The sequence below is a fragment of the Pelodiscus sinensis genome, chromosome 4 (assembly GCF_049634645.1).
Source record: "Pelodiscus sinensis isolate JC-2024 chromosome 4, ASM4963464v1, whole genome shotgun sequence".
Lineage (NCBI taxonomy): Eukaryota > Metazoa > Chordata > Testudines > Trionychidae > Pelodiscus > Pelodiscus sinensis.
In genome coordinates, this window is record NC_134714.1 from 132,658,742 (window position 1) to 132,719,211 (window position 60,470).

At 44.4% G+C, this 60,470-nt stretch overlaps 7 protein-coding genes across 7 annotated transcripts; all 7 read right to left on the minus strand.

Annotated features, from left to right (window-relative positions):
• Positions 1–1,802: 1,802 nt before the first annotated feature.
• On the minus strand, positions 1,803–2,741 carry LOC102444936 (olfactory receptor 5AR1-like). The gene has a single exon (XM_006130334.2). It carries the CDS (start codon positions 2,739–2,741, stop codon positions 1,803–1,805), a length of 939 nt encoding a protein of 312 aa, XP_006130396.2.
• A 5,909-nt stretch (positions 2,742–8,650) lies between these two features.
• Positions 8,651–9,589, minus strand: LOC102461751 (olfactory receptor 5AP2-like). Its single transcript, XM_006133162.2, has one exon. The coding sequence runs from the start codon at positions 9,587–9,589 to the stop codon at positions 8,651–8,653; it is 939 nt and encodes a 312-aa protein (XP_006133224.2).
• A 4,878-nt stretch (positions 9,590–14,467) lies between these two features.
• LOC142829348 (olfactory receptor 5AR1-like) lies at positions 14,468–15,406 on the minus strand. Its single transcript, XM_075928838.1, has one exon. The coding sequence runs from the start codon at positions 15,404–15,406 to the stop codon at positions 14,468–14,470; it is 939 nt and encodes a 312-aa protein (XP_075784953.1).
• A 7,428-nt stretch (positions 15,407–22,834) lies between these two features.
• LOC102461976 (olfactory receptor-like protein COR4) lies at positions 22,835–23,770 on the minus strand. Its single transcript, XM_006133163.4, has one exon. It carries the CDS (start codon positions 23,768–23,770, stop codon positions 22,835–22,837), a length of 936 nt encoding a protein of 311 aa, XP_006133225.4.
• Positions 23,771–38,302: 14,532 nt separating this feature from the next.
• LOC142829349 (olfactory receptor-like protein COR4) lies at positions 38,303–39,238 on the minus strand. The gene has a single exon (XM_075928839.1). It carries the CDS (start codon positions 39,236–39,238, stop codon positions 38,303–38,305), a length of 936 nt encoding a protein of 311 aa, XP_075784954.1.
• A 6,667-nt stretch (positions 39,239–45,905) lies between these two features.
• Positions 45,906–46,844, minus strand: LOC106732904 (olfactory receptor 5AR1-like). The gene has a single exon (XM_014580288.1). It carries the CDS (start codon positions 46,842–46,844, stop codon positions 45,906–45,908), a length of 939 nt encoding a protein of 312 aa, XP_014435774.1.
• An 8,438-nt stretch (positions 46,845–55,282) lies between these two features.
• On the minus strand, positions 55,283–56,221 carry LOC106732905 (olfactory receptor 5AR1-like). Its single transcript, XM_014580289.2, has one exon. It carries the CDS (start codon positions 56,219–56,221, stop codon positions 55,283–55,285), a length of 939 nt encoding a protein of 312 aa, XP_014435775.2.
• Positions 56,222–60,470: the final 4,249 nt, after the last annotated feature.

Sequence of the window (60,470 nt, forward strand, 5' to 3'; positions counted from 1 at the left end):
GTTTCATTGTATTAGGAAGAAAATCAGCTTTAGTGTAATCCACTGGGGAGAGGTTTGTATGTAATGCACACAAAGTCATGCTTCCCTGAGCATGAGTAGAAATAACCATGAGTTTTTGTAGTCACAAACGCACACATCTGTCTCTCCACGTCTGTGCCCAGGAAAAAAAATATGTCCCTGCTTCAATTCAAGGAATAATGTTCATAATGCCCTGACATATGGTAGAGAATGTGAGCAAAGGTCTGTAGGGACAATGGGGGAAAGGAGCCTTCCAAAACAGAAGGGAATAGAGAGAGCACTGGGCAAACTGCGGTGCATAGTGACTAAAAAATTGAGGGTGGAAAAAAATGAAATGTTCATAGAATCATAGAACCATAGGGCTGAAAGAGACCTCAGAAGGTCATCGAGTCCAGCCCCCTACTCTAGGCAGGACCATTCCCAACTAAATCAACCCGGCCAGGGCTTTGTCAAGCCGAGACTTAAAAACCTCTAGGGATGCAGACTCCACTACTTCCCTAGGGATCCCATTCCAGTGCTTCACCGCCCTCCAAGTGAAATAGTTTTTCTTAATAGCCAACCTGGACCTTTCCCACCACAGGTTATTGGAGGACCTGTGTAGCTCAGTTCACTGAGAGAAATAAAAGGATTGTTTCAGCAGCTCCAGAAGTGGGCACAGAGCCCTCATTGGAGGCCGGGCAACAAAGGGAAAAAATGAGGGCTGTCAAGGGGGAGGCTGCCTCACTCCGGCATTGAAAGTGTTCAAAGCAGGGCAAAGGGAGCGTAGACATGCCCTTGATCTAGCTCTCTGTAATTTGGGGCTCAGTTCCTGGCTCAATAGCAGACCTCTTGTGTGACCTTGAAGCAAGACATTTACTTTCTTTGTGCCTCAGCTGCGTATTTGAGAAAGGGAGATACAACAGTGCTACTTAACATGGAAGTGATGTCAATAAACACAATAATCATTTTGAGGTACTTGGAAGCACGTCATTGATGAGGGCCAAGGAAGGTCCTACAAAGAAGTGGAGTTACTCCCACTGAGGGATGGGCAAAGGGAGGCAGAAAGAATATAAGATCCACATTTCCTTACTTCTTCATACGCTCCCTGTAATAATGGATTCTTTTGAAAATGTTTCCTCCTATAGTTGGAAAGAGACGAGGCAACTACATATTGAGCAGACTGGCAGGTATTTTTTTTTAATTCAGTCAATTCCCATATTTTAATTTTCCATCATTCAATATAGATAGTATAAATAAAGTTGCAACCACAAATAGTCAATTAAAAGAATCATTTACAGTGAACAGAATTCAATGGGAGCATGGGAGGAAGAATCTATTTACCGTTACTTTTAGTATCAGCAAATACTGGAACATCTTATCAACTCTTTAGTGTTCACTATAGAAGCTAAAAATCTCAAAGTCTGGGGAGTTGGGAGCATCACATTTCTTAGCGCAGTAACACCAACCTATACAATGGATCTGGGAATTCATTGGCTCCATAATTCAGTTCAATAAGTCTTCTGTCAGCGTAGCATCATGTGGACACTTCTGTAGATCAGATTAAGTTAAGTTGACTTCAAACTAGTGCACCTTAGATTGACTGGCAGCAGCAGCATAGACCAACCCTAGAAAATTTGATCTCTGCTGGGGCATGTAGACCTAATTGAAATACAAATTTATCATAGTAACAACATGTTCATGAACAATGCTATCATGGGACACTGCAAAATGACATTGCAATTGGCTGGGAATGGAATACAACTGTTTTGCTCACCACTGTTGAATCTGTACAGAGTTAAAGAGATTTAAGCATGAGAGAAAGGTTTCTGTATTGCTTTCTGCAGGGCGCCCTTCACCTCCTTGTTCCTCAGGCTGTAGATGATGGGGTTCAACATGGGGATCACCACTGTGTAGAACACTGAGGCTATTTTGTCTGTTTCCATGGAATAGCTGGAGGTAGGACGTAAATACATGAAGAGTTGGCTGCCATGGAACATGGCCACCGCTGTCAAGTGACAAGTGCAGGTGGAGAAGGCTTTGCGCCGGCCCTCGGCGGAGCGGATTTGTAGGATGGTGGAGATGATACAGACATAGGAGAGGAGGATGGTTACAATGCTGAACACTGTAGTGTAGCATACAGAGGCAAACAGTACAATCTCATTGATGTGGGTGTCAGAGCAGGAGAGTGCCAGCAGTGGGGGTGTGTCACAGAAGAAATTTTTCATAACGTTGGAGCTGCAGAATGACAGCCGGAGTGAAAAACAGATGATTATCGTTGCATCAGCCAATGCCACCCCATAGACTCCAGCCATCAGCAGGTTACAACACTTCCTGGACATGGTGAGCGTATAGTGCAGTGGGTTAGAAATGGCCACATAACGGTCATACGCCATCACAGCCAGCAAGAGACACTCAACATCTTGAAAAATGATACCAAAGTACATTTGTAAATAGCAACCAGCGTACGAAATGCTTTTCTTCTCAGATAAGAAATTTTGCAGCATCTTAGGGGCACTTACTGAGGAACAACAGATATCACAAAAAGACAAATTCTGGAGGAAAAAGTACATGGGCGTGTGGAGTCGGGGGTCAATTGTGATTAACAAGATCATCCCCCCATTTCCCATCAGGGTGATAATATAAATCAGTAGGAACAAAATAAAGAGAGGGACCTGCAATTCCAGACGATCCGTCAATCCAGAGAGAATGAATTCAGATACCCATGAGCGATTTCCTTCTTCCATCTCCTCTGAGCAGAGATCAGGCAGCTACAGAAATGTTGCCACTGCGGTACAGGGTGACTCACGAAATCTTACCCTTTGCTGTAATGAAGAAAGCGAAGAAAAATGAAGATTGGTTTCTTATTGGACGCAAGTACAATCTCAGGGAAGGACTTTGTTCACGGAGCCATAGCTTGACAACTGGTGATTCCATTTCTTTGATCAATTTCACTGTACGCATACAAGGACATGCAGGTTAATCATCCCCCTGGTCATTAATTTAAGCAGCAAAGACTGTCTTGTGAGTCTAGCGTCAACTACCATCCCAAGTGTGACAAGATTATTGCTTAGCTCAAGATTGGGTGAGAGCAAATGATTATAAATCTTTCTATTTCTCTTTCGCAAGAGCAGCCCTGTGGCTCAAAATATCGCTTTGAGGAAAAGCTTGTGTGCTGTAATAATTAAGTGTCCAGGCATCTGACTCTCTAATGTACTTTGGTCTGAATGAAAACCCAGACACTTTATGAAAGACACTAAATTCAGTGATTGTGCAGTAACCTTGTTCTGTTCCCTCCTGGGAAAGCAGCTGAGATGAATTATTTTTAAGTTCTGGAGATTTTGAAACCTGTACCTGCCAAACACCATCAAGTTCATCTGTGTGTGACTATGATGCAGGAGAATAGCCTGTACCGGCTGACAGCAGAGAGAGACGTGGGGGTGTTTCCCCATTGACAGAAACTGCCTGTTTAGAGCTTTTCGAAACTTTTATACCCAGATCTGTGATATATGGGACATGCTCCCTGAAACAACAGGGAATAGCTGAGCTCAGAGTGGAATAACACCTAATTAATCCATTCAGTGAACCAAAGCCCTCCCCAGGGTAATACATGCCCATAGGACTAATTGTCTCACTCTTTCCTCCTGTGTTTCTAAATGATGCAATTTCTACCAGAGTTACAGTGTATGAAGTTCAGGTTATACTTCATCCTGAAGTTTTTAGTTTGACCGGGTACTAAGCAGACCTCATCAACAAAGGGCATGAATGCAGGAATGATAGCATTCAGAAAGTTGTTAGCACCTTCAGTGATAAAAGGTCCACCACACCATATCTTGATTAAGTCCATGAGTAATTGAATTGAATTTGCATATATATTGTAATTCCAAGCTTTCCCTTTGTATTTGGTTTGAGGAGATGGCCTGTGACAAGACTGCCACCTTCAGATCTGTGAGATTATGGATAGGTAAACAAAAACGTTCTGCCACTGGCTTCTGAGTATTTTCTTTACGTATATCCAATTTGTGTCCATTGATTCTTTCCCATAGAGAACGTTCAGTTTGACCAATATATATAGTAGAGGGGCACTATTGGCATTTGATGGCGTAGATCAAATTACTAGATGAGCAGTCAAATGACCCTTTGATTTTGTGGCTTGTGTTGTTTGCTCCAGTAATGAATTCCTCAGTGTAGCTATGTGGGCAGACTTGGCATCTTTTCTGGTTGCAGGGCCGGGTTCCTGGAGGTTTATGATGTGGTTGTGTGGCATGGTTATCTGAAAAAATGTGTTTCAGGTTAGGGGGTTGTCTGTAGGCAAGAATAGGTTTTTCTCCTAACACCTCTGAGAGTGAGGGATCATTTTCTAGGATGGGTTATAGATTGTGTATAATTCGTTGGTGGGGTCTGAGTTGTGGACTGTAGGTAATAACAGGAGGAGTTCTGTTATTTTCTCTTTTGGGTCTGTCTGGAAGTAGTTCATGTCTGGGTACTTTTTTGGCTCTGTCAATTTGTTTTTTCACTTCTCCAGGTGGGTATCTCAGTTTTATGAACACTCTGTAAAGATCCTTTAGGTGATTGTCTCTGTCTGTGGGGATGGAGCAAATCCGGTTGTATCAATGGGCTTGGCTGTATACAATCGACTGAAAAATGTGTCTGGGATGGCAGCTGGATGCATGAAGGCATGCAAATTCAATTCAATTACTAATGGACTTAATCAAGATATGGCATGGTGACAACTTTCTCCCCCTCCCATTTATTTCGAGTTTTCTTATCCCCTAGTCATAACTCCGGTCATCTGAAGAAGAGGGCTGTGCCCACAAAAGCTCATGATACCATCTACATGTTTTCTTAGTCTATAAAGTGCTACCAGACCATTTGCTTGCTGGTTTTTTCTGTAACAGACTCTCTCGGCTACCCCCTAAAATTTCTGCCAGAGTTACAGTGTATGAAGTTCAGGGTATATTTCATCCTTAAGTTTTTAGTTGAACCTGGTACTGAGCAGAGCTCATAAACAAAGTGAAGGTGGAAACCAAAGTGTTGCAAATCTCATGGGGTCCAACAGATACCCCACCCCGCCATTCTCTTTCATAGCTCTCAAACTCAATGCCATCCTCCCCCAACACACTGTACAGGATGGACTCTCCTATTGCTGATCTGCCCACAGATATCACTGAGTCCTACAGCCACAGTGTGGGGAGGAGGAAAGTTTGATATTTTCTTGGACATCTGATTATTCCCATGCAAAAGATAATTCCATACCTTGTAATGTGTTATTTGAAAAAATGATAATTTGCTGATCAGCATCATCCTGAGAAACTATATTTTGCAACAATCTATGTGATGCTGTAAAATTCCGCTATGGTATTATTAACACAAGTTCCCAATTGAGGTTGGCGAAGAGATGTGTCTTAAACAAAACAATGTCTGCTATGATAAATTTTGAATGTAAGGAGCAAATAATCATCAAGCGGGAAGAGAAACAACGGAAGGTGAAAAAGGTGAGGAAAACCAGCAGGGAACATCCTTCCACATAGACATTTTGTCTCCTTGTTATGAAGAGGAAATATTTGTTAAAGGGGGTGCGAGAGGACTAAAAAGGAAGGGGCAGACATTCTCACTTTTGGCTCTTCTGCTTGAGTCACTTGGGTGTGTCTAGACTACAGAGTTTTTTGAAAAAAGTGGCCTTTTTTCAAAAAAGCTTCCCCTACATCTAGACTGCTGCCGCTTTCTATTGAAATTAAATAGAAAGAACGCAGCCATTTTTTTGACTGGGTTAAAGCTCACTTTATGAGGAAGAATGTCTTTTTTCGAACATGCTCTTTCAAAAAAAAGTTGTTCTTGAATGCAAATGGGGCTTTTTTGAAAGAAAGCATCCAGATTGCCTGAAATAAGTGATTGTAGTCTAGACGCTCTTTCGAAGAGAGACGTACCCTTTAATAGAAGATATACAGGAATGATCCGTTAGACTGAGGACAAATCCTGACCTAAGAACAGTGTTAAATAAGATGGCTAAAATCATGTGGTGTGAAAAACATTTATTTGAATTTCACATCAGTTGTTAAATTAGGTATATATTGCATTTTAGCTTCATTTTTCATGAAATTTTGCCTGTCTTCCATGCCTCACAATTTGTACTCACTTAAAATCCATTACTTGCTGGTTAATACATTTGTTTGATTGTTTTATCTGATCTCTGTGCGCAAATTGCCTGAGAAATTCAGTTATATGCATATTTTTACTGTTAAGGAAATAATGGACAATCTAATCTGTATTGTCTAGGAGAGGAGTTGGCAGCAGAAGATGTACATGCCAGGAGGGAAATTGAAGACTGTGGAGTGTGTTGGGGTAACCTTGAAGAAAACCAAGGCTTGTGAGAGCCTGGGTGTAACCAGAGTGTGGGTGGCAGTCTGGAAAGAGATGATCAGGCTCTATCTAGCATGCTGGAAGGTGGTTTAAGAGTGGCCCACCTGGAAGCCACTTCAGCAAGGTATTATAAGGCATACAAAGCTGCAGGCCTGTGTGACACAATTGCTGATTAATCTGTGTTGCGCCCTGGGATGTTACTGGCACCGACCTAGAAATTATCCCAGTATCATCAGAGGTGTGGTTCTCACAGTATTAGATTAATCTGAAAGGGCGAGGTTACCACAGGAAAGGGCCTCTGCACTGATCCATGGCTACAAATGCACAAGCACATTGTGGTCAATACCTGCCACCATTGTAGGTCCATTGATGTCTCTCTCCTTCTTCACTCGGGTAGCAGAAAACCGCCCCCATGTATTAGGCTAGTGTTACTCAGTGCTATAGGACACATTGGTGTCTCCATGTCCTATGTGATGCAAATCTCTGAAATCTTGAAGGTTTCATTGTATTAGGAAGAAAATCAGCTTTAGTGTAATCCACTGGGGAGAGGTTTGCATGTAATGCACACAAAGTCATGCTTCCCTGAGCATGAGTAGAAATAACCATGAGTTTCTGTAGTCACAAACGCACACATCTGTCACTCCACGTCTGTGCCCAGGAAAAAAAAAATATGTCCCTGATTCAATTCAAGGAATAATATTCATAATGCCATTACATATGGGAGAGAATGTGAGCAAAGGTCTGTAGGGACAGTGGGGGGAAGGAGCCTTCCAATATAGAAGGGAATAGAGAGAGGACTGGCCAAACTGTGATGCATAGTGACTAAAAAACTGAGGGTGGAAAAAAATGAAACGTTCATAGAATCATAGAACCATAGGGCTGAAAGTGTCCTCAGAAGATCAAGTCCAGCCCCCTTCTATAGGCAGGACCAATTCCAACTAAATCAACCCAGCCAGGGCTTTGTCACGCTGAGACTTAAACACCTGTAGGGATGGAGACTCCACTACTTCCCTAGGGAACCCATTCCAGTGCTTCACTATACTCCTAGTGAAATAGTTTTTCTTAATAGCCAACCTGGACCTTTCCCACCTCAGGTTTTTGGAGGACCTGTGTAGCTCAGCTCCCTGAGAAAAAAAAGGATTGTTTCAGCAGCTGCAGAAGTGGGCACAGAGCCCTCATTGGAGGCTGGGCAACAAAGGGAAAAAATGAGGGCTGTCAAGCGGTAGGCTGCCTCACTCCAGCATTGAAAGTGTTCAAAGCAGGGCAAAGAGAGCGTAGACATGCCCTTGATCTAGCTCTCTGTAATTTGGGGCTCAGTTCCTGGCTCAATAGCAGACCTCTTGTGTGACCTTGAAGCAAGACATTTACTTTCTTTGTGCCTCAGCTGCATATTTGAGAAAGGGAGATACAACAGTGCTACTTAACATGGAAGTGATGTCAATAAATACAATAATCATTTTGAGGTACTTAGAAGCACGTCATTGATGAGGGCAAAGGAAGGTCCTACAAAGTAGTGGAGTTACTCCCACTGAGAGATTGGCAAATGGAGGCAGAAAGAATATAAGAGCCACATTTTCTTACTTCTCCATAGGCTCCCTGTAATAATGGATTCTTTTGAAAATGTTTCCTCCTATAGTTGGAAAGAGACGAGGCAACTACATATTGAGCAGACTGGCAGGTATTTTTTTTTAATTCAGTCAATTCCCATATTTTAATTTTCCATCATTCAATATAGATAGCATAAATAAAGTTGCAACCACAAATAGTCAATTAAAAGAATCATTTACAGTGATCAGAATTCAATGGGAGCATGGGAGGAAGAATCTATTTACCGTTACTTTTAGTATCAGCAAATACTGGAACATCTTATCAACTCTTTAGAGTTCACTATAGAAGCTAAAAATCTCAAAGTCTAAGAGTTGTGAGCATCACATTTCTTAGTGCAGTAACACCAACCTATACAAAGGATCTGGGAATTCATTGGCTCCATAATTCAGTTCCATAACTCTTCTGTCAGCGTAGCATCATGTGGACACTGCTGTAGATCAGATTAAGTTATGTTGACTTCAAACTAGTGCACCTTAGATTGACTGGCAGCAGCAGCATAGACCAACCCTAGAAAATTTTGATCTCTGCTGGGGCCTGTAGACCTAATTGGAATACAAATTTATCATAGTAACAACATGTTCATGAACAATGCTATCATGGGACACTGCAAAATGACATGGCAATTGCCTGGGAATGGAATACAACTGTTTTGCTCACCACTGTTGAATCTGTACAGAGCTAAAGAGATTTAAGCACAAGAGAAAGGTTTATGTATTGCTTTCTGCAGAGCGCCCTTCACCTCCTTGTTCCTCAGGCTGTAGATAATGGGGTTCAACATGGGGATCACCACCGTGTAGAACACTGAGGCTATTTTGTCTGTTTCCATGGAATAGCTGGAGGTAGGACGTAAATACATGAAGAGCTGGCTGCCATGGAACATGGCCACCGCTGTCAAGTGACAAGTGCAGGTGGAGAAGGCTTTGCGCCGTCCTTCGGCATAGCGGATCTGTAGGATGGTGAAGATGACACAGACATAGGAGAGGAGGATGGTCACGATGCTGAACACTGTAGTGTAGCATACAGAGACTAACAGCACAATCTCAATTATGTGGGTGTCAGAGCAGGAGAGCGCCAGCAGTGGGGGTGTGTCACAGAAGAAATTTTTCATAACGTTGGAGCTGCAGAATGACAGCCTGAGTGAAAAGTAGATGAGTATCGCTGAATCAGCCAATGCCACCCCATAGACTCCAGCCATCAGCTGGTTACAACGCTGTCTCGATATAGTGAGCGTATAGTGGAGTGGGTTAGAAATGGCCACATAACGGTCATACGCCATCACAGCCAGCAAGAGACACTCAACATCTTGAAAAATGATACCGAAGTACATTTGTAAATAGCAACCGGTGTACGAAATGCTTTTCTTCTCAGATAAGAAATTTTGCAGCATCTTAGGGACACTTACTGAGGAATAACTGATATCACAAAAAGACAAATTCTGGAGGAAAAAGTACATGGGCGTGTGGAGTCGGGGGTCAATTGTGATTAACAAGATCATCCCCCCATTTCCCATCAGGGTGATAATATAAATCAGTAGGAACAAAATAAAGAGAGGGACCTGCAATTCTAGACGATCCGTCAATCCAGAGAGAATGAACTCAGACACCCATGAGCGATTTCCTTCTTCCATCTCCTCTGAGCAGAGATCAGGCAGGTACAGAAATGTCGCCAGTGCGGTAGGGGGGATGGTGACTCAGGAAAATTTATCCTTTCCTGTAATGAAGAAAGTGAAGAAAAATGAAGATTGGTTTCTTATTGGACGCAAGTACATTCCCAGGGAAGGATTTTGTCCACAGAGCCATAGCTTGACAACTGGTGATTCCATTTCTTTGATCAATTTCACTGTACACATACAAGGACATGCAGGTTAATCATCCCCCCGGTCATTAATTTAAGCAGCAAAGACTGTCTTGTGAGTCTAGTGTCAACTACCATCCCAGTGTGACAAGATTATTGCTTAGCTCAAGATTGGTTGAGAGCAAATGATTATAAATCTTTCTATTTCTCTTTTGCAAGAGCAGCTCTGTGGCTCAAAATATCGCTTTGAGGAAAAGCTTGTGTGCTGTAATAATTAAGTGTCCAGGCATCTGACTCTCTAATGTACTTTGGTCTGAATGAAAACCCAGACACTTTCTGAAAGACACTAAATCCAGTGATTGTGCAGTAACCTATTTTTTCCAAGCAAAGAGCTTGTTCTGTTCCCTCCTGGGAAAGTAGTTTAGATGAGTTATTTTTAAGTTCTGGAGATCTTGAAACCTGTACCTGCCAAACACCATCAAGTTCATCTGTGTGTGACTGTGATGCAGGAGAATAGCCTGTACCGGCTGACAGCAGAGAGAGACGTGGGAGTGTTTCCCCATTGACAGAAACTGCTTGTTTTGAGCTTTTGGAAACTTTTATACCCAGATCTGTGATCTATGAGACATACTCCCTGAAACAACAGGGAATAGTTGAGCTCAGAGTGGAATAACACCTAATTAAATCCATTCAGTGAACCAAAGCCCTCCCCAGGGTAATACGTGCCCATAGGAGTAATTGTCTCACTCTTTCCTCCTGTGTTTCTAAATGATGCAATTTCTACCAGAGTTACAGTGTATGAAGTTCAGGTTATACTTCATCCTGAAGTTTTTAGTTGAACCAGGTACTGAGCAGACCTCATCAACAAAGGGCAGATGTAAACCAAAGTCTTGCAGATCCCATGAGTTCTTACAGATATACCAACTCACCATTCTCTTTCATGGCTCCCAGACTCAATGTGTTCCCCCCAATACACTGTACAGGATGGTCTCTCCTCTTTCTGATCTACTCACAATATCACCGAGTCCCACAGCCACAGTTTGGATTGGAGGAAAGTTTGACATTTTGATGGAAATCTGATTATTCCCATGCAAAAGACAATTCCATAGTAATAGATGAAAAGCCTTGATTTTGAACTAATCGCCTTCAGGTCCAATTAATAAGTGGAGCATCCACCCCACTTGCTTTTTTTGAAATTTGTACTCCAGGTTTTCTCAAAGAAGAATGCCAATTTCAAAATAATTATTCTCAAATATCAGAAGTGTGCATGCTCTGGCATCACTATTGCAAAATAACTACTCCCTGGAATAATTCACATCAATTACTCCACAGTGCTTTCTGTGGCTCTAAGTCAAGGTACAGTGTTCACGGTGATGGAGCTTGTCTCAGACTCATTTGTATTGTGGAGACAGTATTTCTATTTTGTTATTCTGGGAGTTATAAAATCTATTTGAGTTATTTTGAAATAGTTTCCTAGTGTAGACATGCCCTCAGAATAAAATGAAGAGCCCTGTGGCTCTGTAGGGCATGTCTAAACTAAGAAAGAAATTCAAAATTACTAAAATTGACTTATTAGCACCTGATTTAACAAAATCAAAGTGGACTGAGGAGTCCATGTACCACATGGAAGGGCCCATGTACTGATCTATGGCTACACATGCACAAGATGTATGGCTACACATGCCCAGTGGTGGGGGAGGGATAGCTCAGTGCTTTGCGCATTGGCTTGCTAAACCTAGGGTTATGAGTTCAATCCTTGCAGAGACTGATTTGGGGCAAAAATTTGTCAGGGATGGTACTTGGTCCTGCTGTGAAGACAGGGGACTGGACTTGACTTGATAACCTCAAGGTCCCTTCCAATACTAGGAGATAGGCAATCTCCATTCATTTACTTTAAGGACACTGTGATCATATGCTGTCTCTAAGGAGAGCCATTGCAGAACCAGTGATGTCCCCTTCTTTCTCCACAGTGGTAGCAGAAAACCTCCCCCATGTGTGTGCTATTCTTGGCTGGGTATTATTCTGTGCTACAGGGCACATTGGTGTCCTCTTTCCCCATGTGATGCAAATCTCTGAAACCTTCAAGGTTTGATTGTATTAGTGGGAAAATCAGCTTTTGTATAATCCATAGGGGAGGGTGTTGCATATAATGTACACAAAGTCATGCTTCCCTGAGCAGCAATAGAAACAAACAAGGGCAGTCAATCTCTGTATTCAGAAACTCACACATGTCACTCTATGTCTGTGGCCAGGAAAAAAAACTATATCCCTTCTTCAAGTCTAGGATGCCATTGCATATAGTGGAGAATGCGGGCACTTGTGTGTATGATAGCCCCGGGTATGTCTACACTACCCCGCTAGTTCGAACTAGTGGGGTAATGTAGGCATACCGCACTTGCAAATGAAGCCCGGGATTTGAATTTCCTGGGCTTCATTTGCATAAGCCGGCCGGCACCATTTTTAAATGCCGGCTTGTTCGAACCCCGTGCCGCGTGTAGCCGCGTGGCACGGGGTTCGAACAAGCCGGCATTTAAAAATGGCGCCAGCCGGCTTCTGCAAATGAAGCCCGGGAAATTCAAATCCCGGGCTTCATTTGCAAGTGCGGTATGCCTACATTACCACCCTAGTTTGAACTAGGGTGGTAGTGTAGACATACCCCCCCTTCCAATACAGAAGAGAATTGAGATAGGACTAGGAAAACTGGTACAAAGTGAGTGAAAAATGGAGGGTGTAAAAAGTAAGTGGGAATATTATTGGAGGGCCTCTGTAACTCAGTTTACTGAGCAGAAAAGGGGGCTGTTCCACCCACTGCAAGGGTAAGCACAGAGACCTCATTGGAGGCCAGGCAAAAAAGTCGAAGCTAAGTGCTCTCAAGGGGGAGACTGTGTGATGGAAGAGGTTGCCTCACGCCAGCAAGGAAAGGGTTAAAAGCAGAGCAGAGTGAGTGTAGACATGTCTTTGGTCTAGTGCTCTGTAATTTCGGGCTCAGTTCCTGGCTCAATAGCAGACCTCTCATGTGACCTTGAAGCAAGACATTTATTTTCTCTGTGACTTAGCTCTTCATTTGTGAAAGGGAGATACCACAGCGCTACCTAAGACGGAAGTTATATCAATAAAGACAATAATCATTTTGAGGTGCTCGGAAGCGCTTCATTGACGAGGGCCACAGAAGGGCCTACAAACAAGTGGAGTTACTCCAATTGAGAGGTGGAAAGAATATAAGATCCACATTTTCTTACTTCTCCCTAGGTATCCTGGATTAACGGAGTCTCTTGATGACTGGACTTGATGACTTCTAAGGTCTCTTCCAGATGTATAGTGCTATGATTCTATAACTCAGTCTGACATATAGCAGTGTCATAGAATCATAGAATCATAGAACTGGAAGAGTCCTCAGAAGGTCATCAAGTCCAGCCCCCTGCTCTAGGCAGGACCAATCCCATCTAAATCAACCCAGCCAAGGCTTTGTCAAACCGAGACTTAAACACCTCTAGGGATGGAGATTCTACTGCTTCCCTAGGTAACCCATTCCAGTGCTTCACTACCCTCCTAGTGAAATAGTTTTTCCTAATATCCAACCTGGACCTCTCCCACCACAACTTGAGACCATTGCTCCTTGTTCTGTCATCTGTCACTTCTGAGAACAGCCTTTCTCCATCCTCTACGGAACCTCCTTTCAGGAAGTTGAAGGCTGCTATCAAATCCCCCCTCACTCTTTGCTTCTGCAGACTAAACAGACACAACTCCCTCAGCCTCTCCTCCTAGGTCATACGCTCCAGCCCCCTAATCATTTTGGTTGCCCTCCACTAGACCCTCTCCAAAGCGTCCACATCCTTTTTTTAGTGAAGGAATTTCTTTTTCAATTTTTGTAATTTTTGTAACCACCCTGTGAATCCACCATCAATCAATGGCCAGACCCTATCCATTTATCACTCACAATCCCCTCATCCATTCCATTCCTACCACCCTCTTCTTCAGAGACTAAAATACCACACAACAGAACAGAGAGGAAGATCGTATAGAGAATCTGCTGATATTGTATAAATATTTAGGGATTTTTTTCTGTTCATTTTATGTGGTAGAGAAACGTAATCCTTACATATTACTTCTTATTCAATTCAGTGTGGAATAGCACAAATGAGGCACATACTTGGTGTGCTCTCTTGGAAACATTACCCTTGTTAATACTGGTCTTCCTGTTCCTTTAACTTAAAAAATGGGCCACTTTTCTAACCCTCATGCATGAAGAATACCAGGATATCTCTCCAATGACCCGATAAAGCACACAGACTGCAGAGTAACAGGTGGGTGTGCAAAACCCTTTGGTTTAGTCATAAGAAATCACACAATTCAACCTTTCAAGTATACAATGAAACGAGCCTCAATACAAAGAAGAGGGGGAAAGATTTGTTCTTCTTTTCTTTCCCAATACCAAGGACTACATACTTGCAAAGCATGTTGCTTATATATTTTATTCTCATTCCTGTGAAAAAAGTACCTCCTTGAATTTTGCTGGGGTGGTATCCTAAGGAAGTTGTGGTCTCAGTTGGGGCTGGCAGACCTTGTTGGAATACAAATAAATTCATAATAACAACAAAATTATCATGAACAATGCTGCCTGTGGACACTGCAAAGTGACATTGCAAAGAGCTAGGAATGGAATTCAGCTGTTTTTCACTCCGCCACTGAATCTGTACCAAGTTAAAGAGGTTTATGAAAGGGTGAGAGGTTTATGTATTGCTTTTCGCAGGGCGTCCTTCACCTCCCTGTTCCTCAGGCTGTAGACAAGGGGGTTCAACATGGGGATCACCAGTGTGTAGAAGACTGTGGCTATTTTGTCTGTTTCCATGGAATAGCTGGAGGCAGGACGTAAATACATGAAGAGCTGGGTGCCATGGAACATAATAACCACAGTTAAGTGACAAGTGCAGGTGGAGAAGGCTTTGCGCCGGCCCTCGGCAGAGCGGATCTGCAGGATGGTGGAGATGATACAGACATAGGAGAGGAGGATGGTCACAATGCTGATAACTATAGTGTAGCACACAGAGGCAAACAGCACAATCTCAAAGATGTGGGTGTCAGAGCAGGAAAGCGCCAGCAGAGCGGGGGTTTCACATAAAAAATGTTTGATAACATTGGAGCTGCAGAATGACAGCTGGAGTAAAAAGCAGATGTTTATTGTTGAATCAGCCAACGCCACCCCATAGACACCAGCCATCAGCTGGTTACAACGCTGCCTGGACATAGTGAGCGTATAGTGTAGCGGGTTAGAAATGGCCACATAACGGTCATATGCCATCACAGCCAGCAAGAGACACTCAACATCTTGAAAAATGATACCAAAGTACATGTTTAAATAGCAAACAGTGTAGGAAATGCTTTTCTTCTCAGATAAGAAATTTTGTAACATATTAGGGGCAGTTACTGAGGAAAAGCAGAGATCACAGAAAGACAAATTCTGGAGGAAAAAGTACATGGGGGTGTGGAGTCGGGGATCAATTGTGATTAACGCGATCATCCCAGCATTCCCCACCAGGGTGAATACATAAATCAGTAAGAACAACACAAACAGGGGGAGCTGCAGCTCCAGACGGTCTGTCAGTCCTGAGAGAATGAACTCAGTCACCACCGAGTGATTTCCCTCTTCCATCTCCTCTGAGCTGAGATCAGGCAGCTTCAGAGATGTGGGCAGGTGAATGGCTCAGGGAACCTGTCCCTTTTCTGTAAAGAAGTAAGTGATGAAAAATGGAGGTCAGTTTCTTAATAAGTAGTATTGCGATGTCAAGGAAGGACTTAGGACACAAAGCCAAATGCTCACAGCGTACTGTTCCTTTTTTTAAATCAATTTCACCATGCACGTATAAGGACATGCGGGTTAATCTTATGTCCCCTGCCTCCACCATCACTAATTTAAGCAGCAACGACTGACCTGTGAGTCTAGAGTGAACCACCATCCCATTGTGACACGATTATTGCTGAGCTCAAAAAGTGGTGAAAGTAAACGGGTGTCAATCAATCCACCCTCTTTGGACAAGGGGAGCTCTGTGGCTCAGCATGTCGGATGGGCTGTGTCCAGACTCAGGCCTTTTTTCGAAAAAACTTCCCCTGCGTCCAGACTCAAGCCGCGTTCTTTCGAAATTAAATCGAAAGAACGCGGCTTTTCTTTCGATGGCGGTAAACCTCATTTCACGAGGAAGAACGCCTTCTTTCGAAAGTTCCTCTTTCGAAAGAAGGCGTTCTTCAATGTAAATAGGGCTTCTTCGAAAGACAGCATCCAGACTCACTGGATGCTTTCTTTCGAAAAAGCAATCCGCTTTTTCGAAAGTTCAACGTGCAGTCTAGACGCTCTCTTTCGAAAGAGGCTTGCAGTCTAGACATAGCCATGGAGGAAAAGCTTGTGTGCTGTAATAATTACACGTCAAGGCATCTGACTATCTAATTTACATTGGTCTCTATGAACACCCAGGTACATTATAAAAGATACTAAATTCAGTGATTATGCAGTAGCCTCTTGTTTCCAAAGAAAGAGCTTGTTCTTTTACCTTTGGAGGTAGCGGATGTGGTGAATTTTTTTAGTCTTGAAACCTGCCAAACACCATCAAGCCCGTCTGTGTGTGACTGTGATGCAGAAGAATAGCTCGTACCTGCTGACAGCAGAGAGACACATGGCAGTGTTTCTCTATTAAGCACCTGTTCGGAGGTTTTGAGAAGATTTATACTGAGATCAGTGATGTATGGGACGTGCTCCCTGAAACAACAGGGAATAGATGAGCTCAGAGTGGAACAACACCTAATTAATCCATTCAGTGAAGCAAAGCTCTCCCCAGTGTAACTCGTACCCAGAGGAGTAAGTGTCACACTATTTCCTCCTGTGTTACTAAATGATGCAATGTCTAATAGAGTTACAGTGCATGAATTTGGGGTATACTTCAGCCTGAAGTTTTTAGTTGAACCAAGTAGTGAGCAGAGCTCATCAACAAAGGGCAAGTGAAAACCAAAGTTTTGCAAATCTCAATGGGCCCTACAGATACTCAACCCTGCCATTCTCTTTCATGGCTTCCAGGTTCAATGCCATCCCCTCCACACTCTGCAATGGATGGTCTCTCCTCTTGTTGATCTGCCCATAGCTATGGGGACTCTGGTGATAGCTATCACCACAGTCTGGGGAGGAGGGAAGCCTGATATTTTGATGGAAAGCTGATAATTTCCATGCAAAAGATCATTCCCTAAAAATAGATGAAATGGCTTGATTTTGAAATAACTCACGGCACGAGACCTGTGCACCATGCACTAATACCATGCGTGTGCATCCCAGTTATGCACCCGGCACCCTTTTCCCTATGCGCACCGCCCTCTTCTGTTGCACCCCACTCACTAACCCAGTTTCCTGCCTTATTGTCTTTATAAACCTTCCCCTGAGAATGGTTCGGGTTGGTTCTCTTCTGCCCGTCCATTGGTCTTCGTCGATCCGCTTGTAGCTGTGTTGTTGTTCGTCTTTGTCTGTCAACTCTGAGGAGTGCCATCTACACGTGGCCTGGCCAAGGCTGCTCAGGTCCAGCACTAGTTGCGTCCTCCTGAGGGTGAGAGAAGTCTCCTCTCTGCAAGGATTTTGGGGACTGGTGATCTTGGACTCTGGGACTATACCACCATTTTACACCTACGGACTTCACCTAACCTAAGGATTGGTGATCAGGAATCCGGAGGCGTCCACCACGTGGAGAGGTGAGGATCTACTTTGAGGACCTACTCAGGATCCAGAACTGATCGGGACCCCGAGAGATCTTCCTGCAGTCCTCCCTCAAGGCTTCCAATTAGCCACGAGGTAGAAGGCCACAGGCGTCCATCGCCACCTTCTGTGTTTTAAGTATAACTCCTTTTGTATATGGGATCTCTCCTATCTCCTTTTCTTCCAGGCTAGGGTGGGACATTTACTGTTTTCTTGTTGATTGATATGTGTTCACGATCTTTTAAAATATATGGTTTGGCTCTAAATTCTGTCTCAGACCTGATTTGTGACTAGCTGTTCACCAGTGATAGATATGGGTACCAGGTCGAATCTGGTTTCTGTGGGGGAGGTGCATTAGGCTTTAATTAATTGCCCACAGCAATTGTTTACCTGAGCCTTCCGGGTAACGGTTATGTTGATATAACAGTAGTGTGGAGGCTCCAGTATCACTATTTTGAAATAACTGCTCCCCGGAGTAATTCAAATCCATTACTCCCCAGTGATTCCTGGGGCTCTGAGTCAAGGTAGAGTATTCACATTAATGGAGCTTGCTTCAGACTACGGGTACATCTACACTAGCCCCCTAGTTCAAACTAGCGAGGGTAACGAGGGCAACCGAAATTGCAAATGAATCATGGGATTTAAATATTCTGTGCTTCATTAGCATGTTCCTGGGCAGTTGCCATTTTGGAAACTGACTAGACTGGAATAACTGCCTGTGTCTACACGCAGCAGTGAAACAGGAGTTTGAAGTAAACCCCTAACTCGAATTAGTTGTTTCTCCTCATTGAATGAGGTTTAACAGCTAATTTGAGTTAAGGGGTTTACTTTGAACTCCCATTTCATTGTCGCGTGTAGACACAGGCAGTTATTCCGGGCTAGTCAGTTTCCAAAATGGCGACCATCTGGGAACATGCTAATGAAGCATGGGATATTTAAATCCCGTGCTTCATTTGCAATTTCAGTCACCCTCATTCGCCTTCCTAGTTCAAATTAGGGGGCTAGTGTAGACGTATCCTAATTTTATTTTGCTATATAAATGTTGTTATTTCAGGAGTTATTAAATCAATTTGAGTTCTTTTGAAATAGATTCCCAGTGTACACATGCCCTTAGGAAACAATGAGTAGTGCTGTGGCTCTATAGGGCATGTCTATGCTAGGAAACCAGTTCAAAATTACTAAAATGGGCTTCATAGCACCTGATTTACCAAAACCGAAATAGCGTGTCCCAACTCTGGGAAGCCTTGAAATGAGTTCAAGGAAGGCAGGCTCCATTAATATGGATTTGCTACCTCAGATATACAGCCCCAGGGAGCTCTGGGGAGTAGTTATTTTGAAATAGCAATTCTGGAGCACCCACACTATTGTTATTTTTAAATAACTATTTTGAAATTAACACTATTCCTTGAGAAAAGCAAGGGTTTATCTTTCAAAATAAGCAGGCCATTATTTTGAATTAACAGGCTTGATAGTGTGGACACTGTGCTTAATAATTAAACCTATGTTGGGTTATTTCAAATTCAAGCCCTAGTGTGGATTAGGGCTTAGAGACTCACAAAAATATATAGTATTATGAGCTTTTATGGATAAGACCCACCTCATCAGACGAGGTAGGGTAGAACAAGTAGTTCTCTTGTGTTTTATGTTCTATATATTTAAATAGTTGTTGTGGTGTCTGTCCTGAACGTGGTAGTGTGTATCTTGTGGGAGAGGTGGAATTGTTTTTGTGCTTATTTTTTGTTTTCCTGTCTTTAAAAAATGTTGATATATTTTTGTTGTAATGTGTCTTTTGAAAAATGATAATTTGCTGATCAGCATCATCCTGATAAAATATGTTTGGCAACAATCTATGTGATGATGTATAATTCCTCGGCATGGTGTTATTAACATATGTTCCCAGTTGAGGTTGGCAAAGAGATGAGTCTTAAACAAAACAATGTCTGCTGTGATTAATTTTGAATTTAAGGAACAAATAGTCATCGAGCGGGAAGAGAAACAAAGGAAGCTCAAAAAGGCGAGGAAAACCAGCAGGGAACATCCTTCCACATAGACATTTTGTCTCCTTGTTATCAGGAGGAAATGTTTGTCAAAGGGGGTGGGATAGGGCTAAAAAGGAAGGGGCAGACACCACGACGCACTTCTGTTTCTGCTGTTTGAGTCACTTTATCAGAACGTATAAAAGAAACAGCAATTAGACTGAGGAATTGTCTTGACCTAAGAAGTGCAGTCAATAAGATGGCTCAAACTGCGTGGCAAGAAAAACTTTTCTTTTAATTTCATATCAGTTGTTAAATTACACCGAAATTTTAGCTTTATTTTTCATGCAATTTTGCCTGACTTCCATGCCTCACGATTTGTACTCACTTAAAATCCATGACTTTCTGGTCAATCCCTTTGTTTTAATGTTTTATCTGATCTGTGCAAATTGCCTGAGAAATTCAGATGCATGCATACTTTTGCTATTAAGGAAATAATGGTCAATGTATCCTGTACTATCTAGGAGAGGGCTTGGCAGCAGAAGACGTAAATTTCAGGAGGGAAATTGAAGGCTGTGGAGTGTGCTGGGGTGACCTTGAAGTACAACCAAGGCCGGTGAGAGCTGGAGTGTAACCCGAGTGTGGGTGGCAGTCTGGAGAGAGATGATCCAGGTGTATGAAGCATGCTGGAAGGGGTTTTATGAGTGGCCCATCTGGAAGCCACTTCAGCAAGGTCCTGAAAGGCATGCAAAGCTGCAGGCATGTGTGACACAGCTGCTGATTAATCTGAGTTGCACCCTGGCTCCTCACAGGCTCCCATCCAGAATTAATCCCAGTAACAGCAGGGCTGTGTCTAGACTGGCATGATTTTCTGCCAATGCTTTTGACGGAAAAGTTTTTCTGTTAAAAGCATTTGCAGAAAAGAGCATGTATATGGGCACGGAGGCTTTTGCGCAAAAGCATTTTTTGCGGAAAAGCGTCTGTGCCAATCTAGAAGCGGTTTTGCTCAAGAAAGCCCCTAACGCCATTTTCGCCATTGGGGCTTTTTTGCATAAAACAGTCTTTAGCTGTCTACACTGGCCCTCTTGTGCAAATACATTTGCGCAAGAGGGCTTTTTCCCGAACGGGAGCATCATAGTATTTGCGCAAGACCACTGACAATCTTACATTAGATCGTCAGTGTTCTTGCGCAAATTCAAGCGGACAGTGTAGACAGCTGGCAAGTTTTTCCACAAAAGCAGCTGCTTTTGTGGAAAAACTTGCCAGTCTAGAAGCAGCCCAGAGGTGTGGTTCTCACAGGGTTAGATTAATCTGAAAGGGCGAGGTTACCACACGGAAGGGCCCATGTACTGATCCACAGCTATGTATGCACAAGGACACTGTGGTCATACCCTGCCTCTAAGGAGAGCCATTGTAGGGCCAGTGATGTCTCTTTCTTTCTTCATGGTGATAGCAGAAAACCTCCTCCATGTATTAGGCTGGTGTTACTCAGGGCTACCAGGCACATTGGTGTCCCATTGCCCCGTGTGATGCAAATCTCTGAAACCTTGAAGGCTTGATTGTATTAGGAGGAAAATCACCTTTTGAGTAATCCATAGGCGAAGGGGTTGCATATAATGTGCACAAAGTCACATTTCCCAGAGCACCAGCAGAAACAACCAAGAGTTTCTGGAGTCAGAAACTCAAATCATCTGTCACTAAGTGTCTGTGCCCAGGAAAAAGTGATGTCCCTGCTTCAAGTCTAGGAGTTTTGCCCATAATGCCATTACGTATGGTATAGAATGCAGACACATGTGTTGAGGGGTGGGGTGGGGGATTCCAATAAAGAAGAGACTAGAGAGAGGACTGGGCAAACTGTGGTGCACAGTGACTGAAAAACTGAGGGTGGAAAAAAATGAAATTTTATTGGAGGGCCTCTGTAGCAGAAAAATAATAATAGAGATGTAGGCATGTTAGTCTGGTCTTAGTGAAACAAAAGACAGGACTATGCAGTGCTTTAAAGACTAACAAGAAAGCTCATCACCTAATAATCCATCATGTTAGTCTTTAAAGTGCTGCATAGTCCTGTCTTTTGTTTGAGCAGAAAAAGGGACTGTTTTAGCCACTGCAGAGGTGGGCACAGAGACCTCACTGAAGGCCAGACAAGAAAGGCAAAGATGAGGGCAGTCATGGGGGAGGCTGCCTCATTCCAGCATAGAAAGGGTTAAAAGCCGGGCACAGAGGGTATAGACATGCATTTGGTCTAGCACTCTGTAATTTGGAACTCAGTTCCTGGATCAATAACAGCCCTCTCGTGTGACCTTGAAGCAAGAATTTACATTCTCTGTGCTTCAGCTCCTCATTTGTGAAAGGGAGATACGACAGTGCTACCTAACACGGAAGTTGTGTCAATAAATACAATAATGATTTTGAGGTGCTCAGAAACGCATCATTGATGAGAGTCACAAAAGAGCCTCCAAACAAGTAGAGTTACTCCCATTGAGAGATGGCCAAAGGGAGGCAGAAAGAATATAAGATCCACATTTTTTTTTGCTTCTCCATTGGCTCCCTGAAATAATAGATTCTTTTGAAAATGCTTCCTCCTCTATTGGGAAAGAGAAGAGGCAACTAAGTAATGAGCAGACTGGGAGGATTTTTTTTAAATTCAGATCACTCCCATATTTTTAATTTCCCATCATTAAATATAGATAGTATAAATAAAGTTGCTACCACACGTAGTAATTTAAAAGAATTATTTACAGTGAATAGAATTCCATGGGAGCTTGGGAGGGAAGAATCTCTTTGCCGCTACTTTTAGTACCAGCAAATACTGGAGCAACTTATCAGCTCTTTTACTGTTCACTATAGAAGCTAAAAATCTCCATGTCTAGGAGTTGTGAGCATCACGTTTCTTAGTCTCATAACACCAAATTATAGAAAGGGCCTGGGAATTCATAGACTCCATAATTTAGTTTCATAACTCTCCTGTCAACATAGCATCATGTAAATCAGATTAAGTTATCTTGACTTTACACTAGTGTACCTTAGATTGATTGGCAGCATTAGCATAAGGAGAGCAGACTCAGTACAAAGAAGAGGGGGATAGATTTGATGTCCTTCTTTTCTTTCCCAATACCAAGGGCTTCATGATTGCACAACACATTATCTATTTTATGCTCATGCATGTGAAACAGGAGCCTCCTTGAATAGCCTAATAAAGACTTGATATTTGCTGGGGTTTGCAGACCTTGTTGGAATACATATTTATGATAATAACAATTTGATCATGAACAATGCTATCATTGGATGCTGCAAAATGACATTGCAGTAGACTGGGAATGGAATTCAACTATTTTTGCCTACCACCACTGAATCTGTACTGAAAAAAAGAGATTTATCAATGAGTAACAGGTTTATGTATTATTTTATGCAAGGCGCCCTTCACCTCCCTGTTCCTCAGGCTGTAGATGATGGGATTCAACAAGGGGACTACAACCGTGTAGAAAACTGAGGCTATTTTGTCGGTGTCCATGGAATAGCTGGAGGTAGGACGTAAATACATGAAGAGTTGGCTGCCATGGAACATGACCACCGCCATCAAGTGACAAGTGCAGGTGGAGAAGGCTTTATACCGGCCCTCGGCAGAGCGGATCTGCAGGATGCTGGAGATGATAAAGACATAGGAGAGAAGGATGGTCACAACGCTGAACACTGTAGTGTAGCATACGGAGGCAAATAGCACACTCTCATTGATGCGGGTGTCAGAGCAGGAGAGCGCCAGCAGTGGGGGCGTGTCACAGAAGAAATGTTTGATAATGTTGGAGCTGCAGAATGACAGCTGGAGTGAAAAGCAGATAATTATTGTTGAATCAGCCAATGCCACCCCATAGACTCCAGCCATCAGCTGGTTACAACGCTGTCTCGACATAGTGAGCGTATAGCGCAGTGGGTTAGAAATGGCCACATAACGATCATACGCCATCACAGCCAGCAAGAGACACTCAGTATCTTGAAAAATGATACAGAAGTACAATTGTATATGGCAGCCAGTGTAGGAAATGCTTTTCTTCTCAGATAAGAAATTTTGCAGCATCTTAGGGGCAATTACTGATGAACAACAGATATCACAGAAAGACAAATTCTGGAGGAAAAAATACATTGGGGTGTGAAGTCGGGGGTCAATGATGATTAACAAGATCATTCCCCCATTCCCCACCAGGGTGATAATATAAATCAGAAGGAACAAAATAAAGAGAGGGACCTGCAATTCCAGACGATCCGTCAGTCCAGAGAGAATGAACTCAGACACCCATGAGTGATTTCCCCCTTCCATCTCCTCTGAGCTGAGATGAGGCAGCTACAGGGATTTGGCCCAGCCAGTAGTGGGGACAGTGACTCAGGAAAACTAACCCTTTGCTGTAATGAAGGAAGCAAACAAAAATGAGGATCGGTTTCTTATTGGACTCAATTACAATCTCAGGGAAGGACTTTGTCTACGGAGCCAGATGTTCACAACTGATAATGTTCACAACTGTACGCATACGAGGACATTCAGGTTATCCCCTCTGGTTACTAATTTAAGCTGCAAAGACTGTCTTGTGAGTCTAGAGTCAACCACCATCCCATTGTTACAAGATTATAACTTAGCTCAAGATGGGGTGAGAGCAAAAGATTATAAATCTTTCTATTTGTCTTTGGCAAGAGCAGCTCTTTATGTCGCTTTTTAGGAAAAGCTTGTTTGCTGTAAAAATTAAGTTTCCATGCATCTGACTATCTATCTGAGGGTACGTCTAAACTACATGCCTCCGTCGATGGAGGCATGTAGATTAGCCAGATCGGCAGAGGGAAATGAAGCCGCGATTAAAATAATCGCGGCTTCATTTAAATTTAAATGGCTGCCCCGCTCTGCCGATCAGCTGTTTGTCGGCAGATCGGGGCAGTCTGGACGCGACGCGCCGACAAAGAAGCCTTTCTTGATCGGCACAGGTAAACCTGGTTTCACGAGGCTTACCTGTGCCGATCAAGAAAGGCTTCTTTGTCGGCGCGTCGCGTCCAGACTGCCCCGATCTGCCGACAAACAGCTGATCGGCAGAGCGGGGCAGCCATTTAAATTTAAATGAAGCCGCGATTATTTTAATCGCGGCTTCATTTCCCTCTGCTGATCTGGCTAATCTACATGCCTCCGTCGACGGAGTCATGTAGTCTAGACACACCCTGAATGAAAATCCAGACACATTATGAAAGACACTAAATTCAGGGATTATTCAGTAGCCTATCTTTTTCAAGCAAAGAGCTTGTTCTGTTCCTTCATGGGAGAGCAGTTGCAATATTTTTTTTTTTTTAGTGCTGGAGATCTTGAAACCGTACCTGCCAAACTCCAATCAAGTCCGTCTGTGTGTGACTGTGATGCAGGAGAATAGCGCGTATCTTCTGACAGCAGAGAGAGACATGGGGATGTTTCCCCACTGACAGAAACTGCCTGTTTGGAGCTTTTGGAAACTTTTATACCCAGATCTGTGATCCATGGGACATGCTCCTTGAAACAACTGGGAATAGTTGAACTCAGAGTGGAATAACACCTAATTAATCCATTCGGTGACCTAAAGTCCTCCTCAGTGTAACTCGTACCCTGAGGAGTAATTGTCTCACTCTTTCCTCCTGTGTTACTAAATGACGCAATTTCTACCAGCGTTACAGTGTATGAAGTTCGGGGTATATTTCATCCTGAAGTTTTTAGTTGAACCAGGTACTGAGCAGAGCTGATCAACAAATGGAAGATGGAAACCAAAGTCTTCCAAATCTCATGCAGCCCTGCAGATCCTCCACCCCACCATTGTCTTTCATGGCTCCCAGACTCAACCAGAACCCCCACACACACTATAGAGGTTGGTCTGTGCTCTAGCTGATCTGCCCATAGATATCACCAGAGTTTCATAGCCACTGCTCGGGGAGGAGGAGAGTTTGGGTTTGTCTACACTACACCATTATTTCAAAATCTTATTTTGAAATAGTTAATTCAAAAAAAGTTATTTTGAAATAATGCGTCTACACAGAAAATGCATTTCGAAATAGCGTTTTGCTATTTCAAAATAGTGCATCCACACTGAGTGGATGCTGAATCACATTTAAGGCCGGTTGGAACCAGGTCCAGCAGCGCATCAGATGAAGAGTTACTTTGTATGGCTGCTGCCTGAGGCTATTTGAGGCCTATTCTTAAAGGGACCCCCCCCCCCCGGACAGCTGGTTCTTAGGTTTCCCTGCTTGCTTGCCTACCTTGATGAGGGACAGAAAGCATTTTGTCTCTGTGTGCTCTGGTTGCCCTCACTCGGGACACCACAGCACTCTGCAACATGAAGCCAGAGCTGCCCCTGGGCACTCTGGTACTTCTTGTAGATGCGTCGCTGAGAGCCTGGCTGCACTTTCTGCAGGCTGCCATCCGGGAGGTCCATCGGGGGCTGTCAGTATCCAGGAGGCCCTGCGAGAGATCTTCCACCCTGAGGAGCACTAAGAGCCTCCATGGTCTGCCCCACTGGGGGCTTGTGCCTCATTCTTCCCTCATGTCCTTCCACTTACCCCTCCCTAACCCTCCTTCCTGATGTCAAATAAAATAAATATATTTTCATGAACACAAACTCTTTATTTAACAAAACTGGGGGAGAAGAGAGTGGAGAAGAGAGGGAAAGGGGAAACCTGGGAGGAGGGAGCTGGAAGGGGGAAGTAAGGGGAAGTAGGGAGAGGGGAAGCTGAGGGTTGGGGATCTCACTGAACCAACTTGATTTTCACGCCGCATCTGCCACAGTGGCAGCACCTCCCCGAGCCAGGCGATGTTGGCGCGTGTGTAGAAGCTGCGGGGGCTGGCAAGAGGCAGTGACAGAGCTGGCCAGCGAGCCGAGGAGGTGAGGCCAGGGTGGGAGAATCTGTGCTGCAGCTTGAGTAGGGTTACCATACATCCGTTTTTTCTTGGACATGTCCTTGTTTTCACATGTTAAATCGCCATCTTGATGGGTTTTTTAAAAGGCAAAGGGGATGCAGGAGAAGGCGGGGGCACATGCCTTCAATGGAACATTCGGAGCTGCGCACCTGGACCAGTCACAACAGTGATGCGCACGGGCCCCAGCACATGGAGGGAAAAGCATGTGGCTCCTGTGAGACCCAGGGCGTAAACCTCTAGCTTACCAGATATATATCCCAAGCTCTGTGGGAGGGGAGGGGCATTGAGTTAGAGCAGGGAGGTTGGGTGTGCGTGGCTCTGGGGGAATGAGGACATTGGATTTGAGTAGGGGATCTGGGGATACCTGGTGCTAGTGGAGGGCATGGGAATTGGGTTGGAGTGGGAGGACTGGAGGGTGCCTGGCTCTGAAAGAGGGGTGGGTGCATTGGGTTAGAGCAGGAGAATAAGGGGGATACCTGGCAATGGGGATTGGGAAGGGCATTGGATTGGAGCAGGAGGGCTGGAGGGTGTCTGCCTACAAACAACAAGAGTTACTCCCATTGAGAGATGGACAAAGAAAGGCAGGAAGAATATAAGATCCACATTTTCTTACTTCTCCATAGATACCCTGAATTAATAGATTCTTTTGAAAATGCTGCCTCCTGTAATTGGAATGAGAAGAGGCAACACGATATTGAGCAGACTGGCAGGATTTTTATTTCAGACTATTCCCATATGTTTAATTGCCCATCATGAAATGTGGACAGTAAAAATAAAGTTGCCACCACAATCGTCATTTAAAAAAATTATTTACATCAAATAGAATTTCATGGGAGTATGGGAGGGAACAATCTATCTGCAGTTACTGTTAGTATCCACAAATGCTGGAGCATCTTATCAGGTCTTTAAGGTTCACCATAGAGGCTAAAATCACAAAGTCTAAGAGTTGTGAGCATCATGTTTCTAATCCATTAACACCAAGGTATAGAAAGGGCCTAGGAATTGAAAGGCTGCATAATTCAGTGTTGTAACTTTCCCCTCAACATACCATTGTGTGTATACTGCTGTAAGTTATGCTGACTTTAAAATAGTGTACTTTAAATTGACTTCCTGCATTAGCATAGACCAATCCTCAGAAAGATTCAGGAGAGGTCATAGCACACATGCCAAGGCACTACCCAGCAATATTGGAGACCCAATTTTCAAATAACTTCTCCCTATGAGATAAAGTGAGAATTAAGCAAGAATTGACCTGTGTCTGCCACACTCACAGGAGAGCTCTACTCATTGGACAAAAGGATACAAGGGAAGCAGCAACATCACTGCCTCTTCCATTCCCATCCATTTGGTCAGTTTAGGCACTTCATTGTCTTTGCTTCTACATTGAAAATTCCCCAAGAAGGAAAGAAAATGTTCCATTTCCAATTATGTTAAATGTTTCCATCAGCTGAAAAGGTAATTTTGGTCCATGTTTTCCACTTGCCAAATATTTTGGGAATTGTCAGATTGGAATCAGATTGAACTGAATTTCTTTTTCAGATTTGTAACCACCTCTTCACTCCACCATCAATCAATGGCTGGACTCTATCCATTTATCACTCACAGTCCCCTCAGCCATTCCATTCCTACCACCCCTGTTCTTCAAAATCTAAAATACCATTCAACAGAACAGAGAGGAATATCTCATAGAGACACTGCTGATGGTGTATAAATATTTAGTGATTTTTCTTTCTGTTTAATCTATATGGTAGAGAAACCTAAACCTTTCCATATTACTTCTTATTCAATTCAGTGTGGAATAGTACAAATGAGGCACACTCTCGGTGCCCTCTCTTGGAAACATTACCCTTGCTAATACTTATGTTCCTGTCCCTTTAACTTAAAAGAAGGGGCTACTTTTCAAAACCTCGTGGATGAACAGATACCAGGATATCTCTTCAATGACCTGTAAAGAACATAGATTGCAGACTGACAGGAGGCTTTGTGAAACATCCTTTGCTTTTGTTATATCACACACTTCTACTTTACAACTGTACAATGAATCCATCTGTACAATGAATCTTCAATACAAAGAAGAGAGGGATAGGTTTGATGTCCTTCTTTTCTTTCCCAACACCAAGAACTTCATGATTGCAAAGCAAATTTAAAAATTTATTCTCATGCATGTAAAACAGGATCCTCCTTGAATTTAGTTGGGCCAGTATCCTAATGAAGTCTTGATCACTGCTGGCATTTGCAGACCTTGTTGGAATACAAATTTATGATAATTAAAATATGATCATGAACAATACTACCATTGGATGCTGCAAAATGACATTGCAATTGTCTGGGAATGGAATTCAGCTGTTTTTGTTCTTCTCCGCTGAATTTGTACTGAATTAAAGACATTATGAAGAAGTGACAGGTTTATATATTGCTTTCCACAGGGCATCTTTAACCTCCCTGTTCCTCAGGCTATCGATGAGGGGATGCAACAAAGGGATCACCAGCGAGTAGAACACGGAGGCTATTTTGTCGGTGTCCATGGAATAGCTGGAGGCAGGACGTAAATACATGAAGAGTTGGGTGCCATAGAACATGGCCACCGCTGACAAGTGACAAGTGCAGATGGAGAAGGTTTTGTGCCAGCTCTCGGCAGAGTGGATCTGCAGGATGGTCGAGATGATACAGACATAGGAGAGGAGGATGGTCGCAACGCTGATCATAATAATGTAGTACGTGGAGGCAAACAACACAATCAGAGTGTGTCAGAGCAGGAGAGCGCCAGCAGAGTGGGGCTTTCACAGAAGAAATGTTTGATAACATTGGAGCTGCAGAATGATAGCTGGAATAAAAAGCAGATGATTATCATTGAATCAACAAGTGCCACCCCATAAATTCCAGCCATCAGCTCTGCCAGAACAGCTGATCGTCAGCACAGCACAGCGGCCATTTTTATTTTAATGAAGCGGGGATTATTTAAATAAATAAATAAGTAAACTACTTTACATGGCTCCGTCAACTGAGCCATGGAGTCTAGACATACCCTCAGATTTTAGATTCTAAAGGATTGCCCACCATGCTATTCTGGGTACGATCTAAAGCAGAGCTACTCAACACACAACCCGTGGACCAGTGTAAGGTTTTAATTTCTTGGACACACTGGGTGCAGGTGAAAACAAACAGAGGATTTATTGATTCACACAGCTGGTAGAGTACTCATCAGGGGTTAACCTGATGAGCACTAATTTAACCAAAACATACATTAGATTATATAGGTAGCAGATGAATGGAGGAGAAGTGATTTGATAGGTCTAGCAGCGGAAGTGAGATATGCACAGAAGCCAATGGTCTACGACAGTTACACAGTATCTCTGCCCATCGCCGATTAACATGTTATCACTAATACAGGTCGTTGTTCCTAACAAGCTAAATAAGCCAACATAAACAAAGGCATGTTGATGGTCATTTTGCTGGCTGGAAATATAATGCATCTCCTGTGGGGGTGGTATTGCCTTGGCACGATCTTTGGGATTCAAGCTTATTTTCTAGGAACAAAGCAGACAATGAAAAACAATCCCGTGCGGTAGTTTGGTTCTTTGGTACCGGCCTTATCAAAGTGAGGCCCTTTTGGAATGTGGTTGCCAGGGGAACCAGGGTCACAGTAACCATTGTACTGTATCTTTCTCAGGCTTGGTCTGATCCTTTCGGATTTGAGTTTGTCAGTTCTCAGCAAGATACCATGGGCTGCCTCAATTTACCCTACAACCACATTCAGCCAGTGGCTCCTTTGCATGTGTCCCACAGTGCCTTGAGCCACTTCCCAAGCCACCTGCCTGCCTCATTGCTGGGGCTCCAGCTGCAGCGCTGAGCCGAGCACCGAGCCGCGTGGCTTTGACCCAGGCCGCGTGCACAGGAGCTGCCAGCTGGTGGGAGGGGGGAGTTGTCAAAAGGCAGTGGCAAAGCACGCCTGCCGCATCTGCCACAGTGGCAGCGCCTCCCCAAGACAGGCTATGTCGGCACAGGCACACAAGCTGCTGGTGGCTGCAAGAAGCAGTGGGGTAGCCGGGCAACGAGGCACGTGGCAAGGCAGTGGCAGAGCTGGGCAGTGAGACAGCGAGGCAGCGGCCCTGGTGAGAAAGATCTGAGCTGGGGATTGGGTAGGGATACCATATGTCCAGTTGTTACCGGATATGTCCTTGTTTTTACGTGTTAAAAGGCCATCCGGATGGTTTTTTTAAAAGGCAAAAAATATCCGGGATTTTTTGCACTGCAAAAGGGATTGGGGAAGGGATGGTGGCATGAGCCATCAATTGAATGTTCAGAGCCACACACCTGGACCATTCACAACCGCGCTGCGCACGGGCCCCAGTGCCTGGAGGGAAAAGCACATGGCACCAGTGAGACCCTGGGTGTTACCCTCCTCCCTGCTAGATTTATGTCCCTGGCTATGCGGGAGAGGAGAGGCATTGAGTTAGAGCAAGGAGGCTGGGGGTGCCTGGTTCTGGGGGAAGGGAGGGCATTGCATTGGAGCAGTGGGTCTGGGGATACCTGGTGCTGGGGGAGGGGATGGGAATTGGGTTGGAGTGGGAAGGCTGAAGGGTGCCTGGCTCAGGGGGAGGAGTGGGTGCAGATGAGCTCAGAGTGGAACAACACCTAATTAATCCATTCAGTGAAGCAAAGCTCTCCCCAGTATAACTCGTACCCGGAGGAGTAAGTGTCACACTATTTCCTCCTGTGTTACTAAATGATGCAATGTCTAATAGAGTTACAGTGCATGAATTTGGGGTATACTTCAGCCTGAAGTTTTTAGTTGAACCAAGTAGTGAGCAGAGCTCATCAACAAAGGGCAAGTGAAAACCAAAGTTTTGCAAATCTCAATGGGCCCTACAGATACTCAACCCTGCCATTCTCTTTCATGGCTTCCAGGTTCAATGCCATCCCCTCCACACTCTGCAATGGATGGTCTCTCCTCTTGTTGATCTGCCCATAGCTATGGGGACTCTGGTGATAGCGATCACCACAGTCTGGGGAGGAGGTAAGCCTGATATTTTGATGGAAAGCTGATAATTTCCATGCAAAAGATCATTCCCTAAAAATAGATGAAATGGCTTGATTTTGAAATCACTTTAGGTCCAGTGAATAATTGGAGCATCTATCTTCCCTGCTCTTTTTGAAATCTGTACTCCTGCTTTTGTGATGGAGTAATATTAATTTCAAAACAATTATGTTACCCAGGCTGGTGCTTTTAAAATGGAGTTTATGATTTAAAATGGAGTCTGCTGATCCTTTTTCACCTCAGCAGTGTCTTTTCCCAACAAAAAGAAGAAGGTTTTGCACTCCACTCTCTGGCCTCTGCACACGGCACCAGACCTGTGCACCCCGCACTAATACCATGCATGCGCATCCCAGTTATGCACCCGGCACCCTTTTCCCTATGCACACCGCCCTCTTCTGTTGCACCCCACTCACTAACCCAGTTTCCTGCCTTATTGTCTTTATAAACCCTCCCCTGAGAATGGTTCAGGTTGGTTCTCTTCTACCCGTCCATTGGTCTTCGTCGATCCGCTTGTAGCTGTGTTGTTGTTCGTCTTCGTCTGTCAACTCTGAGGAGTGCCATCTACACGTGGCCTGGCCAAGGCTGCTCAGGTCCAGCACTAGTTGCGTCCTCCTGAGGGTGAGAGAAGTCTCCCTCTGCAAGGATTTTGGGGACTGGTGATCTTGGACTCTGGGACTATACCACTATTTTACACCTACGGACTTCACCTAACCTAAGGATTGGTAATCAGGAATCCGGAGGCGACCACCACGTGGAGAGGTGAGGATCTACTTCGAGGACCTACTCAGGATCCAGAACTGATCGGGACCCCGAGAGATCTTCCTGCAGTCCTCCCTCAAGGCTTCCAATTAGCCACGAGGTAGAAGGCCGCAGGCGTCCATCGCCGCCTTCTGTGTTTTAAGTATAACTCCTTTTGTATACAGGATCTTTCCTATCTCCTTTTCTTCCAGGCTAGGGTGGGACATTTACTGTTTTCTTGTTGATTGATACGTGTTCACGATCTTTTAAAATATATGGTTTGGCCCTAAATTCTGTCTCAGACCTGATTTGTGACTAGCTGTTCACCAGTGATAGATACAGGTACCAGGTCGAAACTGGCTTCTGTGGGGGAGGCGCATTAGGCTTTAATTAATTGCCCACAGCAATTGTTTACCTGAGCCTTCCGGGTAACGGTTATGTTGATATAACAGTAGTGTGGAGGCTCCAGTATCACTATTTTGAAATAACTGCTCCCCGGAGTAATTCAAATCCATTACTCCCCAGTGATTCCTGGGGCTCTGAGTCAAGGTAGAGTATTCACATTAATGGAGCTTGCTTCAGACTAGGGGTACATCTACACTAGCCCCCTAGTTCAAACTAGGGAGGGTAACGAGGGCGACCGAAATTGCAAATGAAGCATGGGATTTAAATATCCTGTGCTTCATTAGCATGTTCCTGGGCAGTTGCCATTTTGGAAACTGACTAGACTGGAATAACTGCCTGTGTCTACACGCAGCAGTGAAACAGGAGTTTGAAGTAAACCCCTTAGCTCAAATTAGTTGTTACTCCTCATTGAATGAGGTTTAACAGCTAATTTGAGTTAAGGGGTTTACTTTGAATTCCCATTTCATTGTCGCGTGTAGACACGGGCAGTTATTCCAGGCTAGTTAGTTTCCAAAATGGCGACCGTCTGGGAACATGTTAATGAAGCACGGGATATTTAAATCCCATGCTTCATTTGCAATTTTAGTCACCCTCATTCGCCATCCTAGTTCAAATTAGGGGGCTAGTGTAGACGTATCCTAATTTTATTTTGCTATATAACTGTTGTTATTTAAGGAGTTATTAAATCAATTTGAGTTCTTTTGAAACAGTTTCCCAGTGTACACATGCCCTTAGGAAACAATGAGTAGTGCTGTGGCTCTATAGGGCATGTCTATGCTAGGAAACCAGTTCAAAATTACTAAAATGGGCTTCATAGCACCTGATTTACCAAAACCGAAATAGCGTGTCCCAACTCTGGGAAGCCTTGAAATGAGTTCAAGGAAGGCATGCTCCATTAATATGGATTTGCTACCTCAGATATACAGCCCCAGGGAGCTCTGGGGAGTAGTTATTTCAAAATAGCAATTCTGGAGCACCCACACTATTGTTATTTTTAAATAACTATTTTGAAATTAACACTAGTCCTCGAGAAAAGCAAGGGTTTATCTTTCAAAATAAGCAGGCTGTTATTTTGAAATAACAGGCTTGATAGTGTGGACACTCTGCTTAATAATTAAACCTATATTGGGTTATTTCAAATTCAAGCCCTAGTGTGGATTAGGGCTTAGAGACTCACAAAAATATATAGTATTATGAGCTTTTATGGATAAGACCCACCTCATCAGACGAGGTAGGGTGGAACAAGTAGTTCTCTTGTGTTTTATGTTCTATATATTTAAATAGTTGTTGTGGTGTCTGTCCTGAATGTGGTAGTGTGTATCTTGTGGGAGAGGTGGAATTGTTTTTGTGCTTATTTTTTGTTTTCTTGTCTTTAAAAAATGTTGATATATTTTTGTTGTAATGTGTCTTTTGAAAAATGATAATTTGCTGATCAGCATCATCCTGATAAAATATGTTTGGCAACAATCTATGTGATGATGTATAATTCCTCGGCATGGTGTTATTAACATATGTTCCCAGTTGAGGTTGGCAAAGAGATGAGTCTTAAACAAAACAATGTCTGCTGTGATTAATTTTGAATGTAAGGAACAAATAGTCATTGAGTGGGAAGAGAAACAAAGGAAGCTCAAAAAGGCGAGGAAAACCAGCAGGGAACATCCTTCCACATAGACATTTTGTCTCCTTGTTATCAGGAGGAAATGTTTGTCAAAGGGGGTGGGATAGGGCTAAAAAGGAAGGGGCAGACACCATGACACACTTCTGTTTCTGCTGTTTGAGTCACTTTATCAGAACGTATAAAAGAAACAGCAATTAGACTGAGGAATTGTCTTGACCTAAGAAGTGTGGTCAATAAGATGGCTCAAACTGTGTGGCGAGAAAAACTTTTCTTTTAATTTCATATCAGTTGTTAAATTACACCAAAATTACATTTTAGCTTTATTTTTCATGCAATTTTGCCTGACTTCCATGCCTCACGATTTGTACTCACTTAAAATCCATGACTTTCTGGTCAATCCCTTTGTTTTAATGTTTTATCTGATCTGTGCAAATTGCCTGAGAAATTCAGATGCATGCATACTTTTGCTATTAAGGAAATAATGGTCAATGTATCCTGTACTATCTAAGAGAGGGCTTGGCAGCAGAAGACGTAAATTTCAGGAGGGAAATTGAAGGCTGTGGAGTGTGCTGGGGTGACCTTGAAGTACAACCAAGGCCGGTGAGAGCTGGAGTGTAACCCGAGTGTGGGTGGCAGTCTGGAGAGAGATGATCCAGGTGTACGAAGCATGCTGGAAGGGGTTTTATGAGTGGCCCATCTGGAAGCCACTTCAGCAAGGTCTTGAAAGGCATGCAAAGCTGCAGGCATGTGTGACACAGCTGCTGATTAATCTGAGTTGCACCCTGGCACCTCACAGGCTCCCATGCAGAATTTATCCCAGTAACAGCAGGGCTGCGTCTAGACTGGCATGATTTTCCACAAATGCTTTTGACGGAAAAGTTTTTCTGTTAAAAGCATTTGCAGAAAAGAGCATCTAGATTGGCACGAAGGCTTTTGCGCAAAAGCATTTTTTGCGGAAAAGCGTCTGTGCCAATCTAGAAGCGGTTTTGCTCAAGAAAGCCCCTAACACCATTTTTGCCATTGGGGCTTTTTTGCATAAAACAGTCTTTAGCTGTCTACACTGGCCCTCTTGTGCAAATACATTTGCGCAAGAGGGCTTTTTCCCGAACGGGAGCATCATAGTATTTGCGCAAGAACACTGACAATCTTACATTAGATCGTCAGTGTTCTTGCGCAAATTCAAGCGGACAGTGTAGACAGCTGGCAAGTTTTTCCACAAAAGCAGCTGCTTTTGTGGAAAAACTTGCCAGTCTAGAAGCAGCCCAGAGGTGTGGTTCTCACAGGGTTAGATTAATCTGAAAGGGCGAGGTTACCACACGGAAGGGCCCATGTACTGATCCACAGCTATGTATGCACAAGGACACTGTAGTCATACCATGCCTCTAAGGAGAGCCATTGTAGGGCCAGTGATGTCTCTTTCCTTCTTCACGGTGATAGCAGAAAACCTCCCCCATGTATTAGGCTGGTGTTACTCAGGGCTACCAGGCACATTGGTGTCCCATTGCCCCATGTGATGCAAATCTCTGAAACCTTGAAGGTTTGATTGTATTAGGAGGAAAATCACCTTTTGAGTAATCCATAGGCGAAGGGGTTGCATATAATGTGCACAAAGTCACATTTCCCAGAGCACCATCAGAAACAACCAAGAGTTTCTGGAGTCAGAAACTCAAATCATCTGTCATTAAGGGTACATCTAAACTACATGGCTCCGTCGACGGAGCCATGTAGATTTGTTGTTTTGGCAAAGGTAAATGAAGCTGCGATTTAAATGATCGTGGCTTCATTTACATTTACATGGCTGCCGCGCTGAGCCGACAAACAGCTGATCAGCTGTTTGTCCGCTCAGCGCACTAGTCTGGACGCTCCCCTGCCGACATCAAAGCCCTTTGTTGGCAGCCCCGGTATACCTCGTCCCAAGAGGAATAACGGGGCTGCCGACAAAGGGCTTTGATGTCGGCAGGGGAACGTCCAGACTAGCGTGCTGAGTGGACAAACACCTGATCAGCTGTTTGTCGGCTCAGCGCGGCCGCCATGTAAATGTAAATGAAGCCATGATCATTTAAATCGCAGCTTCGTTTGCCTTTGCCTATGTGTCTAATCTACATGTCTCTGAAGACAGAGGCATGTAGTCTAGACACAGCCTAAGTGTCTGTGCCCAGGAAAAAATGATGTCCCTGCTTCAAGTCTAGGAGTTTTGCCCATAATGCCATTACGTACGGTATAGAATGCAGACACGTGTGTTGAGGGGTGGGATGGGGGATTCCAATAAAGAAGAGAATAGAGAGAGGACTGGGCAAACTGCGGTGCACAGTGACTGAAAAACTGAGGGTGGAAAAAAATGAAATTTTATTGGAGGGCCTCTGTAGCAGAGAAATAATAATAGAGATGTAGGCATGTTAGTCTGGTCTCAGTGAAACAAAAGACAGGACTATGCAGTGCTTTAAAGACTAACAAGAAAGCTCATCACCTAATAATCCATCATGTTAGTCTTTAAAGTGCTGCATAGTCCTGTCTTTTGTTTGAGCAGAAAAAGGGACTGTTTTAGTGGCTGCAGAGGTGGGCACAGAGACCTCACTGGAAGCCAGACAAGAAAGGCAAAGATGTGGGCAGTCACAGGCTGCCTCATTCCAGCATGGAAAGGGTTAAAAGCCGGGCACAGAGGGTATAGACATGCATTTGGTCTAGCACTCTGTAATTTGGAACTCAGTTCCTGGATCAATAACAGCCCTCTCGTGTGACCTTGAAGCAAGAATTTACATTCTCTGTGCTCCAGCTCCTCATTTGTGAAAGGGAGATACGACAGTGCTACCTAACATGGAAGTTGTGTCAATAAACACAATAATGATTTTGAGGTGCTCAGAAACACAACATTGATGAGAGTCACAAAAGAGCCTCCAAACAAGTAGAGTTACTCCCATTGAGAGATGGCCAAAGGGAGGCAGAAAGAATATAAGATCCACATTTTTTTTTGCTTCTCCATTGGCTCCCTGAAATCATAGATTCTTTTGAAAATGCTTCCTCCTCTATTGGGAAAGAGAAGAGGCAACTAAGCAATGAGCAGACTGGGAGGATTTTTTTTTAAATTCAGATCACTCCCATATTTTTAATTTCCCATCATTAAATATAGATAGTATAAATAAAGTTGCTACCACACGTAGTAATTAAAAAGAATTCTTTACAGTGAATAGAATTCCATGGGAGCTTGGGAGGGAAGAATCTCTTTGCCGCTACTTTTAGTATCAGCAAATACTGGAGCAACTTATCAGCTCTTTTACTGTTTACTATAGAAGCTAAAAATCTCCATGTCTAGGAGTTGTGAGCATCACGTTTCTTAGTCTCTTAACACCAAATTATAGAAAGGGCCTGGGAATTCATAGACTCCATAATTTAGTTTCATAACTCTCCTGTCAACATAGCATCATGTGGACACTCCTGTAAATCAGATTAAGTTATCTTGACTTTACACTAGTGTACCTTAGATTGATTGGCAGCATTAGCATAAGGAGACCAGGCTCAGTACAAAGAAGAGGGGGATAGATTTGATGTCCTTCTTTTCTTTCCCAATACCAAGGGCTTCATGATTGCACAACACATTATCTATTTTATGCTCATGCATGTGAAACAGGAGCCTCCTTGAATAGCCTAATAAAGACTTGATATTTGCTGGGGTTTGCAGACCTTGTTGGAATACATATTTATGATAATAACAATTTGATCATGAACAATGCTATCATTGGATGCTGCAAAATGACATTGCAGTAGACTGGGAATGGAATTCAACTATTTTTGCCTACCACCACTGAATCTGTACTGAAAAAAAGGGTATGTCTACACTACCCTCCTAGTTCGAACTAGGAGGGTAATGTATGCATACCGCACTTGCTAATCAAGCCCGGGATTTGAGGAGTAACGGTAGTTCGGAATAGGAACCTAGTCCGAACTACCTAGTTCGAGCCCCGTGTAGCCGCGCTACACGGGGTTCGAAGCAGCGGGGATTTAAAAATGGCGGCTCCCCGCTTATGCTAATGAAGCCCGGGAAATTCAAATCCCGGGCTTCATTAGCAAGTGAGGTATGCATACATTACCCCGCTAGTTCGAACTAGTGGGGTAGTGTAGACATACCCAAAGAGATTTATCAATGAGTAACAGGTTTATATATTGCTTTCTGCAAGGCGCCCTTCACCTCCCTGTTCCTCAGGCTGTAGATGATGGGATTCAACAAGGGGACTACAACCGTGTAGAAAACTGAGGCTATTTTGTCGGTGTCCATGGAATAGCTGGAGGTAGGACGTAAATACATGAAGAGTTGGCTGCCATGGAACATGACCACCGCCATCAAGTGACAAGTACAGGTAGAGAAGGCTTTATACCGGCCCTCGGCAGAGCGGATCTGCAGGATGCTGGAGATGATAAAGACATAGGAGAGAAGGATGGTCACAACGCTGAACACTGTAGTGTAGCATACGGAGGCAAATAGCACAATCTCATTGATGCGGGTGTCAGAGCAGGAGAGCGCCAGCAGTGGGGGCGTGTCACAGAAGAAATGTTTGATAATGTTGGAGCTGCAGAATAACAGCTGGAGTGAAAAGCAGATGATTATTGTTGAATCAGCCAATGCCACCCCATAGACTCCAGCCATCAGCTGGTTACAACGCTGTCTCGACATAGTGAGCGTATAGCGCAGTGGGTTAGAAATGGCCACATAACGATCATACGCCATCACAGCCAGCAAGAGACACTCAGTATCTTGAAAAATTATACAGAAGTACAATTGTATATGACAGCCAGTGTAGGAAATGCTTTTCTTCTCAGATAAGAAATTTTGCAGCATCTTAGGGGCAATTACTGATGAACAACAGATATCACAGAAAGACAAATTCTGGAGGAAAAAATACATCGGGGTGTGAAGTCGGGGGTCAATGATGATTAACAAAATCATTCCCCCATTCCCCACCAGGGTGATAATATAAATCAGAAGGAACAAAATAAAGAGAGGGACCTGCAATTCCAGACGATCCGTCAGTCCAGAGAGAATGAACTCAGACACCCATGAGTGATTTCCCCCTTCCATCTCCTCTGAGCCGAGATGAGGCAGCTACAGGGATGTGGCCCAGCCAGTAGTGGGGACAGTGACTCAGGAAAACTAACCCTTTGCTGTAATGAAGGAAGCAAACAAAAATGAGGATCGGTTTCTTATTGGACTCAATTACAATCTCAGGGAAAGACTTTGTCCACAGAGCCAGATGTTCACAACTGGTAATTCCATTTGTTTAATCAATTTCACTGTACACATACGAGGACATGCAGATTAAACATCCCCAATGGTTACTAATTTAAGCAGCAAAGACTGTCTTGTGAGTCTACAGTCAACCACCATCCCAGTGTGACAAGATTATAACTTAGCTCAAGATGGGATGAGAGTAAAAGATTATAAATCTTTCTATTTCTCTTTGGCAAGAGCAGCTCTGTATGTCGCTTTCAGGAAAAGCTTGTGTGCTGTAAAAATTAAGTTTCCATGCATCTGACTATCTATCTGAATGAAAATCCAGACACATTATGAAAGACACTAAATTCAGGGATTATTCAGTAGCCTATCTTTTTCAAGCAAAGAACTTGTTCTGTTCCTTCATGGGAGAGCAGTTGCAATAATTTTTTTTTTTTAGTGCTGGAGATCTTGAAACCGTACCTGCCAAACACCAATCAAGTCCGTCTGTGTGTGACTGTGATGCAGGAGAATAGCACATACCTTCTAACAGCAGAGAGAGACATGGGGATGTTTCCCCACTGACAGAAACTGCCTGTTTGGAACTTTTGGAAACTTTTATACCCAGATCTGTGATCCATGGGACATGCTCCCTGAAACAACTGGGAATAGTTGAACTCAGAGTGGAATAACACCTAATTAATCCATTCGGTGACCTAAAGTCCTCCTCAGTGTAACTCGTACCCTGAGGAGTAATTGTCTCACTCTTTCCTCCTGTGTTACTAAATGACGCAATTTCTACCAGCGTTACAGTGTATGAAGTTCGGGGTATATTTCATCCTGAAGTTTTTAGTTGAACCAGGTACTGAGCAGAGCTGATCAACAAATGGAAGATGGAAACCAAAGTCTTCCAAATCTCATGCAGCCCTGCAGATACTCCACCCCACCATTGTCTTTCATGGCTCCCAGACTCAACCAGAACCCACACACACACTATAGAGGTTGGTCTGTGCTCTAGCTGATCTGCCCATAGATATCACCAGAGTTTCATAGCCACTGCTCGGGGAGGAGGAGAGTTTGGGTTTGTCTACACTACACCATTATTTCAAAATCTTATTTTGAAATAGTTAATTCAAAAAAAGTTATTTTGAAATAATGCGTCTACACAGAAAATGCATTTCGAAATAGCGTTTTGCTATTTCAAAATAGTGCATCCACACTGAGTGGATGCTGAATCACATTTAAGGCCGGTTGGAACCAGGTCCAGCAGCGCATCAGATGAAGAGTTACTTTGTATGGCTGCTGCCTGAGGCTATTTGAGGCCTATTCTTAAAGGGGACCCCCCTCCCCCGGACAGCTGGTTCTTAGGTTTCCCTGCTTGCTTGCCTACCTTGATGAGGGACAGAAAGCATTTTGTCTCTGTGTGCTCTGGTTGCTCTCACTCGGGACACCACAGCACTCTGCAACATGAAGCCAGAGCTGCCCCATGGCACTCTGGTACTTCTTGTGGATGCGTTGCTGTGAGCCTGGCTGCACTTTCTGCAGGCTGCCATCCGGGAGGTCCATTGGGGGCTGTCAGTATCCAGGAGGCCCTGCGAGAGATCTTCCACCCTGAGGAGCACTAAGAGCCTCCATGGTCTGCCCCACTGGGGGCTTGTGCCTCATTCTTCCCTCATGTCCTTCCACTTACCCCTCCCTAACCCTCCTTCCTGATGTCAAATAAAATAAATATATTTTCATGAACACAAACTCTTTATTTAACAAAACTGGGGGAGAAGAGAGTGGAGAAGAGAGGGAAAGGGGAAACCTGGGAGGAGGGAGCTGGAAGGGGGAAGTAAGGGGAAGTAGGGAGAGGGGAAGCTGAGGGTTGGGGGTCTCACTGAACCAACTTGATTTTCACACCGCATCTGCCACAGTGGCAGCACCTCCCCGAGCCAGGCCATGTTGGCGCGTGTGTAGAAGCTGCGGGGGCTGGCAAGAGGCAGTGACAGAGCTGGCCAGCGAGCCGAGGAGGTGAGGCCAGGGTGGGAGAATCTGTGCTGCAGCTTGAGTAGGGTTACCATACATCCGTTTTTTCCTGGACATGTCCTTGTTTTCACATGTTAAATCGCCATCTTGATGGGTTTTTTAAAAGGCAAAGGGGATGCAGGAGAAGGCGGGGGCACATGCCTTCAATGGAACATTTGGAGCTGCGCACCTGGACCATTCACAACAGTGATGCGCATGGGCCCCAGCACACGGAGGGAAAAGCATGTGGCTCCTGTGAGACCCAGGGCGTAAACCTCTAGCTTGCCAAATTTATATCCCCAGCTCTGTGGGAGGGGAGGGGCATTGAGTTAGAGCAGGGAGGCTGGGTGTGCATGGCTCTGGGGGAATGAGGACATTGGATTTGAGCAGGGGATCTGGGGATACCTGGTGCTAGTGGAGGGTGTGGGAATTGGGTTGGAGTGGGAGGACTGGAGGGAGCCTGGCTCTGAGTCAGGTGGGTGCATTAGGTTAGAGCAGGAGGCCTGGAGGGTTGGAATGAGAAGAGGCAACAAGATATTGAGCAGACTGGCAGGATTTTTATTTCAGACTATTCCCATATGTTTAATTGCCCATCATGAAGAGTGGACAGTAAAAATAAAGATGCCACTACAATCGTCATTTAAAAAAATTATTTACATCAAATAGAATTTCATGGGAGTATGGGAGGGACAATCTATCTGCAGTTACTGTTAGTATCCGCAAATGCTGGAGCATCTTATCAGGTCTTTAAGGTTCACCATAGAGGCTAAAATCACAAAGTCTAAGAGTTGTGAGCATCATGTTTCTTAGTCCATTAACACCAAGGTATAGAAAGGGCCTAGGAATTGAAAGGCTGCATAATTCAGTATTGTAACTTTCCCTTCAACATACCATTATGTGTATACTGCTGTAAGTTATGCTGACTTTAAAATAGTGTACTTTAAATTGACTTCCCGCATTAGCATAGACCAATCCTCAGAAAGATTCAGGAGAGGTCATAGCACACATGCCAAGACACTATCCAGCAATATTGGAGACCCAATTTTCAAATAACTTCTCCCTATGAGATAAAGTGAGAATTAAGCAAGAATTGACCTGTGTCTGCCACACTCACAGGAGAGCTCTACTCATTGGACTAAAGGATACAAGGGAAGCAGCAACATCACTGCCTCTTCCATTCCCATCCATTTGGTCAGTTTGGGCACTTCATTGTCTTTGCTTCTACATTGAAAATTCCCAAGGAAAGAAAATGTTCCATTTTCCACTTGCCAAATATTTTGGGAATTGTCAGATTGGAATCAGATAGAACTGAATTTCTTTTTCAAATTTGTAACCACCTCTTCACTCCACCATCAATCAATGGCCGGACTCTATCCATTTATCACTCACAATCCCCTCAGCCATTCCATTCCTACCACCCTTGTTCTTCAAAATCTAAAATACCATTCAACAGAACAGAGAGGAATATCTCATAGAGACGCTGATGATGGTGTATAAATATTTAGTGATTTTTCTTTCTGTTTAATCTATATGGTAGAGAAACCTAACCCTTTCCATATTACTTCTTATTCAATTCAGTGTGGAATAGCACAAATGAGGCACACTCTCGGTGCCCTCTCTTGGAAACATTACCCTTGCTAATACTTGTGTTCTTGTTCCTTTAACGTAAAAGAGGGGGCTACTTTTCAAACCCTCGTGGATGAACGGATACCAGGATATCTCTACAATGACCCCTAAAGGACATAGACTGCAGAGTAACAGGAGGCTCTGCGAAACACCCTTTGCTTTAGTTATATCATACACTTCAACCTTACAACTGTATAATGAATCCAGCCTCAATACAAAGAAGAGAGGGATAGATTTGATATCCTTTTCTTTCCCAACACCTAGGGCTTCATGATTGCAAAGCATATTTTATGCTCATGCATGTAAAACAGGAGCCTCCTTGAATTTAGTTGGGCCAGTATCCTAATGAAGTCTTGATCACTGCTGGCATGTGCAGACCCTGTTGGAATACAAATTTATGATAATAAAAATATGATCATGAACAATACTACCATTGGATGCTGCAAAATGACATTGCAATTGGCTGGGAATGGAATTCAACTGTTTTTGTTCTTCTCCGCGGAATCTGTACTGAATTAAAGATATTTATGAAGAAGTGGCAGGCTTATATATTGCTTTTCGCAGGGCATCTTTAACCTCCCTGTTCCTCAGGCTATCAATGAGGGGATGCAACAAGGGGATCACCAGCGAGTAGAACACGGAGGCTATTTTGTTGGTGTCCAGGGAATAGTTGGAGGCAGGACGTAAATACATGAAGAGTTTGCTGCCATAGAACATGGCCACCGCTGACAAGTGACAAGTGCAGATGGAGAAGGTTTTGTGCCAGCTCTCGGCAGAGTGGATCTGCAGGATGGTCGAGATGATACAGACATAGGAGAGGAGGATGGTCGCAACGCTGATCATAATAATGTAGTACGTGGAGGCAAACAACACAATCAGAGTGTGTCAGAGCAGGAGAGCGCCAGCAGAGTGGGGCTTTCACAGAAGAAATGTTTGATAACATTGGAGCTGCAGAATGATAGCTGGAATAAAAAGCAGATGATTATCATTGAATCAACCAGTGCCACCCCATAAATTCCAGCCATCAGCTCTGCCAGAACAGCTGATCGTCAGCACAGCACAGCGGCCATTTTTATTTTAATGAAGCGGGGATTATTTAAATAAATAAATAAGTAAACTACTTTACATGGCTCCGTCAACTGAGCCATGGAGTCTAGACATACCCTCAGATTTTAGATTCTAAAGGATTGGCCCACCATGCTATTCTGGGTACGATCTAAAGCAGAGCTACTCAACACACAACCCGTGGACCAGTGTAAGGTTTTAATTTCTTGGACACACTGGGTGCAGGTGAAAACAAACAGAGGATTTATTGATTCACACAGCTGGTAGAGTACTCATCAGGGGTTAACCCGATGAGCACTAATTTAACCAAAACATACATTAGATTATATAGGTAGCAGATGAATGGAGGAGAAGTGATTTGATAGGTCTAGCAGCGGAAGTGAGATATGCACAGAAGCCAATGGTCTACGACAGTTACACAGTATCTCTGCCCATCGCCGATTAACATGTTATCACTAATACAGGTCGTTGTTCCTAACAAGCTAAATAAGCCAACATAAACAAAGGCATGTTGATGGTCATTTTGCTGGCTGGAAATATAATGCATCTCCTGTGGGGGTGGTATTGCCTTGGCACGATCTTTGGGATTCAAGCTTATTTTCTAGGAACAAATCAGATAATGAAAAAAAATCCCGCGCGGTTGTTTGGTACCGGCCTTATCAAAGTAAGGCCCTTTTGGAATGTGGTTGCCAGGGAAACCAGGGTCACAGTAACCGTTGTACTGTATGTTTCTCAGGCTTAGTCTGATCCTTTCAGATTTGAGTTTGTCAGTTCTCAGCAAGATACCATGGGCTGCCTCAATTTACCCTACAACCACATTCAGCCTGTGGCTCCTTTGCATGTATCCCACAGTGCCTTGAGCCACTTCCCGAGCCACCTGCCTGCCTCATTGCTGGGGCTCCAGCTGCAGCGCTGAGCCGAGCACCGAGCCGCGTGGCTTTGACCCAGGCCGCGTGCACAGGAGCTGCCAGCTGGTGGGAGGGGGGAGTTGTCAAAAGGCAGTGGCAAAGCACGCCTGCCGCATCTGCCACAGTGGCAGCGCCTCCCCAAGACAGGCTATGTCGGCACATGCACACAAGCTGCTGGTGGCTGCAAGAAGCAGTGGGGTAGCCGGGCAACGAGGCACGTGGCAAGGCAGTGGCAGAGCTGGGCAGTGAGACAGATGTTCAGAGATGGTAAAGAAGTCAAGGAGAAGTGGAGCTAAATACCATCCAATTTGTATCTGTAAGTAACTTTTGCTCTCCACTAGAAGGAGATGAATCTGGTGGGCTAAAAGCCATCAAAGCTGCATTGCTCTTACACACTCAGTAAAGTCATCAGTGTCAATATTTAAGATAGAATGAGAACCAGGTTCTGTTTCCCCAACGACTTGACTCAGGTACCTTCTCGGGAAACCCAGAGACTCCAATAACTGGGCAAAAAGAGAGCCAACAACAACCTTACTTTGTTTTTAAAAAAAGAAATCACGCATGTCATACGTCCAACCATATAATGAAAGAAACCACAATACAAAGATGAAGGGGACAGATGTGATGCTCTTCTTTTCTTTCCAAATACCAAGAGCTCTATTTTTGTAAAGCATGTTACTTATATATTTGATGCTAACGCTTGTGAAATAGGTTCATCCTGGCATTTTGCTGGAGCAGTAGCCTCATGAAGTCTTGGTTTCAGTTGGAGCTAGGAGACCTTGTTGGAGTACAAACAAATTCACAATAATAACAATCTGATCATGAACACTGCTACCACTGGGCTCTGCAAAATGAAATTGCAACAGGCTGGGAATGGAATTCAACTGTCTTTGCTCTTCACCACTGCATTAGTATTGAGTTAAAGAGATTTATGACTGGGTGAGAGGTTTATATATGGCTTTTCTAAGAGCATCCTTCACCTCTGTGTTCCTAAGACTATAGATGATGGGGTTTAACATGGGGATCACCAGCGTGTAAAATACTGAGGCTACTTTGTCTGTTTCCATGGAATTGCTGGAGGGGGGGCGTAAATATATGAAGAGTTGGCTGCCATAAAACAAGATCACCGCCGTCAGGTGACAAGTGCAGGTGGAGAAGGCCTTGCGCCGGCCCTCGGCAGAGCGGATCCTCAGGATTGTGGAGATGATATAGACATAGGAGAGGAGGATAATCACAATGCTGATTACTAGAGTGAAACATATAGAAGCAATCAGCACAATCTCATTGATGAGGGTGTCAGAACAGGAGAGTGCCAGTAGTGGGGGAAGTTCACAGAAGAAATGGTTGATGATATTGGAGCAGCAGAATGACAGCCGAAATGTACAACACGTGTGTATCATTGCATCTGCCAACCCCGCAGCACACACCCCAGCCACCAGCTGGTTACACTGCTGCCTGGACATGGCGACTGTATAGAACAGGGGGTTACAGATGGCCACATAACGGTCGTACGCCATCACAGCCAGCAAGAGACACTCAATATCTGCAAACCAGCTAAAGAAATACAATTGCACAATGCAGGCAGTTCGAGAAATGCTTTTCCGTTCAGCTAAGAAAATCTGCAGCATCTTAGGGGCAATAACTGAGGAACAGCAGAGATCAAAGAAAGACAAACTCCGGAGGAGAAAGTACATGGGGGTGTGGAGTCGGGTGTCAATTGTAATTAACAAGGCCATCCCCCCATTCCCTACCAGGGTGATAACATAAATCAGTAGGAACAACACAAACAGGGGGACCTGCAGCTCCGGGCGATCTGTCAGTCCTGAGAGAATGAACTCAGTCACCACCGAGTGATTTCCCTCTTCCATCTTTTCTGAGCCGGGATCAGGTAGCTACTGTGATGTGGGGAGACAGATGTCTCAGACAACCTTTCCTTCTCTGTAATGAAACTGAAGAAAAATGAAGATCAGTTTCTCAATGGGCACCAGTACCATATTGGGGAATGACTAATCCACAGAGCCAGATGTTCCCAGCTCATCATTCCAGATGTTCCATACAATGTGCTCACTGTACACAATGAAGAATACACAGATCAGTCAACCCGCCCCCTCCGTCCTGCAAACACTTGTTCATTAATCCAAGTAGCAAGCAGTGGCTCATAACTCTGCTGTGGGAGAATCAGGGGGAAACCCTCTCAGACAGAAGCGATATTTGCTTAGCTCAAGAAGGGGTAAGAGAAATCAAATGTCAGTCTGTTTTCCCTCTTTAGGCAAGGTGAGCTCTGTGGCTCAGCATATCGGTTTGGGACATATCTGACTAGCTGAGCTAATTAATCATTCTGGAATGTGAAAATGGCATTTATGTTAGTCGGTACAGAAACCCAGATACAGAATGAGAGGCAGTGGCCTCAGTGACTACATAATTGCCTATTTTTTCCAACCAAAGATGACATTCAGTTATCTCAAGGGGTAGGCACTGGACTGAACCTTTTAATGCTGGTGGTCTTGACTTCAATGCCTGCTTATTTCCATGGTTTCTGTATGTGGGTACATGTGCTGCAGGACACTCACACATACCTGCTGAGGAGAGCGATGTGGGGGCCTTTTTCCATCGACAGGAAGTGCCAAGTTGGAGCAGTTGGGAAGTTTTATATTGAAATCTATGATCTATGAGACATGCTCCCTGAAACAACTGGGAATAGCTGGGTTCAGAGAGACACAACACCTCATTAATGTGCTTAGTTAACCAAAGCCAACCTCAGTGTAACTCATAGCCTGGGGATTAATTGTCCCACTCTTTCCTCCTGTGTCATTAAATGATGCAATTTCTATCAGAGTTACCTAGAAGAAGGTTAGTTCTGGCTGGGACCGAACAGAGTTGATCAGGAAAAAGATGATTTGTTTGATTGTTTGTGGAAATCAAAATCTTGAAATACTGGTGGGTCCCTCAGAAACCGTAGCCCATCATGCTGTTCCGTGGCTCACATGCTAGAACTATATTCCCCAAGATACAGAGTGGTCTCTCCTCTTTTAGAACTGCTGTGGAACTTTACCATGGACCCAAAATCAGAGTTTGCAGAAGAGGGGAATTGGTATTTGAAAGAAAGAAAGAATCTCCATCAATGGATTCTTCTCTAAGAGAAGTTTCCATCCGATTTATGTGCTTCTCCGCACCAATCTCCTAAATCTTGAAATACCAGAGGGTCTCTCAGAAACCCCAGCCCACCATGCTATTTGGTGGCTCCCAAGTTGGAACTATATTCCCCAAGATACAGGGTGGTCTCTTCCCTTGCAGAACAGCCTGGAACTTCACTACAAACCCACAATCACAGGTTGTAAAGGAGGGGAATTGGTATAAGAAAGAAAGAAAGAAAGAAAGAAAGAAAGAAAGAAAGAAAGAAAGAAAGAAAGAAAGAAAGAAAGAAAGAAAGAAAGAAAGAAAGAAAGAAAGAAAGAAAGAAAGAAAGAAAGCCCACTTTCCTATTCCTCGCTGGTGTAAGTAAGTGTAGCTCCATCAAACCTTTGGCTGGATGAACTGATCTTCAGGACCATGGACAGATCAATGCTGCCATGTGTCAGCTCACAGGGGCATGGTCATACAGGATTATGGATTTGCTTCAAGACAAGAGTCAATTAGGGATAGTTGTGTTTATGAATCTCACCGGATACATCTAGACTAGAGGCTTTTCTCGACAGAGGCTTTGTCAACAGATACTGTCGACAAAGCCTCTGTTGACAAAGAGTGTCTAATCTAGACTATAGCCAGTTCTGTCGACAAAGCAAGCTGCTTTTTCGACAGAGAGTGTAGATGCTCTCTTTTGAAAAAAAGCGCAGTGTGGATGCAATAGCGTCTTTTGTCAACGAGGTTTACTGCCGTCAAGAAAAGTGCCACATTGACTGTTGACAGAACGCGGCAGTAGTGTAGACGCAGGTATAGTTTTGTCGACAAAAGTCCACTTTTGTTGACAAAACCCTGTATTCTAGGGTATGTCTAGACTACAGGCTTTTGTCGACAGAAGTTTTGTCGACAGATACTGTCGACAAAACTTCTGTCAACGAAAAGCGTCTACACTACGTTCAGTTCTGTCAACAAAGCAAGCTGCTTTGTCGACATGGTAGTGTAGACGCAAAGGACAGTTTACATGCAATAACACCTTCTGTTGACAGAACTCTGTCGACAGAAGGCGTTATGCCTCATAAAATGAGGTTTACCAGCGTCGACAAAACTGCTGAGTTCTGTCGACGCTATGTCGACAGAACTCAGAGGTAGTGTGGACGCAGGTATAGTTTTGTCGACAAAAGTGGACTTTTGTCGACAAAACCCTGTAGTCTAGACACACCCCTACTAGACACACCCAATATGTCACTATTATTACAGGCTTAATACTGCCAGATGGTTATACAGCTACTGCAAAGTGACTGATCAATAAGCAGATACTGTCGACAAAGCCTCTGTTGAGAAAGAGCATCTAGATTACATTATCAAGATAAAAAAATTGATCTGCTTTATCGAAAAAAACCATCCAGACTGCCGGACACACTGTTGAAATAAGAAGGCACCCAGAAATGCTTCTTGCAGGGCACGGGGACAGCATTTACTTCCTGGTGCTACTCCCTGCCCTTTGCCGAGATGCGTGCTTAAAGGGACCATTGCTCTGCTCCTGTAGCTGCCTTGCTTACCTCCTAGAGGGACAGCAAGGCTACGTCTAGACTAGCATGACTTTCCGGAAATGCTTTTAATGGAAAAGTTTTCCGTTAAAATCATTTTTGGAAAAGTGCGTCTAGATTGGCAGGATGCTTTTCCGCAAAAGTACTTTTTGCGGCAAAGCGTCCGTGGCCAATCTAGATGCACTTTTCCGCAAAAAAGCCCCGATCATGAAAATGGTGATCAGGGCTTTTTTGCGTAAAACAAATCTCTGCTGTTTACACTTGCCCTTTTGCACAAAAGTTTTTCGGAAAAAGACTTTTGCCCGAATAGGAGCAGCATAGTATTTCTGCACAAACACTGACAATCTTACATGAGATCGTCAGTGCTTTTGCGGAAATTCAAGTGGCCAGTGTAGAGAGCTGGCAAGTTTTTCCGGAAAAGCACCTGCTTTTCTGGAAAAAGTGGCCAGTCTAGACACAGCCCAGTTGTTTCCCGAGTGTCCGCGATCTGGTCCAATGCCACTCTCAACATTCCCACGGGGCTGGGAACAGAGGTCAAACTTGTTTACCACTTAGTAGTTTCCCAGCTCTAGGCATGGGTTAAAGCTGATAAAGTCTAGCTCCTGGTTGCTTTGGCAGACTCCAATATTGTCTACTGTTAGGATGGAAACTTCCATCCCGGGCCTGTTGATCTGCAGACCCCACATATGACTTTGTATGTAACAGCATGACCTAAGGGAGGGAGAAAGTGTTCCTGGCTGGCTGCTGGGTGGGAATGTACATTCACCCTGAGGTAAAAATTAAACCCCATGGAAGGCTTTGCTTGCACCAAAGCAAAGCAGGAAAGTGAGAGCAGTTTAGTTAAATGGGGAGCCTGCAAAGGGAAAGAGATTCTCTATGGGCCCGGCAGAGGGAAAAGTTGAGGCAATAGGAACTGCACCCCCTTGAGTGTTGTTAAGGGAGCGGTTGTGTAGTGGAATAGCTGCCCCATTCTAGTAGGGAAAGAGTTAAAAGGAAGCAAGCTGGAGCCTGCACAAACATAGCCAATCAGGATGAAGGGAATTCTCAGCCAATCAGGGCCAAGCTAGGCCGTATAAAAGGCTGTGGAACTGCGGCAAGCTCAGTTGGACCCTGACCAGCAAGGGTGAAGAAGTTTGGACAAAGCAGAGCTTAGGAGGCTCAGGGGAGCAGAAGGAAAAGGTCCAGCCTGATACCTGCCAGGCACTGGCTTTCTTACAGGGGCCGAGAAGAAGCTAGGGTCACGGGGAATTGGCCTAGAGGAGTGAAAGAGGGACCAAGAAGGTAGCCGCAAGAGGATCCCTGGCTCAGAATCCAGAGTAGCGGGTGGGCCCACATCAATGTTCCCTCTAATTTTTTCCCATCTGTGTGCAGAATAAATTTTGCCCAGGCATGTGGGGATGTGCACCACAAGTAGAAACACATACTGACAGCTGTGGGTGGCTGTGGGAGCTGTGGTAATCAGCTGGGCAGATCCTGAATCTCGCCTGTGTGGTTGCCCATGCAGACAGCTCACAGGGCACATTGGCAGGTATCCCCACCCCTTTCCTCGTTCAATGCACCTGTCCCATAGGAGCATGGCCTACGCAGATTGCAGATTGCCCCTGCGGAAAGAGTCATGCTTCCCTGAGCACCAGTCAGTCTCTGTATCAGAAACATACAAGTCACTCCATGTCTGTGCCCAGGAAAAAACGATGTCCCTGCTTCAAGTTTAAGAGTCATGCTTATAATGCCATTACATATTGTGGAGGATGTAGTCACATGTGTGTGCAGTAGGACTGGTGGAGGGGGCGTTTCAATACAGAAGGGAACAGAAAGAGGACTGGGCAAACTGTGGCACACAGTCACTGAAGAACAGAGGGTGGAAAAAGTAAGTGGTACTGTTATTGGAAGGCCTCTGTAGCTCAGTTCAATGAGCAGAATAGGGACTATTCCAGCAGTTGCAGGGGTGAACACAGAGACCTCATTGGAGGCCAGGCAAAAAGGTCAAAGATAAGTGTTCTCCAGAGGGAAGGCTGTGTGGTCATGGGCGGGTGGGGGAATTAGGTCACTCCAGCAGGGAAAGGGTTAAAAGCAGGGCCAACGGAATGTAGACATGCCTGTGGTCTAGTGCTCTGAAATTTGGAGCTCAGTTCCTGGCTCAATAGCAGACCTCTTGTGAGAGGGCCACAGACGGGCCTACAAACAAATAGAGTTACGGCCATTGAGAGAGGGGCAAAAGGAGGCAGAAAGAATGTGAGATTCACATTTTCTTACATCTCCATAGGTACCCTGGAGTCACGGCTTCTTTTGAAAATGCTGCTTCCTGTAGTTGGAATAAGAAGAGGCAACAAGATATTGAGCAGACTGGCAGGATTTTTATTTCAGACTGTTCCCATATGTTTAATTTCCAATCATTAAATGCGTACACTAAAAATAAAGTTGCTACAACAAATCGTCATTTAAAACAATTATTTACAGCAAATAGAATTTCATCAGAGCTTGGGAGGGAAGAATCTATCTGTCATTACGGTTAGTATCAGCAAATACCAGATCATCTTATCAGCTCTTTAATGTTCAATATAGACGCTAACATCAGCAAGTCAAAGAGTTGTGAGCATCACGTTTCTTAGTCCCTTAACACTGAGCTATGGAAAGGGCCTGGGAATTCAAAGGCTGCATAATTCAGTGTCGTAACTCATGTGGATACTGCTGTAAGTTAGGCTGACTTTAAATTACAGGTAGTGTACCTTAAACTGACTGGCAGCATTAACATAGACCATGCTCAGAAAAATTCAGGAGAGGACATAGCCCACTTTCCAGGGCACTATCCAGCAGAACTGGAGACCCAATTTTCAAATAGTTTCTCCCTATCAGATCAAGTGAGAATAAAGCAAGAATTGACCTGTGTCTCCCATATCCCCTACGGGAGCTCTATTCATTGGACTAAAAGATACAAAGGAAGCAGCAACATCACTGCCTCTTCCACTCCCATCCGTTATGTCAATCCGAGCCCTTCATTGTCTTTGCTTCTACATGGAAAATTCCCCAAGAAGGAAAGAAAATGTTGCATTTCCAATTATGTCAAATGTTTCCATCAGCTGAAAAGGTAAATTTGGTCCATGTTTTCCACTTGCCAAATATTTTGGGAATTGTCATATTGGTATCAGATTGAACTGAATTTCTTTTTGGATTTTTTGTAACCACCCTTTGACTCCACCATCGATCAGTTGCTGCACTCTATCCATTTTTCACTCACAGTCCCCTCAGCCATTCCATTCCTACCCACCCCCCTCCATCCCTGTTCTTCAGAGTCTAAAATAGCACACAACAGAAAAAGGGGTGAGTGGAAATGAGTATAAATTTTTCTATCCTCTTTGACAAAGGCAGCTCTGTGGCTTAGTATGTCACTTTGGGGAAAAGCTTGCGTGCTGTAATAATTAAGTGTCCATGTATCCAACTATCTAATTTACTTTGGACTGATTAAAAACCAGACACTTTATAAAAGACACAAAATTCAGTTATTATGTAGTAGCCTACTTTTTTTTCCAAGCAAAGAGCTTGTTCTCTTCCCTTGAGGTCTAGTGGTTCTGTGAGATTTTTATTATTGCTGCAGATCTTGAAACCTGTATGTGCCAAACACCACCAACTGTGTATGTGTGTGAGTGTGATGCAGGAGAATAGCACGTACCTGCTGACAGCAGAGAGAGACGTGGGGGCGTTTCCCCATTGACAGAAATTGCCAATTTGGAGATTTTGCGAAATTTTTTACTGACATCTGTGATCTATGGGACGTGCTCCCTGAAACAACTGGGAATAGCATAGCTCAAAGTCGAAAAACACCTAATTAATCCATTCAGTGAACCAAAGCTCTCCCCAGTGTAACTCATACCCCGAGGAGAAATTGTCTCACTATTTCCTCCTGTGTTACTAAATGATGCAATTTCTACCAGAGTTACAACGTGTGACGTTCGGAATATATTTCATCCTGAAGTTTTTAATTGAACCAGGTACTGAACAGAACTGACAAATTAATGGGAGGTGAAAACCAAAGCCTTGCAAATCTCATGGGGCCTTATAAATACCACCCCCCTATTCTCTTTCATGGCTCCCAGACTCAACTACAACCCCTCCCCCCCAGACAGATTGAACTGAATTTCCTTTTCAATTTTTGATACTGCCTCTTGACTCAAACATCAATCAATGGCCGGACTGTATCCATTTCTCACCCACAACCCCCTCAGCCATTCCATTCCATTTCTACCACCCCTGTTCTTCAGAGTCTAAAATACCACCATCTCATAGCAAATCTGCTAATTGAGTATAAATATATAGTGATTTCTCTTTCTGTTCAATTTATACAGTAGAGAACACTGACCTTTTCCATAGTATTCCTTATTCTCTTCAGTGTAGAATAGCACAAATGACGCACACACTCGGTGCCCTCTCTTGGAAACATTACCCTTCCTAATAGTTAAAAGAAGGGCCACTTTTGTAACCCTCGTACATGGAAGGATACAAGGCTATCTCTACAATTACCCGATAAAGCACCTAGACTGCAGAATAACAGTAGTGTGTGCAAAACACCCTTTGGTTTAATCATAAATCACAATCACAGTGGAATTACCTGCAAGGAACTTAAATATATTCCTCAGATCATTCCACTGCAAGAGATAAGCACAGAATGATCTTTAACTCCACATTACATTATTGGCTAGTTCATCTCATTTCCTTGATACAAAGAGGGATGTCCATTCATGGAACTCTTCTAGAAAGTGGGTACATACAGTCCACTCGATATATTCCTGACTTTCTCTTTTAAAGTTTCACCAGAGCTAGGAGTCTAGACATTGCATATTTTAATGGAGGCACCTTAAAGATCTGGGAAGATTTCCAATATTTTTGAATTACATAACATGAAAAGTGACTAATGTAGCATAGTAATATCTTTCTCATCCTCCGTTTTTGCTTCGGGGGAGCCAGTGAATGGTACCCAAGAGATGGTAAAGAAGTCAAGGAGAAGTGGAGCTAAATACCATCCAATTTGTATCTGCAGGTAACTTCTTGTTCTCCATTAGGAGGAGATGAATCTGGTGGGCTAAAAGCCTTCAAAGCTGCATTGCTCTTACACACTCTGTAAAGTCATCAGTGTCAATATTTAAGACTGAATGAGAACCACGTTCTGCTTCCCTGATGACTTGACTCAGTTACCTTTTGGGGAAACCCAGAGATTCCAATGACTGGGCAAAAAGAGAGCCAACAACAACCTGCATTTGATTTTAAGAAAGAAATCACACATCATACTTCCGACTGTATAATGTAACCAACAACAATACAAAGAGGAGGGGGACAGATGTGATGCTCTTCTTTTCTTTCCCCATACAAAGGGCTCCATGCTTCCAAAGCAGGTTACATATATATTTGATCCTCACGTTTGTGAGATAGGTTCATCCTGGCATTTTGCTGGGCCAGTAGCCTCCTGAAATCTTGGTTTCAGTTGGAGCTAGGAGATCTTGTTGGAGTACAAAGAAATTCACAATAATAACAGTCTGATCATGAACACTGCTACCACTGGGCTCTGCAAAATGAAACTGCAATGGGCTGGGAATGGAATTCGACTGTTTTTGCTCTTCAACAATGCATCTGTACTGAGTTAAAGAGACTTATGACTGGGTGAGAGGTTTATATATGACTTTCCTCAGGGCACCCTTCACCTCTGTGTTCCTGAGACTATAGATGATGGGGTTCAACATGGGGATCACCAGCGTGTAAAATACTGAGGCTACTTTGTCTGTTTCCATGGAAGAGCTGGAGGGAGAGCGTAAATATATGAAGAGTTGGCTGCCATAAAACAAGATCACCGCCGTCAGGTGACAAGTGCAGGTGGAGAAGGCTTTACGCCGGCCCTCGGCAGAGCGGATCCGCAGGATTGTGGAGATGATATAGACATAGGAGAGGAGGATAATCACAATGCTGATTACTAGAGTGAAGCATATAGAAGCAAACATCACAATCTCATTGATGAGGGTGTCAGAGCAGGAGAGTGCCAGTAGTGGGGGAAGTTCACAGAAGAAATGGTTAATGATATTGGAGCGGCAGAATGACAGCCGGAATGTACAACACGTGTGTATCATTGCATCTGCCAACCCCGCAGCACACACCCCAGCCACCAGCTGGTTACACCGCTGCCTGGACATGGTGACTGTATAGAGCAGGGGGTTACAGATGGCCACATAACGGTCATACGCCATCACAGCCAGCAAGAGACACTCAATATCTCCAAACCAGCAAAAGAAACACCATTGCACAATGCAGGCAGTTCGAGAAATGCTTTTCCTCTCAGCTAAGAAATTCTGCAGCATCTTAGGGGCAATAACTGAGGAACAGCATAGATCAAAGAAAGACAAACTCCGGAGGAGAAAATACATGGGGGTATGGAGTCGGGGGTCAATTGTAATTAACAAGGTCATCCCCCCATTCCCTACCAGGGTGGTAACATAAATCAGTAGGAACAACACAAACAGGGGGATCTGTAGCTCCGGACGATCTGTCAGTCCTGAGAGAATGAACTCAGTCACCACCGAGTGATTTCCCTCTTCCATCTTTTCTGAGCTACTGTGATGTGGGGAGGCAGATGTCTCAGACAACCTTTCCTTCTCTGTAATGAAATTGAAGAAAAATGAAGAACAGTGTCTCAATGGGCACCAGTACCATACTGGGGAATGACTAATCCACCGAGCCAGATGTTCCCAGCTCATCATTCCAGATGTTCCAAATAATGCACTCACTGTACACAACGAAGGATACACAGATCAGTCAAACCCTCCCACCACCACAAACACTTTTTCATTAATCCAAGAACGAAGCAGTGACTTATAACTCTGCTGTGGGAAAATTAGAGTGAAACTTTGTCGGACAGAAGTGATAATTGCTTAGCTCAAGAAGGGATAAGAGAAATCAAATGTTAGTCTGTCTTCCTTCTTAGGCAAGGTGAGCTCTGTGGCTCAGCATATCGGTTTGGGATAAAACTGGCTAGCATAGCAAATTAATTGTTCTGGAATGTGAAAATGGCATTTATGTTAGTCGGTACGGAAACCCAGATACAGAATGAGAGGCAGTGGCCTCAGTGACTATGTAATTGCCTGTTTTTTCCAACCAAAGATGACATTCAGTTATCTCAAGGGGTAGGCACTGGACTGAATCTTTTAATGCTGGAGGTCTTGAATTCAATGCCTGCTTATTAGCAAGGTGTCTGTGCTTGTGGTGCAGGACACTCACACATACCTGCTGAGGAGAGAGACATGGGGGCCTTTTTCCATCGACAGGAAGTGCCAAGTTGGGGCTGTTGGGAAGTTTTATATTGCGATCTATGATCTATGAGACATGCTCCCTGAAACATCTGGGAATAGCTGAGCTCAGAGAGACACAACACCTCATTAATGTGCTTAGTTATCCAAAGTCACCCTCAGTGTCACTCATACCCTGGGGATCAATTGTCCCACTCTTTCCTCCTGTGTCATTAAATGATGCAATTTCTATCAGAGTTACCTAGAAGAAGGTTAGTTCTGGCTGGAACCGAGCAGAGTTCATCAGCAAAAAGATGATTTGTTTGGTTGTTTATGGTAGCCAAAATCTTGAAATACTGGAGGGTCCCTCCGAAATCGCAGCCCACCATGCTCTTTCATGGCTCACGGGCTGGAACTATATTTCCCAAGATACAGAGCAGTTTCTCCTCTTGCAGAACTGCCCTGGCTGGATGAACTGGCCTTCAAGACCATGGACAGCTCAGTGCTGCATGTGTCAGCTCACAGGGCCATGGTTGAACAGGATTATGGATGCTCTTCAAGAGAAGAGTCAATAAGGGATAGTTGTGTTTATTAATCTCACTGGGTATGTCTAGATTACAGGCTTTTCTCGACAGAGTCTTTGTCAACAGATACTGTCGAAAAAACCTCTGTCAACAATGCGAATCTAGACTACAGCCAGTTCTGTCGACAAAGGAAGCCGCTTTTTCGACAGAGATTGCAGATGCTCTCTTTTGGAAAAAAGCCAGTGTGGATGCAGTAGCGCCATTTGTCCACAGAACTCTGTCAACAAAAGGCGTTATTCCTCGTAGAATGGGATTTACCGCCATCGACAAAACTGCCGCGTTCTGTCAATTTACTGTCGACAGAATGCGGCGGTAGTGTAAATGTAGGTATAGTCCACTTTTGTCGAAAAAACCTTGTATTCTAGACACACCCACTATGTCACTTCTGTTACAGGCTTAATATTGCCAGATGGTTATACAGCTACTTCGAAGTGACTAATCAATAAGCAGATACTGTCGACAAAGCCTGTGTCGAGAAAGAGATTCTAGATTACATTATCTGGATAAAAAAATCGATCCGCTTTTTCAAAAAAGAACGTCCAGACTGCCGGAAACTCTGTTGACACAAGAAGGCACCCAGAAAAACTTCTGGCAGGGCATGGGGACAGCATTTACTTCCTAGTTCTACTGCCTGCCCTTTGCAGAGACGCGTGCTTAAAGGGATCCCCCTGAACAGCCATTGCTCTGCTCCTGCAGCTGCCTCGCTTACCTCTTACAGGGACAGCAAAGGTTTTTCAGTGCTTGCTGTGAGTGCCTTGCTTCCTGGGACACCGCAGCAGTTTGGGTTTTTTTGGAGTTTTTTCTTATTTTAATTCCTGTTTTTGCCATGGAGCCAGAACTGCCCCTGGGCAGTCCATGGCCCCACACCATCATTATGCAAGTTCTGCTGCATCTGCATGACACAGTCATTATGCTCCTACCCCATCTGGATGCAGACCAGAGATATGAAAGCTTCACTTGAGATGCAGTACCAATGCCCTTGCCTCCAAACTTCTTTCTGGAAAGGTGTTTCTGGAGGCTTAACACCAGCTCCGATGGGTAGGACTGGCTCATTATGGAGTTGTGGGGTGACCAGCAGTGGTTCCGCAACTTCCAGATACGAAAGGTCATGTTCCAGGAGCTGCGTGCCTGGCTCGCCCCTGCTCTCCGATGACAGAAGACTCACCCGTGCCCCACCATCCCCCTCAAAAAGAGGGTCGCTATTGCCCTCTGGAAGCTCCCAAAGCGCGACAACTACCACTCCATGGGACACCAGTTTAGCATGGGCAGGTCTACTGTCGAGGCAGTCTTGATGGAGGTAAGTCATTGTAGGGGGACAGTCACTGCTGGGGGTGTGAAAAAGGGGGACTGTCAGGAAAGGGCAAGGAGGAGTGGGGGATGGAATGGACTGAGAGTGGGAGGGAGCTCCTTCAGACACCCTGCGCTGCTCTGGGGGTGGGGGGGTGGGTTGAGTAGGGGATTCCCAGGGTGTTTGGGGGAGCAGGTTGAGGGTGTTCTCCTCCCAAGGGCTCAGGACTAACATTTTTTGTCTGTCTATCTGTCTCTTTCTGCAGGTGGTGAGGGCCATCAATTCTGAACTGCTGAACAGGCTTGTCCATCTGGGAGACCTGGACACCATTGTGGCCAGCTTTGTTGCCCTTGGCTTCCCGAACTGTGCAGGAGCGCTCGATGGGACACACATCCCAATCTGTGCAGTGCCCCAACAAGCAGCCCAATTCATTAATAGGAAGGGTTACTTTTCAATGGTGCTCCAGGCCCTGGACGATAACTGGGGACAGTTTACTGACATTTGTGGTGGGTGGTCGGGATGGGCTCATGATGCCCACATCTTCAGGAACTCCTACCTCTACTGCAGGCTGCAGGGAGGAACATTTTTCCCGCATCAGGACCTTGCCCTTGGGGATGTGCCCATGCCGGTGTGCATTATGGCTGGTGTCTCCTACCCCGATGCCGTGGCTGATGTAGCCCTGCATTTTTCACCTGGATGTGAGCAAGGAGCAGTTTAATGCTCATCTTAGCCAAGCTCGCATGCAGTGTGGTGTTCACATCCAGGAGGCCGTTAGGGAGCGATTTTCTGAAGGAGCCCACTGAGTCTCCCGAGGATCTCCTCTATGGGGCTTGGCCCTGGCCCAATCCAACCTTCCCTCCATAACCCTCACTCTGACCTTCTTTCTAGAAATAATAAACATTGGGTTTGTTTGAAAAGAATAAGTTCTGTTTTATTGTTATCAATATCGTTAACTGAAAGCATCTAGAAATGTTGAAAAAATACAAAATCTTTTGTTCACTGTACAGTAAACTTCCGATAATCCGGCACCTTTAGAACCCAGGGGGTGCCGGATTATCAGATATTCCGGACTATCTGAAGAGGGGGCTATGAGGGGTCTGGGATGGGGTGGGGGGATGCCACCCCAGACCCCTCATAGCACCCCCTTCCAATAGTCCGGCTCTGCCCTAGGCATCCCCAATACAGCTGCTGCTGGTCAGTTTTAGTAGCAGCTGAATCAGGGATGCCTGTGGCAGAGCAGCTGGGGTGCTGCTGGCTTGGTCCCGCAGCCCCAAGGGGCAGCACTATGAGACCAACCTGGCAGCATATCAGCTGCTCTACCCCCAGCTTCCCCGATTCAGCTGCTGCTGGTCAGGTTTATCAGCAGCTGAATCGGGATGCCTGCGGCAGAGCAGCTGGGGTGTTGCCGGGTTGGTACCACAGCACCGCCTCTTGGCCCTGCGAGACCGATCCGGCAGCACCGCAACTGCTCTTGGGGACACCTGGGACAGAGCAGCTGGGGTGCTGCCGGGTTGGTCCCGCAGCACTGAGGGGCGGTGCTATAGGACCAACCTGGCAGCACCTCAGCTGCTCTGCTCCAGGTGTCCCCGATTCAGCCATTGCTGAAACTGACCACTGGCTGACCTGTGGTCTAGTGCTCTGTAATTTGGAGCTCAGTTCCTGGCTCAATAGCAGACCTCTTCTGAGAGGGCCA

Excerpts from the sequence above, each read along its gene's own strand:
- LOC102444936 (XM_006130334.2), bottom strand. The coding sequence starts at position 2,741 with ATGGAAGAAGGAAATCGCTCATGGGTATCTGAATTCATTCTCTCTGGA.
- LOC102461751 (XM_006133162.2), bottom strand. The coding sequence starts at position 9,589 with ATGGAAGAAGGAAATCGCTCATGGGTGTCTGAGTTCATTCTCTCTGGA.
- LOC142829348 (XM_075928838.1), bottom strand. The coding sequence starts at position 15,406 with ATGGAAGAGGGAAATCACTCGGTGGTGACTGAGTTCATTCTCTCAGGA.
- LOC102461976 (XM_006133163.4), bottom strand. The coding sequence starts at position 23,770 with ATGGAAGGGGGAAATCACTCATGGGTGTCTGAGTTCATTCTCTCTGGA.
- LOC142829349 (XM_075928839.1), bottom strand. The coding sequence starts at position 39,238 with ATGGAAGGGGGAAATCACTCATGGGTGTCTGAGTTCATTCTCTCTGGA.
- LOC106732904 (XM_014580288.1), bottom strand. The coding sequence starts at position 46,844 with ATGGAAGAGGGAAATCACTCGGTGGTGACTGAGTTCATTCTCTCAGGA.
- LOC106732905 (XM_014580289.2), bottom strand. The coding sequence starts at position 56,221 with ATGGAAGAGGGAAATCACTCGGTGGTGACTGAGTTCATTCTCTCAGGA.